General features: G+C 34.5%; 2 protein-coding genes across 2 annotated transcripts in view; both read left to right on the top strand.

Annotated features, from left to right (window-relative positions):
• The window catches only part of LOC142343147 (26S proteasome non-ATPase regulatory subunit 7-like), a 392,943-nt gene extending 379,488 nt beyond the window's left edge, over positions 1-13,455 (top strand). Inside the window, exons 2-7 of the mRNA XM_075394841.1 lie at positions 1-15; positions 86-178; positions 237-334; positions 501-677; positions 7,068-7,212; positions 12,902-13,455. The exon at positions 1-15 is cut by the window's left edge and continues 221 nt beyond it. Coding sequence (XP_075250956.1) covers positions 1-15; positions 86-178; positions 237-334; positions 501-677; positions 7,068-7,212; positions 12,902-13,254 — 881 coding nt within the window. The 3' untranslated portion in view covers positions 13,255-13,455. The remainder of the gene's footprint in view (positions 16-85; positions 179-236; positions 335-500; positions 678-7,067; positions 7,213-12,901) is intronic.
• A 3,392-nt stretch (positions 13,456-16,847) lies between these two features.
• Positions 16,848-64,007, top strand: LOC142342355 (acetylcholine receptor subunit alpha-like). Its single transcript, XM_075393654.1, has 6 exons — positions 16,848-17,213; positions 40,119-40,300; positions 41,240-41,402; positions 42,893-43,145; positions 43,666-43,856; positions 63,781-64,007. The coding sequence occupies exons 1-6, from the start codon at positions 16,884-16,886 to the stop codon at positions 63,964-63,966; spliced, it is 1,305 nt and encodes a 434-aa protein (XP_075249769.1). The 5' UTR covers positions 16,848-16,883; the 3' UTR covers positions 63,967-64,007.
• Positions 64,008-65,000: the final 993 nt, after the last annotated feature.

Genomic DNA, 65,000 nt, shown 5'->3' with positions numbered 1-65,000 from the left:
CGAACAGCTTTGCAAGTTTGTAGCCGGTTTCAATTCCGTTGAGAAAAGACATCAAGGTATTTTCCCTATGATTAATTATTTTCAGTACCATTTGAGGAAGATGCAAAAGATGCTGCCGTGTGGTTCATGGACCACGACTACCTTGAATCAATGTACGCTATGTTCAAAAAAGTGAACGGTAAGTTGTACAATCTAATATACTTTGTTGCATCTGAGTTATGGACGAATTGTTTCAGCCAAGGAGAAAATAGTGGGATGGTATCACACGGGACCTAAACTGAAGAACAACGATATAAATATCAACGAGCTGATTAGGAAATATAACCCCAATGCAGTAAGTAGAATGTATACACTTTTGATTCAACTGCCGAAGTTCTCATAAAACCTTGACCTGTTATGGAAGACAGATGTACCTTCACTGGAAAAAATCAGAATAGGCTTGAATTATACCGGACTTTGCAACATTTTTCTCTGGCGTGTGAGTACGACGTTATTTGAAGGTTTTAATCGTGATTGACACGCGCGATCACAGCGGATCCGATTCTGTGGATACTGAGTTGCATGGCCTTCCGACCAATTGCTACACGATGGTTGAAGAAGTGCACGATGATGGCACTCCAACGTGCAAAACTTTTGAGCACCTTCCGAGTGAGATTGGAGCAGAAGAAGCGGAAGAGGCTAGTATTATTTTTTTGTTTATACTGAGCTCAGCGAGCAACCGCGTAATATTCTGCCATGAAATTCAAAACTCACGAAGCAATAGGTAGGATAGTAATTACTGCTGATTTTGGGATAGCTGGCCGGAGCTGTTTTTTGGCTTTCTCGTCGTTTTACAATTCAAAAGTCTTTGAATTTATTGGGGGCGATGTCTTTGTTAATTGCTCTTGAACGAAGTTCATTGCAATTACTGTAAACGTGTTAGTCTTTTATGCAAATTTTTCGCTTGACCGTTTTTGCGCTCTTCTAGAACATTCTTTGACTTCTCAAGTGACTTTTCCACGCTTTCATTCTTCATTTTTGAGTGATCTCTATTGCTCTCGCTCCGAAGTAAAGCCTATTGCTAATATAAAAGCAACAGGGAAGACAGGTTGTATGACAGATGAAGATTGTAAGCCCGGGAAGTCTTGCAACCCCAGGAAGATTTGCGTACGACGTCGAGGAGCTGCAATCAAGCGACAGTTTGGATGCATGGAAGACTCCGATTGTGATGAGGGATCATTTTGCAGCGATTTGAAAATTTGCGTAATTGAGGAAAGAACGTAGAGAAGCACCCCCTTACAAAAACTTTGAACTAAAATTTGGGTAACTAAGTGTATACAGTTAAATTCCTGATTATTCTGAAGGCATGTAAACTTTAACCTTTCGGTTATATTATTAATTTACATGTTTGGGAAAAAAATTGGTTGCAGCGTAGCGACAATAAGGGCCTGATATCCGAGTAGGCAGTGCTTCTGGTTAGGGATCGGGAGGTCAATGGTTCGAATCCCGGTGTGGTCAAATGTTTTTCCACCCGTCTATCGTTGGCGAGCGATTCTTCCGACATTAGTGGGTTAATGTTTAAGATCTGATCACATTTTAATTGCGGTTTTTTCAGGAAGCACTATTTGTTCAGGCGGTGTTTTGACCTACAAGCGAAAGTGAGTGAAATTGCTATGTGAGCTGATTTTGCTGACCGATTCTTTGATCATGCGCTGCGTTTAATGAATGACTTTTTGACTTTGAAAAGCAGTTTTTGAGTGAATGGCACATATAGATTGCCGTTTTTCGTCTAAGTGGCCCAATTTTTTTGCTTTTAATTTGGTTTCTTGTAAAAATAAAGTTTATTTGATACTATATTGAAATGTCAACCTCGGAAATTGATGCCACAGTGTTTTGCAGAGCCTGAAAATGCGTTTCAAGTTCAAAATTGGCACATATTTCTTGACTTTTTGTTAATTTTAGGCTTTTTTTTTATTAATTTCTTCATTTTTGGATCTTTTAACCGTCTTTTTGTCAAAAATCAGTTGATATGGCAACTTCTCTGTGATTATTCGTATACTCAACGCCTCTTTCTACTCGATGTAATTTTGTTTCATAAAATTGTACATATGCTAATCCGATTTTGGTAGTTTTTTGCCGATATTTGTCAGTTTTTTTGTGTGTATTTTGGTTGTAATTGCTAGAAATAGTCTTTTTGTGCAACATGAGAGACTTTATTTCGTTTCAATGAAAATTCAGTCTTTTTTTGGTGTTAAGTTTTTGAAAAACAGTTAAAACTTTTTCATAAATACAGTCTTAAAAGTTTTTTGACCATTTTTTTTGCAAAATGTTTCAATGTTTCGTATTTATGAATTCTGAACAATGAAATGTATTCGTTTTTCTTGAATTTTTAAAATTGATTTCTAACTTTCAAAAATCAAGAATGTTTTTTTGTTACGGTGTTCTTTACATTGTGCCCATATTCTTCACATTCTAATTTCTATCATTATCTTTGTCCTGGCACCTACATTTATTTTCGGTATATTGATTTTTTCAGTTGTTAAAAATGAATGATTTCAGCTTTTTCTTAGATTTTCGTCATTTCTTTGGTTTGCCATTCATTTTGTTCAACATAAGGCAGTACTGAGAGTTTGATAGCAGTCCTTTTCCGAAATTTCCACTTATGACTATTTACGGCTATTTTCTTCCGGCCTTGGTATTAATTTAAACGATTTTTTGCCTTTGAATATTCTTCTGCTTATGTATTTTCTATGATGAATTTAATTTTTGAATTAGTTTGAAATCATTTTGTCTAGCAAATGTACAACAAAGAACAAGCCAAATTTGGTTTTTGTCCTAATTGCAGTGATAATAAGTGTAATTATAGGTGTTTTCTGATTCTTAAATTTGAGCTTTCTTTTTTCAAAAGATTTAACTTAGTTTAACTTAAGATTATTATCTGCCGTTTGCTTTCGCGATCTTTTTCAGATTAGAATCATGAATTATTTGAGGGCAATTGATAACGTTGTCAGCTTTTTCAGACTATCATTTTAGACTTCCGCTGCAAATGCGGTTTCGTTAGTGAAGTTTTGACGCTTCGAGTCGCTTCCGGAATTCTTCCGGCTATTTTTAATTTGTCTCCATCGATGCTTCTTGCGACCTGACATCTTGGAATTGACTTTTTCTATTTCAGTGATTTCTACTGCTTTGTAGTTAAAATTTGGGTTCGTGACGTCAACTGCTCTGCTTTAGGTCAATTGCGTGACTTACTCAATTCAAAAATTGATTTCTGAACTGACTTAATGAAGTTTAAACTTTGAACATTTACTAGTTAAAGGTCAATAGTGTGCATCTAAGTAGTGCCAAACGTATTTGCCCTAATTCTCGAGTATTAGAGTTATGAGATTTTGATTAATTTAGAGCGTGTGTCTCATAAAACTGACAGTACGAATCTAACCCAAAAAGTCTAATGGTCTATTAAAGGACTGGTGGTCAATCTGTCTATCTTATTAATAGCCGCACAGCGATAGCTGGGGCTATTATTGGCCTTCTCTTGGTTATTTCGTCTTCAAGATTTTTGTTATGACCATATGTCGTCACAACCACTTCAAATCTGCTTTTTGTTCATTCGTTCATGTAATTTCAACTGAAGTGCGTGCGTGACGTCATTTTTTGCTCTTAGTGGAGCGAGTTTTTTTGTTCATTTGCGGAAAAAGTTTTTTGGTCTCACTTGACTTACATCACTCTCAAAAATAACTTCCTCATTTTGAAGGTCAAATGGCTGTGTGGCACTCTAAATGAAGGCTATTTGAGAGTAGCTAATAGAGGCAGCAAAAACTTATACAGACATCAGCCTTTAATGAAAAGACGAATTTTTGGTCTGTCTGTTTTACTGTTTTTTTAGACTGCAGATCTACAAAGCTATTGTGGCTATTTTCTGACAATCTGCCAGCTATATTTTCTTTAGTTGTTTCAACTCATGGAAGGCCACAAGCGTTTATCGCGTCTATTTTCCGGCAATCTGCCGGTCATGCTTTTTTTCGATGATATTTCTTACCTCTAGATCTTGGAACGAATTTTAGTCTACGGCACTTTGATAGTGCATTCATTAAATGTCTTTGTTTCTGACGTGCGATTGTTTTTTCAAAGTTCTATGCATACTAATCCAATTTGGTCGGTTTTGTGTCCATTTTTTGTGTTTTCGCTGGATTTGCTTGAATAATTATCTTTTGAAACGTCAAAAATCCTACGTTCTTGCTAATAGTAATTCAATTATATTTTAGGGTTAGGTGCTCTGAATGCAATAAAATTTTTTGATATTGCAATTTTCAGTATTTTGGCATTTTTGACAATTTTTTTGAAATCATCAAGTTCTTTTCCAATGATTTGTTTTGACATGAGGGTGGCCATCGAAATTTATTGAACCTGCAATGTTGAATAATGAAGGCCGCAGGTGCGAGTTTTTGAGACTGTTTGTTTTTTGACAATTATTGAAAATTATTTTTTGACAATTTTTATTAAATTAAGTTTTCTGAGCTTTTGTCCCAAATTTATATTTCTCGTTAGTGGTTTTTTGTTCTCGCTAGCGGCATTTTGACATTGATTTTCTGTTTTTTTGTTTTCTTTATCTGATTTTTTTAGAAATGGTTTTTCCAATTCACTCATAGTCCGTTCTAGGTCTAATTTTTTGTTTAGTCAATGAAAATTCCTTGAATTGTACGTCAGGACTTGTCCTGCTATGTTTTTTTGTTTCGTCGCCTGACGCTATTTTTTTCGTTTTACATTTAACACAGCAAAGCTGAAAAAGTCAAATTTTCTGAATGACTTCTTCCTCTCATTAACGGCATTTGCGCGCGTGACGTCATTTCTCACTCGCTTTAGCAAACGTTTTTAGGTTATTTGCGTGATTAGATTTTGATCATACGTGACTTACCTCACTCAATAAAATGGCTTTTGCACTTTAAAACTTAAGTTTAATTTGAATTTGTTTAAGGTCAAAGGAACTCATATGTGCAGTAAAGGTCCCTAATAAGAGGCTTCTGCGGAATGAATTTTAACAAGCTTTATTAATTTATCGCTGAATGTTTTTTACCTAGTTTTTTGAGCGGCGTCGATTTTTTTTTCAATTTAGATCTTTACCTGTTTCTATCTCTATTACATGGCACGCAGGTCTATTCTTTTGCAGCTATACCGGCAATCTGCGGGCTATTTTATGCAATTTTTCGCTTGACCAATTTTTCGGCTGGCTCATTTGACTTTTCGTCCCGCAGAAACGGGATAGAGATGTAGCGCTTAGTGGGCATTAAGCTCTCTTAAAACCTTTCAGCTCACTAGCCTCCAAGTATGCGATTCACAGAATCTGTTTTGGAGACTTATACTTATGTTTCTTTTTATCCCTATCAGAATATTGCTTTTTACAAGATTTTCGAGGGAGGTTGTTTACCTGTCCCTGATGAACAGAATCGAAAGCTTTCACAATCTCCGAAAGCAAGAGTTTTTTCTCTTTCTTGCATTCTGTGATTTGTTTCTTATCGCACTCTGGATTGCAATCTTTGGTTTCCTTACGTACCTTTCATTTCTTGTACTTTTGTGGTAAATTTTTCAGTGCTCTGAAGAAAACTTTAAAAATTGGTCTGTTGTTTTATTGATTTCAGCAGGTCAGGCGTTTCTTGACTTTTATGAAGCTTTTCCGCATTTCATTCCTCTTATGTCACATTTTATCTCAACCAGAGTTGGAGATGCTCCTGCTTTGCTGGCATGTTTGCTGCTTTTTATGCCAAACCAAGTGATTCGATAGCTGCACAGGGCTTCTTTAAGTGCCCTCTAATCACTTCTTGTGCCATCGAAAATTTTCAATTTGTTGTTGATCGCCCTGGATTTGCAATCTGACGTAGTAAACTAATGAGTTAAACTCATTTTAAAGCTGAGCTGGTCTTCAGACTATTTGTATGTTTTTGAAAAGATACTGCTCATGCGCTGTCTTCGGTTCGTGGGTGTTGTTGTGAAGAATACCCTGATTTCTGTAACTCTTTTTACTACGGCCTCAGGATTTATCTTTTTCTGACACCGCAGTTTTTCTGAATTCACGCGCTCGATCGGTATTCCGCTTGTCTCTAACGACCCTCACAAACCAGTATTTGAGAAAACTTCACTGGTTGCCTGTGATCAAGAGATATAATTTCAAAATTGCATTGATTTGAAACGTACTGTATCATCCTTTCTATTCAAAATTTCTATTCATCTGTCGAAGCTCTTTCAACGCACCTGTTGTGATACTCGACAACATTACGTTTACAATTTTGTCAAAGCTATCCAGCTTAAATAATAATATTAATAGCGGCCTCAGCTTCTCAGCCCCTATTATAGCGCTCCTATTTTGTTACAATTCAAAGAGTTTGAATTGTATTGGGGCGCTGTCTTTTTTAAAGATCTGTTCGCACATTTTCATGATTTTTGAAGTCAAATTGGATTTGTGATTTTGGTCACACCGAAACAGGAAGTGGAGCGAAAAAGCGAGTGGTTTCACGCCGAGCGCAACTGTTGTTAAAAACAGGATCTTTTCCGTTTGTGCCCCCCCCCCCCCAGTACGTTATGCGCCCCCCAGTTACAGAGCACGTGCCATTACATAGTAAATCACTATGTAAAAATATTGCACGTGCGTCTGGGGGTTGCAAATAATATGCGCCCACTAAGCTGGGGGGGGGGCACAAACGGAAAAGATCCAAAAAACATTACCACCCGGTTGTTATCATCCTCTCGTTGTTATTGAACTACTTGGCTTCGCCTCGGAGTTTGATAACTTCTCGATTATGATAACAACCCTTTAGTAATATTCATTATTGGACAGTATACGTAGTAGCTATCATTATTGGATAGTTGAGGTAACAGGCAGCTGTATTATTGGTTGTTGACCTAGTGTTGATGACCAGTCTTGTTCGTAGAAACTGCTGTGTTAACGGATACAATAATCACGCACATCTGTAAATTAACAATACTTTGTATATCAGTTATGGACCTGCTGGTGTAGTTTCAATAACTTGGGCTCTCGTTTGCCATTTTTAGAATTGCAAGTTGTTATCAATTAAGGAGAGGTATGTGTTTTTCAATAGGTGGGAGTGGAGCACCTGTTGCGAGACATTAGGCAGAAGATGCACGGAACCCTCTCCCAGCGTGTCACATTCCAGGTGGGGGGACTAAAGGGACTCTCAAAGAACCTCAAGGACATCGAACACTACCTGGATGCCGTCGTCAAAGGTCAGCACCCATGTCAACTCTTATTGCATTCAGTAGCTTAGGTAGCTCGCTGTTGCCGCTGCAGCCTCCAAGTATTTAATAGTTTCTGTGAAGTATCTCGGTGTTATTGAATGAGAAACCGTTCAAACCTTTGTCAAGCTTAAAGATAGTTATTTTTTTATAGCTGCGAAGCTGTAAACTGAGCGGAGCTATTTTGCGGTGCTCTTGGTTTTTTTGCAATTCAAAGAATTTGAATTGTATTGGGGCGCTGTCTTTTTTAAAGATCTGTTCACACATTTTCATGATTTTTGAAGTCAAATTGGAGTAGTGATTTTGGTCACGCCGAAACAGGAAGTGGAGCGAAAAAGCGAGTGGTTTTACGGTGTGAAATTTTTTCGCTCTAATTTTAAAGTAGGGTGAGAAATCGGTGTTTGAACAAAAATTCGCTTTCTCGCTAGTGGTTTTTTGTTCACATGCGGCAATTTCACTTTGATTTTTAATAGCCGCCCTCATCTTCTCAGCCGGCTATTATAGCGCTCCTATTTTTTTTTACTTCGTCGAATAAAAAAATGTTTCGCTTTACCTCATTTTGCCGCTTTTTCAACATTTTGCGTGATATCTTTTTGACTTCTCTAGGCTAGTTTCTCTCTTCTCTCATTCTTCTAAAAGTGATTTTGAACATCAGTTGCTCAGTAAAGCAATTCAAAATGAACAGAGTCAGTATAAAAAATTGAAGTCAGAAGTAGAAACGAGATAAACCTATAAAGCCCAATTTTAGATGCCCGCTATTTGAACGTCGTTCCTATAAGTCTTAGTTACCATCTGTAATGCTTATTGGTATTGATAGTAGCCCCTGTAGCCTGTCTCTAAGAAACAGAAGTACGTTATGTTCAACTACGAAATGCCATTAAAATAAATTGGACTTAAAAAATGTTTTTGTACAAAAATCTTTTTTTTTCAATATCTTCTATTTTTTCAATCTCAATCATGCTTATTGGAATCAACGGCGGCTATTTTCCTGCTATCTGCCGGGTATGTTTACTGTTTTTCGATTTTTTTATTGCATTTTTTCCAAATGGTTTTCCCAATTCACTCATAGTCCGTTCTAGGTCTAATTTTTTGTTAAGTCAATGAAAATCCCTTGAATTGTACGTCAGGACTTGTCCTGCTATGTGTTTTTGTTTCGTCGTCTGACGCTTTTTTTCGTTTTACATTTGTTCACACAGCAAAGCTGAAAAAGTCAAATTTTCTGAATGACTTCTCCCTCTCATTAACGGCATTTGCGCGCGTGACGTCATTTCTCACTCGCTTTAGCAAAAGTTTTTAGGTTATTTGCTTGATTAGATTTTGATCATACGTGACTTACCTCACTCAATAAAATGACTTTTGCACTTTAAAACTTAAGTTTAATTTGAATTTGTTTAAGGTCAAAGGAACTCATATGTGCTGTAAAGGTCCCTAATAAGAGGCTTCTGCGAATGAATTTTAACAAGCTTTTTTAATTTATCGTTAAATGTTTTACCTAGTTTTTTGAGCGGCATCAATTTTTTTTCAATTTAGATCTGTATCTGTTTCTATCTCTATCTCTTATATGGCCCGCAGGTCTATTCTTTCGCAGCTATTCCGGCAATCTGCCGGCTATGTTCGTAATCTGTGGCGGTGTTTCTTGAGCATGTTGATAGCTACAATTTACACTTTTGAAAGATGGCTTGAGATAGTATGGACAGCACTGTTTCCACTACAACTTGTTGTCCAACACAACTTGTAACTCCCTGCGTGCGAGATCATACCGTCTATAATACTTTTCTCTGATTATATTAGTTTATTAGAGGCGATCGAACAAATGTTGATTGTAAACGTTTGTCTTTTTACGACTCGAAGAGGAGTATTGGTATTACACAGGTCTTTTTTAGCTGAAGCAATTTTGTTCATGACTTCAATTTTGACTTCACCTTTTGAACATTTACCTCTGTTTTGAACGTTGACTTTAACAGCAGCTTAGTAACCAATGTATACTAATTAGAACTGCTGGTAATATTCAAGTTGAAAAGCTCATTTTGAGAATTGTTGATCCCATATAAGTCCCTCATACCCCCCCACACACCTGCGTACTCCACCAACCTACCCCCTAACACCTACTTACCATCCCCACCTCCCCCTACGCCTACCTAACTCCCGCACCTCCTACAAAGTACCTACCTAACCCCTCCCCCTCTTTGAGTCGTTTCTAGTATTCTACTGGCTGTTTTTTATGCAACATTTCTGCGTGACCGTTTTTGCGCTTTTGTTTTATAACATCCTTCGATTTCGCAAGTGACGTTTTCACGCGTGTCTTCATTTTTGAGTGATCTCAATTGTGTGAACTCCGAATTAAAGTTTGTTGCTAAAACTCATGGGATTGCAGCATAGGGTCTAACCGCACTAACCGAATGATTAATGCTTCTGTCGAGGATTCTAGAGGTCCGGGGTTCAAATCCCTACGTGGTAGGGTTTTTGTACTCATAAAAAATTTAAGCTACAGCCCCGGATTTAAAATGCCCACTTGTTTGAGAGCAATTTTTCCGACGTTAGTCGGTTTATATTCAACTAATTGCTCTCAAACGAAGTTTGTAGTGTTTATATTGGTCCTGCTGTCTTCATGCATTTTTTTAACTTGTCCTTGCTGTTTTGTGCTCCTAAATTCTTAAACGTCAGGTCAAAGTTGTGCAAAAATATATTTTAAGGGTATTTATGTACCCCTGCGGCTGGAGCACGCTGCAATCATTATGCAAGCTTGTTTTGTGAGACCAATTTGCCCAACGTTTGTCGCTTATGCTTCTTCTTTTTTTGTTCTTTCATTTTTTTGTTTTTTTATTTTTATCTATCATTTTCTTTTATATTGCTTTTTGTTTGTTCAATGTTTTGTTGTTTCATTATTTGGGATTTTTTGCTTTTCTTTCCACTTTTTTGCATTCATTCTTGTCAATTGCTCTTGTTAAAGTTTGAAGCAATTATTGTAAAAGCGTCTTTTTTATGTAAAATTTGCCCTGACCGTTTTCTACGAGATTCTTCCTAGTACACTTCTTGAGTGACCTTTTCACTGTTTGATTTTTCTGAATGATTTCAATTGCGAGCATTCAGAAATTAAGTCTGTTGCTAAAATATAACCGATTGCGAGAGATGACAGTGTATGGCCTTTGTAGCCGAATGATTACTCTCCACGACTCTCATCCGTGAGGTCGTGGGTTAGAACCCCTCCCTTGTCAGAAGTTTTGCATCATTAAAGGTTTTCTAGCCTATGGGCCCTTCTAAATTGTTTGCCTCGACAGTTGTTCGAAAGCAATTCGTCCAACGTTAGTCGTTTTTTGTTTAATAACCGCGCTCAGCCAGCTATTATAGTGCTTCTATTTTTCTGCAATTCAAAGAATTTGAATTGTATTGGGGCGCTGTCTTTTTTGAAAGATCTGTTCACACGTTTTCATGATTTTTGAGGTTAACTTGGAGTAGTGATTTTGGTCACGCCGAAACACGAATTGGAGCGAAAAAGCGGGTCCTTTCGCGGCGTGAAATTTTTTAATTTGAATTTTCAAGTGCAGCAAGAAAGGTGTTTGAACAAAACGTATCGTTCTCTATTTTGATTGTTTTTTCAAATGCGGCAATTTGTATTTTGATAATAGACACGAAGCGATAGTTGGGGCTATTAATGGACTCTTGGTTTTTATTTCGTTTCATTACGAAAGATTTTTATTCCGATCATGTGACGTCACAATCACTTCGAACCTGCTTCTTGTTCATTCGTTCATAAATTTTCGACTGAATTGCGTCCGTGACGTCATTTTTCACTCTTATTAGTTCATTTGTTCATTCGTGATAATTTTTGGTCACGCGTGACTTACCTCAATCTCAAAAATGACTTCCTTGCTCTCTAATTGACTTTTCTTTACTTAATTCAATGAAATGAGTCCAAGTTAGTGTGTCACTCTAATTGAAGAGGTTATTTATGAGCACCTAAAAAGAACAGGCAATAAGTTATAAAATTTCTTAATCAAAATTTAACGTATCCTCTTGGAATCAAATGAAAACTGATAAACCAATAAAACCAGGGCACCAAGACTTAATGTTTGAAGACAAGGTGCGTTATGAAATGAAAGTCTCTTAGAGCATACTACTAATTAATATTAGTATTCAGCTTTTTAATTTAGAGGCCGAATGCGCCATATTTGTCGAGTTAAAGAAACTGCATAGCAAATAACAATTTTTGGCACTTAGAATTAGGCTGTAGTTTTCTTTAACAGCTTCAATCCCAACGGTGGTTCCTTTCCTTTAATTTGCCGGCAACGTTGAATACCTTGATTTCTGATAGTTAAAATCTGGTAACGGTTGCGGAGTTTCAACTGACAAAGGTTTATCAAAAATTTAAATTTGATTGATATTTCATGATCAATGTAGACACTGCGCCTAATTTCTCCAGATGATATTTGAGTTTTGAGCAGGTTCCTTGTTAATGGCTGCAGTAATGTTAGCTGAACAGAGCTTTTAAGGACCTTTTCCTTAGTTTTTTAAACAATTCAAAGTGTTTGATTTGTATTTGTGTGCTGTCTTTTTAATAAGATCTGTTCACACATTTGATGATTTTTGAGGTAAAATCGGAGGGGTGATTCTGGTCCCGGCGAGACAGGATTGGAGCGAAAAAGCGAGTGGTTTTGCGGCTTGTGTTTTTTCTAAGTTCTGAGATCTTGAAAGCGTTTTTTGAACAAAAGTACGCTTTTTCATAATGGTGTTTTGTCCACGTGCGGCATGTTGACTTCTGTTTTGTAACCGTTGCTTCAATTTTTTTCGCTTAGTTTTTAGTAGATGTTTACCAAATCCATTACTAGTCAGTTTTAGGTCTAGTTTTTTAATTAATGAAAGTTGTAGTTGAGGACTTGTCCTGTTATATATTTTTTTCATTTTGTCATCAACATTTTTGTACAACCGTATTTTGAAGTAAGCGTCTTATTCAATAATTCATGCAATTTATAATTGAATTTCGTGCGTGACGTCTTTTTGCGCGCTTGTTGGATTGAGCTCGTTCATGAATATTTTTTCACTCGTGACTTTTCGTTACTTTTCGCTCTTGACTTTTGCTTACTTTAATGGGAGGATTTTAAATATAATCAGGATATCTCGCTTTATATGAAGGTAATTTTAGGGCAGCTTTACAATGGAAAGAGTCATTTGAAGACATAACACCAATAGTAGAAAAACGAAATTTTTTCTCTAATTTTTGACTGCGGTATCAGGTTACGAATCTATCGCAGCTTTTTTGGCAAGCTCTCAGCTGTGTTTAACTGAAACGCTCGTGATTGCGCACTGTGGTCGTTGCAATTTTTTCCATATTAAAGCTCAGGATGTAGCTGCGTTCATTATGGCCTAACGTGATTTGGAGCGAGTGTTAGAGAACTGTTAGTATCGGGTATGCGTGATCAGCTACTGGTTACTATTCAGAAATACGTGCGGATATCGCGACCACATCCGCTGCTCGCCCAACGGAATTTTTCACGTTCTGGTTCGGCTTTTGTATTTGATACAATAAAGTATATGAGGCGTGCGTGATCTCTAATTCAATCACTTCCATTGATTTATTGCTCAAATGTTTGTTCTCAATTTGTTTTAAGGAAGTTGTTAAGACAAGAGAGAAGTTTGATAGTGATGTTATGTAAATGTGTAATCATATTGGTGTAATCGTCAGGTGAGCTCCCGATCCACCACCAGATTGTGTATGAGCTACAGAATGTCCTCAATCTACTACCAGATGTGAACTTTGGTGAGTTCGTGAAGAGTTACGAAGTGCAAACTAATGACGAAATGGCAGTGGTGTACCTGGGAACTGTGATTAGAACTATCGTGGCCTTGCACAACCTCCTCAATAACAAAATACACAATCGCCAGTTAGAAGAAAGCAAAAAGGAGGAGTCCAAAAGGGCAAAAGACGAGAAAGATAAGGAGAAGTCAGCCAGTGGAGACAAAAAGGAAGATTCCCAAAAATCAGATAAGGAAAAGGAAAAATCACAAAGCAGTGGTTCGTCTTCGACTAAAAAGTGATGGACTGTTTGACCTGAAGAGATGTTACTCACCTCACTTGACTTCAATTTGTTTTTGTCCTGAATTTTATTGTAAGAGCCTTAATGAAGATGTAAATGACTATGGTGGTTGACATTAATGTGATTATTTTGAGCCAATCTTTAGATTATTGCGTGGATGATGAATCACATTACAGGTTTGTAAATTTATTATTTAGTGCGAGAGTTTTTTTTCTAAAAAATATTGGGTTTCCGCAAATTCATGTATTACATACCCCAAAACTTCATTTTGCTTGGATTATGCGTTAACTGTGAGAACTGCAAGATATTGAATCAATCCCTGTTTAATAAAGTAAATAACAACAAGCCAATTCGGTAGATTAAAATTGTTGACATTTGGTTAAAAATGTTAAAACGTGGTCTAAAATACATCGACAGTCCTACCTAACATCATGGCTCCTTAAACAGCATGAACACAAACGCTACAAGAAACAGCTTTTTACCCAATATGCGGACGCAAGGTCTGGAAATTGTTAAAAAATCAGATAGCTTTCGGTCTTTTAACAGACCAAAAAGTGTCACTGGAAAGCGTCAGAGCAACCAATACCATTCTTCCTGTTTAAGTATTTTCAATAAGCTCATCGGTTTTAACATCTTGTGTTCCATTAGAATAAAGCAGTTGTGAATAGATAAAAAGATCCGAATGCAAATCTGTTCAAGAAAACGAACTGGAGGTACTGGCGATTGATCAGCATATTGTCCGGAATTAAAACCATTTGAAAAGTTGCAGACAATTTGGAAGATGAGTTTCTAATTGCTCTTGAACAAAGTTCATGGCAATTATTGTAAACGTGTTCGTCTTTTTTATACAAATTTTTCGCTGGACCATTTTGCGCTTTTCTTCTAGAACATTCTTTGACTTCTCAAGTGAGTTTTTCACGCTTTCGTTCTTCATTGTTGTGTGATCTCTATTGCTCTCACTCCGAAGTAAAGCTAGTTGCTAATATAAAGTTGGTTGCAGCATAGCAAAAATTAGGGCGAAATAGCACAGTCGGCAGTGCATATGGTTATGAAGAGGGAGGTCAATGGTTGGAATCCCGGAAGGGTCAAATGTTTTTCCACCCGCCTGTCGTTTGAGAGCGATTCTTAAACCGACATTAGTCGGTTTATGTTTAAAATAGATAGATAACTGCCCTTTGCAAATTTTGTGTAATTAATTGCTCTCGAACGAAGTTGGAAGCAATTATTCTGAACGTGTATGTCTTTTTATGTGTGTTCTAGAACACTTTCAATTTCACTTCTCGAGTGACTTTTTCACGCTTGACTTGAATTTTTTGAGTGATTTGAATTGTGTGCATTTCGAAATTTAGCATGTTGCTCAAATAATACCTATTTTTGGCGGAGACCGTACATTGCCCGTGTAGCGCAGTGGTTATTCTAGAGACCTAAAAAAATCGAGAACTAAGTATTGATTGCCTCACGGTTTTTAATCTCTCTCAAACGGAGTTTGTAGCAATTATATTAGTCCTGTCTTATGCAATTTTTGCTTGACAGTTTTTTCGTCTGGCCCTTTGACTTTTCGTCCTCAAAAACGGCATAAACAGGTAACGGACGGATGGCGTTGAGGGGTCTTTGAGCATTCTTCCCAACCTTACGCTACCCGCCCAACTCTGCCTCCCCACCACTCCGCTCACCACCTCATGTTAGCTTCTCTTCGAAGCTGGGTACTACCGAAGCCAACCGCTCTTCGGTCGTTTGAGATCAATTCGCCCGACGTTCGTCGATTTTGTTCAAGTCGTTTTTTTGCAACCTAAAGTAGTAAAATGTTCTTTCACTTGTCGAATCACTTCTTCTTTCACGAAAGCAATGCAATTAATATGTTAGCCCTTTTGATATAACACTCGGGTTGGTTTCCCAAGCACTCACTAAATCCAAAGCTCAATTCTGACAGCTTTTGACTCCACTACCTGACAAAAATTTTATTTTTTTTTTGGAGGAAATAGTAAGAATTAGTCGAAAGAAAAACCTGAAAGCTTGTTGCTGACCAGAGAAATGCAAACTTGTTGCTGAGTGCAGACGGCTATGAGCTCAATAAACAGCATTAGAAAAAAAGTTTAATTAACAATATTTGTAAGAAATTAATAAACGTCTTGTTGTAAATCAATTTTGCTCGTTTTATTGCTAACAAAAACAATTGCGAAGTCTAATTTCAACCAAATTTTAAAATTATAAGCAGCAATTGCTTTTGTTAGCAATGAAAACAGCAAAATTGGATAATAAAACCAAAGTCGAAACACTGCATTCAGTTTCACGCCAACTACGTCATTTTTGGTCAATTTGCGTTTTATACAGATAAAAGGCTACTCGTTCTCTTCGCAGATGCAGCCCTATAGAATTGAAATATCTTATCGCACCGGTTTTCTGTCTCCCTTCTAATTGGATAATATTAATTGTCTTTTGTTGTGGGATAAACTGATATTGCGTGTCTCCATAAACTAATTTAGTTATCGAAAACGGCCATTTGGAGTTTTATAACCAAAATTGTTTGGGTAAATTTCTATCAGTTGAAGCTCAGCCGTCTTATGAAAATCCCAGGAATAGCCTTCAGCTTTCCCTTTTCCAAATGGATTTCGGTGTAACCAAAAATAGTGATATGCCTTTTTTACTATCGCATATAATTAACTATTTGTATAGGCCGAAATAGCATCTGGTTAAAAAATCAAGATCAATGATCTGCTGGAAAAAGGTTAATATTGATCTATAAAAACAATATCTGGCTAAATTTAAAAAAAACGGATATCTTGAAAATTCTGACGAAAATGGGTTTCTTGTTATATTTGATTTGAAACGGAAGAATTCGTTTCGGCTGAGTTGAATTTCGATTGGTTGATATACATTTTTCCTTATTCCATTCTTTGACGCAACTATTTGTTGTAAAGATACTCAATTGTTCCTATTAAAATCGTTACAAACTTCAGAAACATATTTAAACTTTAAACAGGTTGATTAAAGAAGTTCTGATATGATGGTTTATCATTCAATTTGCCTTTATTTTTCCATGTGTTCATAATGTTTGTGGATTTTTTGCCGCTTAAAACATATAGCTAACTATTCAAAACTTTTCTACCGAGCAGTTACTGCGAACTCAAAAATACTCATGTTGCATGATATTGATTAATAGCGACTATATTGAAATTTCCCGCTGAAAACTCTTATCATAATCTGAATTTTATCTCCCAGATCATAAAAATATTGTTTGGGGATATGGCAGAACAATGTTTATCTTGCAGAAATCTGACAGAAGTTCCAGCTAGATCGTGCATCGCCTCGAAAGACTATCATATTCATACAAGACAACCCACTCTTGGACTGGGGGAGTTAAATCTAGAACATTTCAGCAAGTAGAGGGAAATTTGTAGAAGCAAAAGCAGGCAATTAAATGAGCTTGAAAGTAGGCAATAAATTCGGATTGTTTATATGCTTAAAGCATTTCGAGCTCTGATAATGTTCCAGAAATCTATAAGAAGGCGACCTTGTTGTTTGTACAAAACAAATCCTTTAAGCTATTTCTCGACTAAGATATCAAGTTCCATATACCAAATAGACCAAATAGATATTTGAAATTTCCCTGAAAATACCCTAAATTTAGTTATGACCAGATACTCTGTTGTTATTCTGTTCTTTAACATAATGGTCATTACACTATCAGTTTGTAATCGGCAAATGCACGGGAACATTTCCGGCATTTTTTCTTTTTTTGACGGTTATGAAAGTTTTCCTTATAATAAAAAGTTTCCAAATTTTCACAATAAAAGTGGAGAAAAAATATCGCTATTTCACTTGGAGACTGGATTACTTGTGAAGAGATTATTGAATCACACGAGTATAATTGGCCCTAGACACAACCCATTAGACCCTGTCACTATTAGAATACATCTGCAGTTGCAACAGGTGGTGAAAATGGACGTGGACACTCAACAGGTCAGAACAGTAGCTACTAAGTAAATAGTTCATTTCCTTTTTCACCGTGATGCTGATAGACCTTCGATACGCTACTTCATTTTTAAAATTTGTTTAAAAATTGAGTTCTAAAGCATTTAAAACAGATCAATGAGAGCGTGAACTATTCGGCTCTCCCTCATTTACCTCAGCTGTTTGGAATTTATTTGGCACACTGGGGCTATATTTTCATTGGGCAATAAATTCTAACGCAATCAAAACTGGGAGCTATCAAAGAAGTATTGAGTATACATTGACCTGCGGTGCCATTCGTTATATTACGCCATTTAAACCGTCTTGTTGTTAACCGCCATTAAAGTTATCCGTCATTTGATATTTTTGAGATATCTTAGCGGAAATATCTGTTTTAAAACTGTTTTTTAAGGCATAGATACTGAAGTATACAAACAAAGATATTCAAAAGTAAAGATCAGCACACTTTCATTATTGCGACGAGACTACTCTCGCTTTGAAACAAAAAGAAATAAAAGTTTTGAAAAACTCAAGGAGAATAAAAAGGAGATCAGAGAAGGGAGGTGTCTATTTCTGTTGTTTTCTTGCGATAGATGGTTTTTCGATGTGATGTATATTTATTATTTATTTTTTGTGTTTTCTTCGAAATTAAAGAAGGAAAAAAGAAGGTTAAGAAGCAAAAAATGACGTCCATGTGGAGGTTAGTTTTGTAGAATCTTGCAAGAGGATGTTAATCTTGCAAGAAAATCGAAAAATTATAAATCTGGCTAGATCTTATAACGGAATTTTGCAAGATTATACAACAAGAATAACATCATGAATATACTAGGAATTTTACACTCAATAGCTTTATTGAAATCTTGCTATGAAGCACACAAGACAAGCAATGTGTTGACAATCTTTGCATCATCTTAACATAGACAACATTCGCTTACGAAAACATTGTGGAGATCATCTATGTAAACAGAGAAACAACAAAGTGGAGCCAAGGTATTCAATAGGATTGATTGTGAAAAAAGTTATGTATGTCCTAGCTAGCTAGCTAGCTATCTAGGACATACATCCCATATAATTTCAACAGGTTGCAGTCTCTTTGTTGAAAACGATACTAGGAATTTGAGAAAATGACTGTCAGCAAGCTATCACCAGTTCCGATGAACCTCTCAGTAGTGGATAAAACGGGGCTTCCAGCCACCAGCCCAATTTGTCTCTTCCCCCTCATGATAGCCGCATTCGGGGAAATTAGCCAAATTGTACTGGTAACTGTAACCCCCGTTTTATCCACTACTATATTTGCAATCAAAAATAAAAAATAAGCCCCAACCCGCACACTTGCGCACGCATGCGCACCGCACATACTGCGGACACCCTCCCTACTTATAATTATGCACACCATGCGCTCTATGCGCTTCTCTTGATTTTTTTTTGGAAAAATTATCTATATTTATACTTTTGGCTAATAATAGGGCTAAATAATTTATAGATAGATTTGGCTTATAATTTATAGATAGCTTTGGCTAATAAATTATAGATACATTTGACTAAAAAATTTGTAGATAGAATTGGCTAAATAATTTATAGACAGATTTGGCTAATAATTTATAGATAGAATTGGCTAATAATTTATAGATAGAATTGGCTAATAATTTATAGATAGATTTGGCTAATATTTTCTAGATAGAATTGGATAATATTTTATAGATAGAAATGGCTAATAATTTATACATACAATTGGCTAATAATTTGTAGATAGATTTGGCTAATAATTTATAGATAGATTTGGCTAATAACGTATAGATCGATTTGGTTAATAATCTAAGAAGCAGTTTCTGATCTTAGAAGCAGTTCTCGGTATAGTCAATGATGTATATAATAATCTGAGAAGCAGTTCCTGATCTGAGAAGCAGTTCCTGATATAATTAATGATTTATATAACAATAATATAGTCAATGATATAACCAATAAATCTGAGAAGCAGTTCCTGATATAGTCAACGATTTAAATAAAAAAAGTCTGAGAAGCAGTTCCTGATCTGAGAAGCAGTTCCTGATATAACTAATGTTCCTAATTTAACAATTCCATACCTTTGGCTTGCAATTTGGAAAGATAATATTTATAATACTCTGGTTCTTCTTTTGTTTCTTTATCAGAATGAATACCTTTTGGCAAGTCTATATCTTTATGAGATTTTTTTTATTTGACCCCTTAACCCACTAAAGCTAAATACAGAAGAACAATATTCACACCTAACCTTAGTTGAATTACATTCTTTGCCTATTGATTTCTTTTTACCAAAACATGTTCATTGTTTTATAACATTGCATTTATTACAAACTTTATATTAAATCAACTTTTATTTCTATGGGGCTAGGCTTAGAGATAGAAGTAGAATTAGCAAAGCTATTTTGTAGACCAGCGAAGCTGCTACGCAAGTCAGCAAAGCTGCTTCGCAGATTAGAATTAGAATTAGAATTAGAATTAGAAATAGAATTAGAATTAGGAATAGAATTAGAAGTAGATTTAGGAGTAGAATTAGAATTAGAATTAGGAATAGAATTAGAAGTAGATTTAGGAGTAGAATTAGAATTAGAATTAGGAATAGAATTAGGATTAGGATTATAAATAGAATTAGAATTAAGATTAGGATTAGAATTAGAACTAGAATTAGGATAGTAATTATAATTAGTGTTAGGATCAGAAGCTTCTTGAATAATTTTAGTTGAACAAATTCCGCTCAATGATATATCCCCACATTTACACCAATTTTATCCTTATGTTTTAGTTTATATTGAAAAGACATAGTACGGGGAGTTCCAAATTTAGCCATACACTCTAAACATTTCATGACCATTATTTATAACGAGACAAAATTCTAATTATTTATATTTAGTATATTATCTTTATAGTATTATATTTATAAATATAATTATCTCTACGGCTTTAATTATACTCTGAACATTCTATAAAGTATTATTGAAAAACTAATCAAAATTTTAATTTTTTTTACCTTTTCAGTTTCAATATAACATCTAACCAAAATTTCATTTTATTATTTTTTCAGTTCCGAATTATAACTACCTAATTTCAATTAAACCTCTAGTTTAACCACCAGACCAGACAAACCTAGCTAAAGTGTCGATACCCAACTTATTAGGAGTATTAAATTTATAGCTTTTATATATAATCTGTTCATTACTCAATCCAGCTGTATCTCCAACGAAATTTATAATTTCATCTCTAGATTTTTGATTATTTTTATTTAGATTAGTTAAATCATCTCTTCCCCTTTTGTTTAAAGTATTAGCCTTTTTATTCATTTATTCATCTGTCATTGGGGTCCATCCTCGGCTAAGCTTATCTTTTTTTTCCGAGTTCATCTGCGAAGGGGCTCCGCCCTTGGTTCCCCAAGCAGGTTTCCTGATCTTCTAAATCGGGTAAATCCCCATCTTCTTCATCTTCCACTTCTCCATCCCCATGCCTGAATAATGTATCTGTTCTTTTTAATACATTACTTGCACCCCCTGCTACAAGTGCAGCAGTTTCTACTGCTGTATCAGGAGATATAAAATTATTTATCGTAAAGCAGGTGCCCATAATTCCACTTATGGCAGATACTAGCCTTAAACCATTAGCTTTAACTGTTTCTTTTGTTAAAACATCTTTCTGAATTTTAATACCTCTTGATGTGAAAAGTTTATTGAAGTAGAACTGATAATTATCTCCATTAATAGTATTTCTATCTGTAGCATTATTCATTAGTTTCTTCATATAATCTATAAGTTGATTTATCTTATCACTTTCTAATTTATCTTTTTAACTAAGGGCTTTTAATCCTAGGAAACCAACTTTCGAGTCGTATATCATAGTTCTATTTCTATCAATAATAATAAAAGTATCCTCATTCTTATTTTATTTAATCGTGCCATAACGAAGTTCAGAAGCTATTCTATCTGTACAATTATAATAGCTACTATATAAGTCATTAATTATGCCAAGAAAGTCATGCCTGCACTCATATGTTATATTAAAATTTTTATATAGATCTGACCCATTATAAGTTGTTATATAAAGAGTATCACAACTCATTCTCGCTGTATTAATTATCTGGGCTGGTTTATGACACTCTACAACTATTTGAATATTTTTATGTCTTCCTTCTGCAAAGTAATAAGCTATATCTTTATTCAACGTATCCCCCATATCATCAATAACAATTACAATATCTTGAAATATCTGCATCTTTTCATTTGTGATCATATTTGCATCACACATATTAAAATCACTATAGGGCTTGCCAGTTTCTGGATTTATTCAATCTCTTTCATCTTTAAATACTATGATTATGGACCTTTGATCTTGATCTTGCTCATCTGCCAAGCAGGTTCCCTGATGTTCCTGTTCTTGATCCTGATCTGTGAAGCAGTATCCCTGATCTTTGAAGCAGTTTCCCTGATACAACTTTAAGTTTTGTCTAACAAAAAAGTCTTTCCTTTACCGGTTCCACCATAAACAATAGTATGTAATGGTGACTTTTCATATTCAAATCTAATTAGACTTCTATTTATAAATCCACCAAAGTTTTCTTATATTTTTGTATATTCACTTGGTATTGAATCATATACTATAAAACAAAACATAGCTAAGAAAATAAATATTAAAACTGCACAACCCAACTCCATTTTTATATATAAAATGTTGATATTTTATGAATAGTAAAAGTCATAGGGTTATACTTAGACTTATACTTAGACTTGTACTTAGTCATATAAAATGATGATTTTTTATATCAATAGTCAAAGTCGAAGTCAAATTCAAAGTCAATGATTTTTATCATAAAAAAATGCTTATCCTAACTTTTGAGGAATTCAATGATAAATTTGGTATTGGTAATAAAGCTATGAGTAATATCAGAATAGAAGATATAGGTAAAGATATAAGTCTAATCCAATTGAGATAGTAATGAGAGATCAGAAACCAAATAGCATCAAGGACCCCAACTTCAACATTATTATAAATCTGCATCCATCTGATGGTACACATTGGGTTTTAATTATAAGAAGAGAAGGCGGTCCTATATATTATTTTGATAGTTTTGGTGTTGAGACCATTATTCTCAGAGGGATATGTTGATCTAAGGTCTGATGAGAGAATACAAAAATATGATAAATTTTATTGTGAGGCTTATTGTTTATATATGATCTGTCTTATTGATAAAGGACTTAGAATAAAGATTGCTCTCTATAATCTAAATAATCAAGTTAAATGTGCAGGAATGTATAATGAGTGTTTATGTCTGGGTTGTAAAGTGAAAGGCGAATTTGAAGATAAAGTTGGAGATAAAGATATAGTCAATGACAACGTCAATCAGGGAACCTGCTTGGCTTGCCAGGAACAGAGCTCGTTCGCAGATGACATTGTTAATGATAATGTCAGTGTCAATGTTAATGACAATGCCAATACCAATGTCAATGTTAATGACAATGTCAATCAGGGAACTTGCTCCGCAGATGTCAATGTTAATGACAATGTCAATGTTAATGACAATATCAATCAGGGAACTTGCTTCGCAGATGTCAATGTTGATGACAATGTTAATGACAATGTCAATGCTAATGTCAATGCAATGGCAATGTCAATGACAATCAGGGAACCTGCTTCGCAGATGACAGGTTAATGTTAATCGGGGAACCTGCTTCGTAGATGTTAATGTCGATGACAATGTTAATATCAATGTCAATGACAATGTTAATGATAATGCCAAAGCTAATGTCAATCAGCGAAGCTGTTTCACAGATCAGCGAAGCTGCTCCACAGATGACATTGATAGTGAATTTGAAGTTGATATCTATCTACTTAGAGAAAAACCCCAAGGGTAAGGTTCCTTTCACCTTTAGCCCGTAGTAGCCATACAAGCAGGGTATCCGCTCTGAAGATTGATGTTAATGGGAGTCTACAATCATGGTTAGATGATGATAATATAATTTTCAATGCTATATTCCCAGAAAGCTTAAGATGTGCAATAGCTGGTCATAGTGAATGTGGAAAAACATTCATATCAAAGAATATTTTGTTGAGTTGTGTACAATTTGATAGGTTATATATCATTGGTCCCACTGGTGATCAATATGAAGATTTAAAGAATAAAGACATGGTGTTTATTAAAGAAATAAAAGATTTACCCTCTCCCGATCAACTACCTAAAGATATAAAGAAACTAATGATATTTGATGATGTTGGGGGTAAAGAACCAGTAATTAAAGAATTATTTGTAGAGGTAGACATAGTAAATATAATTTGGTATATCTTAAACAAAATATGTTCTCGGCAGATAGGCAGTATGTTACAGAGAATTGTAATCTATTTATTTTCTTTGAACAAAGAGGTAGAGCTACCGCGGCTATATATCATGATTTCTTTAATAGAGCAGAGCTTAGTTATGATGATTTTAGTAATATACGTGAAAAAGTATGGAAAGAACCTTATAATTACATCGTCATTGATAAATCTAAAAACAGAAATATTAATGGTAAACTAAGAATTAATTGGGATTGGAGAGTATTATAGTTTAATTATATTTATGATTAAGTCTCTGACTAAGTGTAAGTGGGTGTCCATGAGTATGACCAAGTCTAAGTCTAAGTCTATGACAAAGTTTAAGTCTAAGTTTATGTCTATGACTAAGTCTAAGTTATGTCTGACTAAGTCTATGACTATGACTATGACTATTACTAGGTCTAAGTCAATGACTAAGTCTATGTCTATGACTATGACTAAGTCTAAATTGAACGCAAAGTAAAGCTCAACAGATCACCATTGAAGTCAATTGATCTTCCATGCTCATCTTTAATATGAAATTCAAAATATTCTAATCTATCCCTTGTTACATTTTGATATAAGATATTAGTTTGTATAATAATTATCAAGTAATTTCGGGGTTCTGTTAGAATAAAAGCATATAGTATGTCTGTATCTTTGCCATTAGCTTTAACATCAGATATCACATTACAAGGGATGTTAATAGTATTAAAACTCTTGAAATCAATAATCTTTTGAGATGTATATTTACTTTGTTCATATACTTTTTTTCTAAATTCTAGTAATGGGGTTATTGAGTTAAATGCAACTTGTTTTATTTCCATTATACATTTCATTGTATTCTTATCGGGTTCTATTATAACATTACCATTAGTTTCTTCTTTTTAATAATTCTGCTTTTTCAATTATTTCATATGCACTTGGTATAACAGCTAAAATACGGGGTTCTGACCATGCTCCGCCTTGGGTATCTTAAAAAATTGATTATTTCCTCTATTCACATTAAACACTGATTTATAAACCGATAATCTAATTAAACCTAATTTTGTTGTATTAACTATAGTTTCACCAAAGTTAAACTTTTCTGTTGACTTTATCATTCTAAAGTTAAGTGTGTTCTTCTTTAGTTTTTGTAAGAGCTTCATGTATCTTTTGTAGTTCCTATAAGATTAAGTTTTCAGTCATTTTTTTTATTCAAATAATGCCAAATTTAAAGTTTTATCTATAGTTAGAGTTGTAGTTGTAGATAGTTATACAATTTTAGTTATACATTTTTTAACTCAAAAATGGACTTAAATTTGGATACATTTTATGGTGATAATAATGATATACACAAAAGTAAGATTATAAAATATAAACCAAATAATCTAGCAACAATGAAAACAGTTAAGAACAACATTAATATCATACACAATAGAGAAGAGAATCATATGAATGTACATGATTCATAGCTGGAGATAGAATTTGTTGTATCGGTTAATGCTGGTGGTGCATTTGATAATAATGACAATATCAGATTAGGTAATTATGGTATGATGGCATTATTAGGTTCAGTTAAGCTTGAAACTACTGGTGGTAGGACTATTCAAAATGTAGATCATGGTCAACCTAATCTATTGATGTATAAGTTATTAACTAGTACTGATGATGAATATGAGAGCGGTTTTGTTAGAAATCAAGGCAATAGAGATAGTCAAGTCAGAGGTGATCATGCTGCTGCAGAACGAGGTCATATGTATATGATGGTTAAGATGAGTGATCTATTCGGTTTTGTGAATGACATAGGAAAGATAATATATGGGTTAGGATTTGAACTATTTTTAAAAAGAAAAAATAATGAAAGAGTTTTGTTTAGAGTTAACGCTGGCGCTGATGCAATAGCTAATGTTGTTGATATAGATATCAAAGGTATATCCTGGTGTGTGCCTAGTATTGATCCTAGTAATGATAATAGAGTTATTGTACAGAAAGGATTACATAAAAAGAATAATTTTAATTTTAGTTATTACGAAAGAAAGACATTCTAAAAGGATGTACCCAATGCTACTAACTTCTGATTTGATCTTGTTATGGAAAGACCACAATATATAATAATTGGTTTTGAAAATAATAATGTAATGACCAAACTCTTGATGCAAGTACATTTGATATAATGAATGTTACTGAATGTTATTGTAAGATGGGTAGTGAGTTTTATTCCGAAGATAGAATGAATATTAATTATGGCACTAATAATTATTATGAGGCTTTTAAAGAGATTATTATTTTTAATAAAGATTATAAGTGATTACCTCATAAATTTAAACCTTATATAAATCATAGAACATTCGAAAGTAGTTATAGACTATATGTATTTGATACTGGATATCAAAATGATCATATAGTTCCACAGCCAATACAACTTAATTTTTTATTTAGTGCTCCAGTTGCTAATGTTATATGTCACGCATTAGTATTAACTAGAAAGGTTATTAGTGTTAATAGTGATGGAAATAAAATGGTTGATATTATATCTTAGTTATAGTTATAGTCATCGTTATAGTTATTGTTATAGTCATTGTTTTAGTCAATGTTAGAGCCATTGTCATAGTTTAACTATTTCCTAGTATTCTTAACAAAACCTTTAGCATAGAAAATATCTAATTTCTTATAAGCTTAGTCTTAGGTTTGGTCTTAGCCTGAGGCTTAGGTAGTGGTTTGGGTTAGGGTTTAACAACAAAGAGATTATACTTTTTAGTTTCCATTATTTTATATATAGAAATATGAGTAACTTTAATAAGTTTAAAACTAATTCATATTGTATTGGTGGTAGACATTATAGTGGTACTAATAATATAAGAGGGGTTGTCACTTCAAAAGGAACTAAGATGTTAAGGGGTAATTGTGTTAAATTTAGAAGGAATAAATCACTGACTGTCAGTGATGCAACATTAGGTGCTGAGGGATTGAAAGATTTCTTTAAAAGTGTTGATAAAGCAACAGCTAATTTTCGAAAGAAAGTTGCTAATAATCCAGTAGGACCATTAGAAACAGCCAGTAAAATAGGAAGTGCAGCTGCAAGTAGAAAATCAAAAGCTGTTTTATCAGCCACACCTGGTTTAATTAAATTTGCAACTACTGGTGAATGTATGAGAGTAGTACAAAAAGGCAGAAGGTTATTTCTAGGTACAAAGAAAAAATAGTTTAATTCTATATTGGTATAACTACTTCGTAGATCTAGATATAGAACTACCTCTAATGGTAGATGTTATTACTAAATATATGGTGAAACATGGACAATGTCCCAATATTTTAACTAAACACTAATAATTTTAGTTTACAAAACTCTCTTCTTGTATTTTTGATATATCTGAACTAAATCATTTTATTCATCATTATCTATTTTATTATCATTCGTTGATTTAGTATCGAGTTTTTAAACTTGTCACTAAACTGTTTACTTTAAATATACATTTAAGATTACTTTATTATTTTATTTCTTACTTTAGTATTAATTGTTTTTGATAATGAACCACAAACAGTTTGCTGTAACAAAAACTGTAGGTATAGAATAAGGCGCACTGGGATAAAGTAAAGGTGCACTGGGTTTAGTTTCTTCTATTTTAAATAACTAAAATATTTTGCTTTAGTCATTGTCATAGTCATTGTCATTGTCATAACTATATAGTAAAATAACTCTCAATTTCTTTCAATATATCTTCATGACTAAAGTCATAATGCATATCAAGTATTGCTTGTTCTTTGTTGCCTACTAGCTTACTTTCTAATAATATAGCTTTTATATATTGTACTATTGTCTTTTTATTCTTTAAAAGGGCTTCATCAACATTTGAATTAGTCTTTTTATTAATGCCATTAAATTCTTTTAGACCAGTGGTAAATATATCATCTAGGTGAATGTTAGTAATATTCTGATTTAACTTATTATTATCAAATTTTTGTTTTAATTGATTAAACTCAGAGATGGTATCACAAGCAACTTTTTTTTTACAAAAGTTAACACTATTTGTAACTTTATTTGCTGATTTATTAAACTCAATAATTAGTTCTTCATTAACTTGTGTTTTGCTTAGTTGTAATGTTTTAGTAGTGACTTTATCAAAGTCCCCTTTTCTTAGCTCAGTTATATTATTATTTAAAAAATCAATTTTCACAGAAGAGGATAATAAGTTATTGTCACAATACTCTTTTTTAAGAACATCTTTTTCATCTATGGGAAGGATATACACAGTTGTAGTTTTATAGGTATCTTTCATGTCAATGTTATGATTATCTTCCAGGAATAATTGATGAGCCTTACTTGGCGATAGACTGATATTTGATGATGATGCTTTTTTAGCCTGGTTGAATCTATTTCTTGTCATCTTTGTATATGTTTACAGAAAGATTTTTACTTAATGATTCTAAAACTTTATTATTAGATTCAAAATCAAACTCGGACTTTAATAATTCATAGTATTATCTCATCAATAATACTTCTATTTTATATGTTGGTGGTTGGGTTTTTAAAACTTCCATAACTTTAAGCAATTCTCTATTATGTGTAACAACGTTCTACTAAATCTCTCTTTAAAAACAGCCTTTAAATCACTATAAGTAGAATAGAATATAGTTCTGTCTCATATTCTTTAAATAAAGATTTATATGCGTTATTGTGAAACTCACTACCTCCATCTACCAATAACTTTTCTGGTTCTTGTCCTTGTGATAGGATTGTTTTAAAACTATTAGTTATTGATGAAACAGTTTTATTCTTCAATGGAATAGCCCATGCATATTTTTTGAATACATCTATAACATTTAATGTAAACTTATAGTTATTATTGTAATTACTTAGAGATGACTTATCAATTAAATCAGCTGACCATGTTTCATTTTTATATAATGGTACTATTTTTTCTCTTCTTAACTTTGCTATTTGAAGACTGAATACTTCTTTAGCCAGTAGTTGTTGTTTCTCCAACATTATTTTTTTACCGTATTTAAAAACAAAATTATCTAGTTGTTCTTGATTAATAATTTTTATAGATAATAGTTGTACAGATATCTTTAACATCTTATCATATAAACCATCATGCCCAGCTTTTGTTTCTAGTATAACTAATCTTTATCTTTCTTTTAGAGAATCTGCTTCACTAAGACCTCTACCTAAAAGGCGACCTCTTCTAGCTTCAAATATCTTTTTTATTGTGTTATATCTTTTGCTTCTTTTATCATTCACTCCTACATTATATTTTATGTCCCACAAAAATCTTCCTATTTTTTCTTCGTCTTCATCCGAAATGTCCTCGTATGTTATATTTGGATTGGTAAAAGTTTAAGCCATGGTAATTAATAAAGCCATGTGAAAATTCATAATGATTATCCCCAATAAAAAATGCATTGTGCTCTAGAGTTATATAAACATCATTCAATACATATTCCCTGTTTGCCAAATTTTTGATTTTCAACTTTATTAGGGGGTTAATTTGAGAACCCATTGAATGAAGAGTATTGCCTGTGTGTGTATCAATTACAACTCGTGGTTTTTCTCGAGTCATTTGAGTGTCCAGTTCATTTTGCAGGCTGGTTTCTTGGGACTTCCTCCATGCCTCGCTGATCTGGGAACCAGCTTCCTGGATCCGCTAAGCGATTTCACCGATCTGAGAACCAATTTCCTGGATGGCTTTAATTTGTTTATCTAACTCTTGATTTTGCCAATCTATTGCTCTTAATGTTTGTTCATTGTTTGTATTTAAAGTTTTAGTTAGAGGATCAAATAACTCTTTTTTACACCATAATATTCTTGTGGTTTTAATTTATCTTCTAATCTATTCTTTCTGTTTAGTCTTTGTAGTTTATTTAGTTCAATAAATTTATCTAGCTTAGTCATTTTTCATAGCCCATTATATAGTTTAATAGCAGCTTCAATTAACTTTCTATCATCAATAATTGTCAGTTCTAGAATATTATTAGTCAGCTGGTCTTTGTCTAAATCTAATGATGCAGCATTAATTTCTTTTTAGATCTCTTTTGAATAGATATAGACCATCATCATGAGGATAGCTTTTAATTTTATTTACATAAAATCTTTATCATCAAATGTGTTTAGACTAATCTTACTCGTTTTTGTTGTTGTCATGTTATCACCAAATTTTGTATTCTACATTTATCAACAGTTCTCTTTGTGTTATACATTAACGCATTATAATACTCTTAATGTTTAGCATTGTTAAAATTCTTTATTCCTTTCTCTTTAGTTTTATTTTGGTAATATTTAAAGCTATATGTTTTTGGTTAAAGGGCTAAAAACTCTTCTATTATTCTAATTCCCAATTCATGTTTGAATTTACCTGGACAGATCAATGTGTTCCTTGTCGACATTACCCTTGCTAAAGCTTAACTCAAAATTATCGGTATCCATATAATGGAGTTGTAGGTCTTTGAGAGATGGTTTAAGAATATTATAGAAGACATCATACATGTGTAATTTACTTAATTCTAATATAGTAACACCTACTTATTCGATTTTTTCTTTTTATTTTCAATTTGGCTATAATCCTTATATCTAGTTATATTCTTAAATGTTGGTTTACTTATAATTTTACTTATCTTTTCTTCATCGTGTAAGAACTTACTTTGAAGGAAGCGTAGAGTACTCATGCTAATTCTTCCATATAGTGAGTTGTTCATTAACTTCCTTACATCTTTTTTTGCTGCAGTTTTAGCTGTTGCTCTTTTATTAGTATTGTTTTGGTTAAAGTCTCTACATATGTAATCTTGTTTAAATTTAACTACTCTATGAATTTAAGTTACTTCTACGCCCATCTTAACATAGAACTTTAACATCCAATAATGAACCATATATTCTGTTTTGTTGTTTTTACCTAAGATTTTTTTTCTCTGTTCTCGCTCTACCTTTCTCTCTTTCTCTATATCCTAATTCATTATCATTTACCTTTCTTTGAATGGGCATTAATGCCAGTTGCTCTTTTCTATCTTTACAACTATTAGTATAATTAATATCACAAACTATATAGTAACCATGATCACTATCATTTGGAGTATTTAAAATATAATCTAGAGGTGTAGTAGTGTACTCAAAGCCGTTATAGGGTAGCTTTTGCATCATTGCTTAACCGTATAGATTGTTTGCATCAATGTACCAGATTGACCTATCACTATGATTAACGTATCTATCACCCATTATACCACATCTACCACCCATCTTTGCTTCCAAAAAAATCATCTAGCATTTTTTATCTTGTAATGTATCTAGTGTAACACCACTTCACATTAACCAACAATCAAAACTATAACTTGTTAGACTTACCTAGTGTAGAGGGTTGAGACCGCATTCTTTCATACTTAATTTAACATATTAATTCATGCAGTAGTCTAAAATTTCCACATCATTTTGTAAATACTCTATAGTTAGATCTTCACCGGTTTTATGATTGTTTTCATTATTGAAGATATCGACTTCTTCTTGTGTTGGTAATTTATTAGATAGTGAGGATTCGAAGTCTTCTTTTTTAGATTACCTATAACTTCTCGGTAACCCTCTAAACCAAAATGTTCATATGGATATAATGTTTTATTTTTACACCCGAATATCTTTGCCATTTGATCTGCAGGCATAGCTAAGAAGTTATAACTATCTTAGAATTTAATACAACCAATACTAAACATCTTAGACCTACCAGCAGGTAGTGGTATGTTATGTATTTTTCTTTTATCACTATTCTGTTTAAGGAGCTCACTATATAGTCGATTGAAATCATAACCAGAGCCGTTATGGAAAATAACAGGAATAAATTTGGTTGTTTGTATCTTAGATTACAAATTTTACATGCGGGACCTCTATATTTACCACGACAGTGATCTCTTACTTTATTAACACATGATTTACCATATTTATGATAAGTGCTTGTAGCTTTATGATATAATTTCTCTTCTTCTGTAAATACCATCTTTTCATTATGCTTGAAGTTATTCTCTGTTTCCATTTCTAATATATCTCTAGCAAATCTTTTGATGCAGCCTAGACCTAAGTAGTGCTTGAAGTACCTTGCCAGGTGTAACCCACAGCTATTGGAATATGTTCAGCTATTACATTTTTATGGGTCTCCGACCATGCTTTAGCATAACCATTAGTTTGGACTTCAACAATCCAACTTTCTATATCGGCAGTTATTATATTTTTTGTATTCTGACGTTTGTGTTCATTTATAAAATTAATTTGTTTTTTCTTAGGACAAAAAATCTCTGGTTTGAATGAGTTGTTGCATTCGTGTTTATCATATTTAATTTGTTAGTTAAACCAATAGGTACACCTATCACAATAATAATATTTAATGTTGTTTTTATTTGGTCGTTCTAATAAGGTTTCTATATTTTTTATTAGGGCACAGTGTTCTATTTGACCATAACTCCAAACTAGTATTCTTACATCTTTTCTATCTTTATTAAAATCATCCACTTGTTTAAACAATTCTATTTTACCATTACCACAAGGTGTGTATACCCAAATATTAATATTATAAAATTTCTGTATTCTTATTATATAAGCAAATCATCTTCATGTTGTTGTCTTGGTTCAATTAGTTTATCTAAATATTTAAATCATTCACTTGTTTAAATAATTCTACTTTACCTCCACCACAGGGGATGTATAACCAAATTTTAATATTGTATAATTTCTGTATTCTTAATATATAGCCGAAGTCATCTTCATGTTGTTGTCTTGGTTCAATTAGTTTATCTACATATTTACTTTCTCGAGTTGCTTTACCTATGACTTGATGTAACCATGAGGTGATAGTTAGTTGCAAGCAGTTGTATTTATAACTTCGTTTATTTAATATCGATTTAGTATTTTTGAGATCAGCTGGTAAATCTATATGGGTACCAATAGATGCTTTAGTTGGTTCAATGTTTAACTGAATACTTCTTATTCCAAGAAACTCGAAATCATAACCATAACCTTCATATATTTCCTTTTCAAAGTTTAACCATCCGTGAAACGGCTTCGCCGATTGTGTGAAGTCTCCATTTTCATATATTGCGTTATTAATAATATAGTCAGTTTTGAAAAATTTTAGTAGTTTTAACTTCTTCTTTGGTTCTCTTTTTATACTCACACTCGGCTGTGATCTTATATTTAAAACTCTTAACTTTTCTGAACTGGTAACAGTTTTTAATTTCTTCTAAAGAATAAATAGTTGCTTCGTCTGTGTCTTCAATGTAATTCCCACTTTTATCAGTAATATAAAATTTTCTCATGTTCTGGCTGGAGTTTATATCGAAGTCTTCAGTGTTTTCTAGATACTTAAGATTATGACTATATGAGTGAGTAGTTAGAGCTATTTTATTCCTAAATTATATAAAATTCTACATACATAATCTTGTTTAAATTTAATTACTCTATATATTTTTGTTACTTTTACTCCCATCTTAACATAGAACTTTAACATCCTATAATAAACCATATATTCTGTTTTGTTGTTTTGATCTAAGATTAATTTCTCTGATCTTGCCTTGCCTCCATCTCTTTCTCGGTACCCCAATTCATTATCATTTATCTTTCTCTTATTAGGCATTAGTGCTAACTGTTCTGTTCTCTCTTTACGTTCATTAGTATAATCAATATCACAAACTATATAGTAACCATGATCACTATCATCTGGAGTATTCAATTATACATCTAGAGTAGTAGTAGTAATAAACTCAAAATCCTTATAAGGTAATTTTTGCATCATTGCATGACCATATAGGTTGTTTGCGTCTATATACCATATGGACTTACCATCACAGTTATCCGCGAAGCGGCTTTGCCGATTTATATATCTATCACACATTATTCCACATATACCACCTCTCTTTGCTCCAACAAAATCATCTAGCATTTGTTTATCTTGCAATGTATCTAATGTAACACCGCTTGACATTGACCAACAATCAAAACTATAACCCGATAGACTAACTTAATGTAGTGGATTGTGCTTGAATTCTTTCATACTTAGTTGAACATATTCATTCATGCAGTAGTCTAATATTTTCACATCATTTTGTAAATACTCTATAGTTAGATCTTTACCAGTTTTATGACTGTTGTCTGTATTAAAGATATTGACTTCTTCTTGTGTTGGTAATTTAATCGAGAGAGAGGATTTGAAGTTTTCTATTTTTAGATTACCAATAAGATTATTATACGACTCTAAACCAAATTATTCATATGGATATAATGTTTTAGTTTTACATCCGTATATCTTTGCCATTTGATCTAGAGGCATAGCTAAGAAGTTATAACCATCTAAGAATTTAGGACAACCAATGCTAAACATCTTAGACTTAACCAGCAGCTAGTGGTATGCTATCTACTTTTTTATCATTATTCTGTTTGAAAAGTTCACTGCGTAGTAGGTTGAAGTCATAGCCAGAGCCATTATGGAATATTACAGGAATGAAGTTTTGTTGTTTGTATCTTAGATTACATATTTTACAAGCCGGTCCTCTATATTTACCAGTTTCATGACAGAGATCTCTTACTTTATTAATACATGTTTTGCTGCAGATATGACAAGTGTTATTGAATTCATGATATAATTTATTTTCTTCTGTGAAAATCATCTTTTCATTATGTTTGAAATTATTCTCTGTTTCTATTTCTAATATATCTCTAGCAAATCTTTTGATACAGTCCAGAGCAAAATTGTATTTGAAAATACCTTGCCAGATGTAACCAAGACTTATTGGTATATGTTCAGTTATTACATATTTGCAGTCATTAGATAAGACGTTAATAACACAACACTCTATATCAGCGGTTATAATATTTTTTATATTCTGTCGTTTTTGTTCATTTATAAAATAATATGTTTTTTCTTAGGAAAACAATCTCTGGTTTGAAAGAGTGGTTACGTTTGTGTTTTTCGTATTGAATTTGAGAATTGAACCACTATGTGCATCTATTAAAATAATAGAATTTGTGTTGGCTCTTATTCGGTTTTTCTATCAAATTTTCTATGTCTTTAATTAGAGCGCAGTGCTCTACTCCAGCATTCCTCCAAACTAATATTCTGAAATCTTTTCTATCTTTATCAAAATCATCCACCGGTTTAAACAATTCTACTTTACCCCCACCACAAGGTGTGTATACCCAAATTTTAATATTGTACAATTTCTGTGTTCTTATTATATAAGCAGAGTCATCTTCATGTTGTTGTCGTGCTTCAATTAGATTATGTACATAATTACTCTTGCGTGTTGCCTTGTTTATAGCCGGATGTAGCCAAGCAGTAGTAGTTGGTTGTAAGCAGTTGTTTTTGGAATTGCGTATATTTAATATTGATTAAGAGTTTTGAGATCGAGGGGTAAATCTATATAGTTACCAATGGATGCTTTGGTCGGTTCAATATTTATTTGAATACTTCTTCATCCGAGAAACTCAAAGTTATAGACATAAGCATCATAGATTTCTTTTTCAAAGTTTAGCCATTGTGTGAAGTTTCCGTTTTCATATATTGCATTATTAATAATACAGCCAGTGTTGAAGAATATTTTAGTAGTTTTCACTTCTTCTTTAGTTTTAGTTCTCTTCTTGTAGTCGCACTCAGCTGTGATCTTATATTTAAAACTCTTAACTTTGTAAACTGGTAACAGTTTTGAATTTCTGTCTTGAGTTTATATCAAAGCGTTCTGTGCTTTCTAGATACTTGCATTTATGGCTATATGAGTGAGTAGTTAGGGCTATTTTATTTCTAAGTTCTTCATGACATTCTTTACATTTAATCTTAATTCCAGAGTAGATGCTATCTTCGGTTCATTTTTGGGTTTAAAGCTGGGTTTAGTTTTAATAAAATTTTTTGTGTTATCTTTGATTTTAGTTTCAGTTTTAGTTTTAGTTTTAGGTCTGAGGAAGTAATATTCTTCTTCTGAGTCATACACTCTCTCCATAGTTTCATCTCTCATTTCCTTTCTCGCCCTGTTTAAGTGTTCATCACTTAAATTGTGTTTGATAAATTGTTTCCTTGCTTCAAAGGCCAAATCACAAATATAACAAAAGTTTACGCTTTCTACTTTAGACATCTTTATTTTTTAAGGACGAAAATTCTCTTTGAAAATTATACAAATTAAAAATGTCTAAATCAGTAAAATGTGTTAGTTGTAAAAAGATAAATATTGTAGAAGGTGTTGTGATAAATGTTTAGATAGTTTATTTGAGTGTTATATCTGTTAAGGTTACTTTAAGAATAGACATTATATTAATCATTTGAATATAAATTTTAATGATCCTAATCTATATATAACTTGTATAATGTGTAATGTAAATCAACATATCAGTGGATTTAGATTTAAAAAAATTTTAGGTAGAGATTGAGTATTTATCTACATAGATATAGATATTAAAATACCAAAAATAGATTTAAGAAATATACTGAAAAATTTAATATAAAAGTGTAGAGTTAAGCTGCTCTTTTTGTTCAAGTTATCCACGAAGTGGTTACACCAATTTTCGCAGGTCGGTTTTACGTGCTTGTTACACGGTCTCACTTTTTACATTGAAAAACACTAATAAACGTGTTTCCACCGATCTCAGTGTTTTTGACTGTATACCCATCACAGTGTGTCCCATATACAGTCTCAGAGCAGGGATCATCCTATTTAAAAACTGTAAAATTGGTTTTTTTTATTTCACTTAGTTTCATAGTAATTCATCAAATCGGGGGGAGGTTCGCTGGAGACAGTGAGGAAGGAACCCAAAACCTTCCGTTTGCTAAAGCAACTTAACTCGACTCAATGAGTTAACCACTACGCTAAGTGAGACAAGAAATGATAGATTTTGCGTGAATATAAAGGGAAATATAGTGGATAAAATAAAGGAAAATAAATAATTTGCATAAGGGCGCTTCATTTTCGGTTGTGTATATAGTAGTGGATAAAACGGGGGTTACAGTTACCAGTACAATTTGACGCGGCTAGCATGAGGGGGAAGAGAAAAATTGGGCTGGTGGCTGGAAGCACAGTTTTATCTACTACTCCTCTCCTTCTTCCTCAAAACGTTTTGTTTGTCAAGCTACTGAAACTTATTTTTCTTTCTATGAGGAAACAATTGAACGAACATCTGAGCAGTTTAAAGGCGAAAGGAAAAACGCACTACAAAAAGTGACTCTGTAGAAATCATTAGATTGAATGGGTATTGAAAATAAACCGAAAAAACTACCTAATTTTAGCTAAGAATTGAACCCCCATTTTAAATTCGAATGTTTGCCGTTACCCTGACCCTAGTCTCAAAACCTATCAGTACTCAATGTATTGCGATTGTATATCGTCGGCCCAGTACTGTGTCAGTGTACCTTAAGAGTATCCTGCTATCACATTAAGTGCAGTCTGGTCTCATAGATACCTGTTTTCTCAAAATAGACTGAATATCTCTGGTCTTTGATTCACATAATTTTACAGCAAAACAGTGAAAAAATTGAAAGTTTTGAGAGAAAAATTCACTCTTGGATGTTGCCCTTTTTGAACATGACGATGAAATTACTAGCTCGAAACATTATAACGTATTATCATTAATGTTAAGGCCGAGAACAATTTATCTCAAGGTCAAATTCAACAGTAGAGTTAGAATAGATCGACTACCGAATTTTAATGATAAATTCGTTCCAAACCGAATCGAGTTGTTCTCTTTTCTCGACATATTTATATAGGAGCTTTTATTAGTGCGTGATTATCATGCATGATGTGAAGCTGAAACTCAAATTTGCATTACCGTCCTTATTCAGAAATCAAAGATATGACTAATATACCATTTAAGAGATTCATAAACAGTTTGCAACAGATTCTTTGCCATTGGTTTGCGATGAATTCATTTAATGAAACGGAACATTCTACAAAATTCCTATAGGCTAGGAAATTTCCGATGAGATACAATTTACACTGCGAAAGCTGATGTTATGGAAAACTGTTTACATTCTTTCAACATTTTTATCTACAGCCAATCATGGACGCAAATTTGACATGTAAAGCCACGTGACAAGCACCATAGAAACATCTTGAAAAACTAATAACAATCCGTTGAAACTAACTAATTTTGTTTTTACTAAACTGAGATATCGTGCCCATTGATGCACAATTTGTTTAGCGGTAAAGTAAATGTCTTTCAAGCCAGTGAGAGAAACTCTTTATTTCGTACAAAACTTTTATTAGCTAGGAGGTTTTTACCTCAAAGGGAAAACAATTAGAATATTAAAGTTAATTCGAATTTCAAACAATTCAAAGTTAATTGCTGCTGTACAATCACTAAGCTGATTTAAAGAAGCAAGATAACGTACTTGCTTCTTTAAATCAGCTTAGTGATTGTACAGCAGCAACTAACTTTGAATTGTTCGAAATTCGAATTAACTTTGATATTCTAATTGTTTTCCCTTTGATGTAAAAACCTCCTAGCTAATAAAAGTTTTGTACGAAATAAAGAGTTTCTCTCACTGGCTTGAAAGAAGACCAGGTCCGTCTCATATTGGTGTTATCGAGGTCTATTGAAGACTAGAATTGAGTCAATGAGGCAAACTTTAGATTTTCAGAATAGAGTTTTGCTTGCGTTTAAACAAAGTAGTTACCTCGTTATTTTAGTTAATCAATGCTGCTTTTGATAGAGGAGTCTACTAATAAGGATTCATTTTCAAGATTTTTTGAAATATTAATGAAAATTCAATCCGAAATTGATTGTTTCAGTCTATGATTATTTTCGTATTTTGATAGAGCAAAATTGTTGAACAGCGAAACTGAACTGGTTATTGGGAGTAATTCACTTTAATCCAATGCAACATTAGCCTATACTATATCGCATAACACAGTTTTCAAATGTTAACCGCAAAAACGTAAGTTCTGAATAGATTCGAAACCGATGAAGTCAAGGGTTGTAAGACTTTCCATAACTTTGATAGTTGAACAGCCTTTACTAACCAAATACTGATAGTCGATAAGTAACGGAGACATTTGGTTCCTTAAGTCGGTTGTTCCCAACCAATAAATCCTCATAATGTCTAGCTCTTATGATAAAATCAACTTGAGATGGTCAATTGAAGTCGGGATCTGCTAAGTGTAAGTCTTTAACTTTCTCCCAACTCTCTGTGTCGACCTGTTTAGAAGGCAAATCGTTTTGTCATCTTTGTTGAAACTGATGCCTCAACGACAATAGGTGCTATGCTTCTCGGTTGAAGGCAAAGATCAACATATCCTTGAGTTGACATATCCTTGTCCAAATATCCAAAGGAAAAACGCAAAGTTGTTTTCACTTAGCAAACTATTGTGCCCAGATCGGATTTAGAAGCCGCCTTCTTAAAAGATGTCCTTTTCTCTTTGACTCGCAATTAACGAAAAGACTGAGATGCCTAAGCTGTTCCATTTGTGGTCTCAAAATCAATTATTACTCAAATGCAATGCGTCATGAAACCAAACGGAACGTAATGTTTCCATCAGGTCTTGTGAAAATAACCTTAAGTGAGCAGTGGCGTAACATCTCAACAAGTCTAAACACCTTTAATCATGGAACTTGAGTCCTGTGAAATGAGGAAATTTTAGTCGCTAAAGCGCAAGTTTTGTTCTCGATTACGAATTATCGTAAAAGAAATTGTACAATCAGCTCACAACATCGGCCGTACGAATCCAAAACTTTTCACTTTGAAAATGGTAGTTAAACGAAGTTGTCGTAAACGGGCTATTAATTGAGAAAAAATATAGAATAAGAAAAACTGGAGAGAAATAAGCATTGCGGTTCAGTTAATCACAGCCTAAACTAGTTTGACCCTAGTTGAAATCATAGGACAAATACTGCCCCCTTATCAGCTGTCTTCCTGTCCACAGATAGACTGTCTTTGAGCGCACAGTAGAAAAACTGCGTTAAAAATTATAGGGTGTGATTCTCGTTTTGACTTAAAGAAACTCTGGTTAATACTATTGAGTTTGGTCACAGGCGTTTCGAAATGACCAAAAATGTGATGAGAGGTACTTTCGGGAGCATCAAAATTCTGGAGAGGGGTCTGCGTTCAATTAGGGTTTGAGTAGCGCAAAATTCCAAGCAGTACGCTGAATTTGAGTTCTCTTGGAGGGTACAAAAATACTGAAGGCACGAAAGTCTGATCAATGTTGACTTGAGTCACAGGGATGGTGTAATCGAACAAGATTCTTTTTCTTTGGACCGTGTCGTACGCAACTGATATTAAGTAAAGTACTGTTTTTGCTTTCACTCTTGCAAGAACCGATTTCGCCAGGCGGAGTACGACTGTTCTATGCATATTTGACAAGCAATGTTACAGCAAGATTAAATTGAGCAACTATTCATGAGACTGAAAAGAAAGAGAATGAGCAGCACAGCTGCTGGTAACTGCAAACATAATGTTTTCACACAAACGGGAAAAACAGATTGAAAAGTTTACTGACACTTAGGTGAAATGATCTGCAAATGAATGAATGAATGAATGAGTTTAGAGAGTAAAATGAGAACTAAATCTGACATCGTATAAAGATTTACAACAAAGGTATAAATAAGATTATTATATGACAGACTGGAACCTATGAATTCCTTCAAATAAACAACTATTTTCGTTTTTTTTTCAGATGGTGCTGAGTGGGTGGTTGTATCAATCGTGGAGAGATGACAGTCTGAGTTGGAATGGGGAATTGTTCAGGGGCAAGTCTGTGAGATTGAAGCCCACTGATATTTGGGTACCTGATGTTGGATTCATAAACACTGCCGAGAACACCCAGAGCTTGAAGCCTATTACTATTCTACCTGTAAGGCAAGTAAACAACCGAAAAACAAAACAACAGTATGTATCCAGCAGAAAGCCCTCTAGCTATGGTAATTCCTCCAATCACAAGTTTTTGTTCTTACCTGACCTAAGTGGGGAAAACAAATCTTGTTGTGAAGAAAGGAAACGGACTGCTGATATTTGATTAATTAAACTGATAATTGGTTGTGTTGATGACTAAAATCATGATAACCAAGTTAATTGTCAATTGATTTTATATTTGTTCAAAAAAAGTAAACTACGTTCCAAAACATATCACTTCTCAAAATATTGAAAGTAGGCCGTCTTATTGTTCAGTAACCTGATAAACGATATTTTTAGGAGCTCTATATATCTGCTCTAATTTAATAACCTTATAATGTACTTTGTTTTAATCTATTTTATAGTTAATTTGATTTAAATCAATCTTATAATCTATTTTGTGTGAGTGAAAAATTCAGATTGAAAATAATAATTGGACTGTGCTGATGATACACTGCGGGGCAAAGGGTTTGGGCAACTTTTGTTTTGTTCCACCTAAATGGTTGTCTGTGAGCAAACCATTTGCCAGACCTTACCTTCTGATCATAACCTCGTGCTGCAATTGTCCACACTACTTTTAAGAGCATAGATCTCATGCGAACATGTAATTTTGGTCGCTTATCAGCTCTTGTGTGCAATCCAACCTGGTCTGATCAAAGGTCGCCTGGGTCCTGAACCGCATCCTGGGATGTTTGGAAGCATTTGTATAAGAGCTCCGCCTAAAATAGTTCACTGAGTAAATAAATATTCGGCACTAAGACGGCATACCTGATAGTCTTTACATAATATAGCATGATTCCTTTCAATAATTCTCAGAAGTTAAGTTTTATAAAAACCTTCAAAAGAATGCAGACAAGACCGTGAAGGCGCATATGTCTATGATCGTCTACGTAACTATATATGCAGGGTGAATTGGTTGGGTGTGGTATCTTGGCAACAGCCCATCCTCATTACCACTCTCTGTCACATGGACGTGTCTTTCTTCCCATATGACACCCAGACATGCACGCTATCAATGATGTCATTCAGGAAACATGGTGGACTCATCAACCTATGCCACATGCAGCATGTTAGTCAAATCCACTCCATCTTTAGATACTTCTGTTTTTATTAAGTAGGACACCCCGAAATCCTACATCTCACATTCCCTGTCATATCATTTTTGCTTGGAGCGAAGCAAATAAGTAAATGCATATATATATGAGAATTGAGTTTTAATCTTAAAACGGATATATCAATCACTCTGAATTGTTCTAGCCTTTCGGCCTTTGATCGGATCTTATCAACCAACCCACTGTTAGGGCTACCACTAGCTCCTCATTCAGATATGGTCTCTGAATATTCTCTGTGTTTCAAAATTTTGCGTAAATTTGGGCAACTGAACCGTCTTTTTAATTTCTTGGTCTTAGTTTTGGAACTTAGTCTTTTGCGACTTATAATGAAATCATTTTCCGGACCTCATCGTCTATTGTCTACAATATAATCCTTGTTTTACACTCCAATACTTTTGATTGAACGAGTTTTTCTTCCAACACTTCTGATAAAGCGATAATTCCATTTTTTTTTGCTTTTCAGTCTGAAAAATTTTTGATCAATATTTGTGGTTTAATTTAATTGTTACTCTAATTTAAACTGCCCATTTCTCAGAATCAATAGTTAAGCGGACTTTCATCCGGTTGTACCCAATTGAACTTATTACTCAGTTGACATTATCTAAAAACAGCAAGTTCGTATCATGCTGACTGGGTCATGTCGTTCTCAAGTGGATTTGATTCGAGATTTTCGTAAAGCAACTGAAAGTTTGGATCCATTCTGCCCCCCCCCCCCCAGTGTTTTTATGACCCGCAGTTACAAATTCTATGTTGTTATATAGCACGTCACTATGTAAGAAAATAGCACGTGCGCCTGGGGGTCATAAAAGATTTATGCTCACTAAACTGGAGTGGCCGAAACAGAATAGATCCGAAAGTTTACTGATCAATTTCGTCTGGCGAAATACACTTTACTTTAGTGGCCTATACTTGAAAAAAGAAATTTACAAGATGTAATTGAGCAACTTGTCGCGAAGTGCAAAATAAAAGACAGTGGCTAGCTAACTAGATAATCATCGTAAAAATCAACAAGTGGGAAATGGTTTACTGTTGAGTACATGAAAAGATTTACATTAGTACTTGAAATATGTCTGGAAGATTAGAGGGAAAAATATGAACTGAATTTGGAAATCAAATGAGATTTACTGCGCTAAATATGTACTTATGTACAACACCTGCAATGGTTACAAAAGTAATGTAATCAGTGCAGATTTTACATTAGAGATTTGTTCTCAATTTTTAACGATTGAAGATCCAGCCCAATTGGGGGTATTTCTTCTCTTATCATGAACGGTTAGGAAGACTTTATCCTTCAAAAGTTTCTTAAATATCAGTAGCAATACTGTCGCTTGATCGATCATTTTATTCAGCTTACAAAAGTGTCAGCCATTTGAGAGGGAGTTTCTTAACACTGCTAACCCCCCCCCCCCCTCTCCGATGGCTTGACTATGGGATGTATGTTGGGTAGGTGAATGGTCTTCAGATGATTTTGCACCAAATCCACGACCACCCGGAATGGAATCTAATTCACTCCAAGAAACTCAGACAGGTAATCAAAGTGGGCAGGAAACTTAGCTCCAGACTGCAATTCGTGTTCTCGTTCCAAAGACGGGCATTCTTCTACGAGTTCAGCCTCCTATCGCCCCTTTATATTATCAGTCTCATGGCTCTCTTTTCATTCACTCTCCCCAATGCGTGTGGAGAAAAAATTTGCTATTCTGGGATATTGTTAACAATTAATATCAGTAGACAATAATATTCATAGTTGAGATTTGATTTTATGAATAGAATTGGCACATTTTGCATTTATAATTCTCCTCTTTTCACTCTAAATAAAGTTCAGGTAATTTTACCTGAGAAAAAACCTGAATTTACCTGAAATTTACCTGAACCTTACCTGAAAATTTTAAGTAAAAAAAACAATTGCAGTTATAATCAATAAAAATAGTCCCTTTATTTAATCAAGAAATATTAATATCAAATTTCTTCTATCCCGTATTACGTATATATAACAATGATACCTATGAAACCAATAACTCCGATGTTTCCTTGCAATTTTTTTTGTCGTTTTTGGGCGAACTCGTGGATTTATATCGTAGTTGTTTGAGTTTTAAGGTACATTCAACTCTCCCTTTCAAAGAAATAACAAAGAACAATTGCATTTGAACGATGTAAGTTGATAGGATAGATCTTTCCAGTGCTAATTAATATGTTAACAATATCTGGACTGAATGATTCCAGTGACTATTCTGTTGTCTCTCGTGATCAACTTGTCTCTGCTGAGTCAGTTTGTGCCCAACTCCAGTGACAACTTCCCAGTGGTGGGAGTGTTTTTCCTAGTCTCAATTGTGCTGGTGGGACTGTCGGTTGTACTCAATGTCCTCACTCTATTCATACACAGTTGTGCAATGGATCCCATGCCAATGCCACATGTAAGTACACAGAATGGAGTGTTAGAGCCTCACATCAACTTCGATGGTTTTACCTTAATTGTAAGAGTGATTCTTTTGACTTTAACCCAAAATTGTAAGAGTACTTACAAATTATGTGTACTTACAGAATGAGAAGTCTATTGTAACCGGATGTAAAATGCTTTGCTTGAATTGGTTTCTAAAGATAAGCTAAACATGTGAAACGGAGCAAATAGATCTTTGATAAAGTGAAAAGACATGATACGATGGACAAGAGGCTCTTGGTCGTATTCATGGAGGACGTTATTAAACGATTTGCATAAGAAACAAATAACAACATTTGATGATTAACAATAGTCAATGATTTATGATTCAAAATACCGGCTGAATGAATCGAAATATGGGGATTTATGATTCGAAACGCCAGATTTATGACTTAAAAGACCGGGTGAAGTTCCGAAATACCAGATTTATTTTTCGAATTACCGGGTCATTAACTTCTTCCGGCATCGTGTATTTAACGACCCGGAATGACATCCCCCAAGACAACTTTTCGTCGAGTCATAATTCTACGACCTCATCTCGGGAGCCATTCCCATTCCTCATGAGTGCTTTTCAAGCACTGCGGAAGAAAATGAGAATCAAAGTTTTTATAATATTAATTTTTTTTAGGTTAACGCCGAAAGCGGATGAACAGAAAAGATGAAAAAAAATTAATTGTTTTATAATTGTTTTTATTGATTGCCTGTTAAATGTTATGTTGTTTTGATACTTTAGTGGAAAATTAATTTAAACCACATATAAATCAATGATTGTCTGCTCAGTTTTTGAAACTGCAGCTTTTAAGCTCTGATATAGTAAAATGAGCCGAGTGGAAAAATTTCACTGATTTTAAGTTACAATCAGGAGTTTACTCATTTTTCTTGAATAAGAGAATTTCTTCTCACTGCGTCTCAATTAACTAAATCGAGATCAAATTAAACGGTTTATTTTGTCTTCTGACAATCAGTACAATTTCGCAACACGGTGTTTGATAATACGCAAAAGCTGGATCATGAAGCGAAATTAAATTTAAGGCAGCACTCCTGAACTCAGATTGAATGGAAGAAAGACGAATTGCAAGTAAAATAATTGAATGAAGTAATTCAATTTCCCTAAAGTTGAATGACAGGACTTGAAGTGCCTGGACGAAAATTTGTACTCAAATCTCGTACACAGTTTATGTGTAGAGAGAGATTAGTTCGAGAATCGAGAAGTTTAAATTACAGTGCTGTTTCGCTAAGAGAATTAGGCTTATTATTTGCGGGGTCGAATCGGCCCACTTATTGTGCTAACTAGCTGCGCTTTGCGATTAGATTTATTCAAACAGGAAGTATTGAATTCAGGAGTAATTAGCATGAAAGAACATTAAGGAAAGAATTAACTCTGATAAAAGTCAATGACAACTGAATAACTTTGTGAACAATCAAAATGTTTATAAAAATTATTTGAACAAATTGAGTATCAGGTCTGCAACCTATGAACAGCTTAAATGAAGGGTACTAATAGCGTAAAAACATCAGAATTCTAGACAAGCAAATTTAAAAATTAGGGAAACTTGAATATTAAGAATATGGAAAGTTATGTAACATCCTGGAGTAGAGGTGAATGGTTGGTACACATGTACCACATTTCCGCCTCAGCAAAAACGAAAACAAAAATTGGCTTGACATTTGTTCGTATCAAAGAATTTGTGATAAGAAAAAAAATCAAAATTTAAACTTTTTATATTAATAATAAATTATGTGATTCTTGGTTGTTTTCAATGTTTAGTTTCTTTGAGTTTTCTATTCACTGTCCGAATCAGAAATCATCACAACCTCTAATGCAGCTCTGACTAACAAGTCGAGGTTCAGCAGTTCGTAAAATTAAGTTACTGGAGCTACTTGCAATGAGATAGCTCCAAATTATTTGTTGGATTATGTTCCGCAGATGGTTAACGAAAACAAAAATTGGCTTGACATTTGTTCGTATCAAAGAATTTGTGATAAGAAAAAAAATCAAAATATATACTTTTTATATTAATAATGAATTATGTGATTCTTGGTGATTCTTGGTTGTTTTCAATGTTTAGTTTCTTTGAGTTGTCTACTCACTGTCCGAATTAGAAATCATCACAACCTCTAAGGCAGCTCTGACCAACAGGTCGAGGTTCAGCAATTCGTAAAATTAAGTTACTGGAGCTACTTGCAATGAGATAGCTCCAATTTATTTGTTGGATTATGTTCCGCAGATGTTTATACGCCCTCAACATTGATTGCCTTATATGCCCTCGTGTTTGTTTTTCGTTTCTTTGGCACTGTTGTGATAAATGGGCATGAAACTACCAATTGGTCCACCATATTGACATTTTCTGTTCTGTGGTGCTTGATGCGGTACGGATTATTGGATGTAGATGCATTTGTATCTTGTTTTGGTGTAAGTGCAGTTTTGTTTGGTAAAGGTAGCGGTGGTGGAAGAGGTTTTACTGACATACGAACATGGAGTGCTCCCGAGAAATTTGGTTTCACCGATGACAATTTGCTAACACCGTCTCTAGGTTGTTTTCGGCTATTTTTTTTCTGCTATACATTTTTTGTCAAAGCTTGTTTGCAAATTTAGGTACTTTGTCCTTGGTTGTTCTCCGGTTGGTATTTGCGGTCTTCTATCTGCGTATACACGAAGGTGCGTGTCTTTCTTGGCTTTAGTGCCAAATTTGCCATTTCGATTTTGGCACTGCTAATTTGCTTGGCTCTTTGACAACATACGTCAGATAATCGTCTTTTAGTACTGATGAACCTGGGCGTAAGACCTCTTATAAGCCCAGTAGATCCGTTTCAGATCTCTCTTTTGCGAGCTTTTTCTTCTCTAATTTTGAGTTGTAATGACTCTTCAATTCTTGGTATTGGCCTGCCAAGTCCTTCCATTTCAATGTGTCAGGACCCGTCCTACGAAATTACCCATTAACTCTCATTTGCGTCATGAATATCAATAGTTTTGTGTATTACAAATTCTATTTCGCGTCGCGTTTCCCACATTGCTCCCATATGTCCTCTGCGATTAGGCCTGTCCATTGAACTGCATCTTGACCTAAGTATTCAGTTTTAACAAATTAATATGAGAGTTCATTCAATTTAGGATCGGTGCAGATATTGCTTAGTTGTGGGTTTGATCGTTGTCCAACAAGCTTGAATAGACAATTTTTCAGTGTTTTCTGTTTACAAGTTCTTAACTGATATTTGATTGAGATTAATGAATTTTTCGGGTCAAATTGTGATTTTGCATTCTCTTTGATACATCGAAACCTGCGTTTAATTGTCTGTTGTGAACGCTCTACTGGTCCTATTACTCCTTGGTTGTTGATTGGCGCCTCAATTAATATTAGTTTGTTTATAGAAACTACTAATTTGCATACGTCAGATAATCGTCTTTTAGTACTGATGAACCTGGGCGTAAGACCTCTTATAAGCCCAGTAGATCCGTTTCAGATCTCTCTTTTGCGAGCTTTTTCTTCTCTAATTTTGAGTTGTAATGACTCTTCAATTCTTGGTATTGGCCTGCCAAGTCCTTCCATTTCAATGTGTCAGGACCCGTCCTACGAAATTACCCATTAACTCTCATTTGCGTCATGAATATCAATAGTTTTGTGTATTACAAATTCTATTTCGCGTCGCGTTTCTCACATTGCTCCCATATGTCCTCTGCGATTAGGCCTGTCCATTGAACTGCATCTTGACCTAAGTATTCAGTTTTAACAAATTAATATGAGAGTTCATTCAATTTAGGATCGGTGCAGATATTGCTTAGTTGTGGGTTTGATCGTTGTCCAACAAGCTTGAATAGACAATTTTTCAGTGTTTTCTGTTTACAAGTTCTTAACTGATATTTGATTGAGATTAATGAATTTTTCGGGTCAAATTGTGATTTTGCATTCTCTTTGATACATCGAAACCTGCGTTTAATTGTCTGTTGTGAACGCTCTACTGGTCCTATTACTCCTTGGTTGTTGATTGGCGCCTCAATTAATATTAGTTTGTTTATAGAAACTACTAATTTGCTTCCGAAATTGGAATCTAGTTTGGTCAAAGCCAATGCGTTGCGGAACGCCATGTAGGGATATGAAGTTTTGCAGAACTTCTTGAATATTGTTTCCCTTTGCATATTCATATACTTACGCTGAAGGAAGTTTCGAAAAATGGTTAATCTTGATCTTTTTGACTTGATATGGGGCCGCCAAAAACAATTTGCAGTTCATCGTTTGGTTCCTTACGTGGTTTACTGTGGGGGGCGGCAATTTAAGGAAGGAAAAACTGGTTTTTTGCGGACTTTCTTTTACAAATCTTGATGCATGGGCCACATTTTGATTTCTACGAAACAATGCCGAGATTCTTGTTTGGTGACTATACGCAGTTTGCCATGTCTTTTATACCCCAACTGCCAGTCTGAATGAAAGAAGCGCTTCTAAGTATGCACATTTTGTCGAGTGTTTTGCTTATTCGTTCAAACATCTTCTGTGGGCGGGATGATTTAATTAAAGCGAGCAAATTAACAGAGTGATTTTGCTGAATGCTGTCCACAAAGTTGTTCTTTTAATTGTGGAATGTGTTGTTGGGCCGTGCTTTGATTTTGCGTGAATAGTTTTCATGGTGTCGCTTGGCGGCGCAAAAACTGCATTATAAGTAGCAATTTTGACATTTTTGGGAAATTCTTGATTATTTACATCAAATTACAGCACATTTGGTGCTTTTTTTCTTAGGAACGTTGCGCTCCGCGTTTCACTAGATGAAATTTTGCCACTACTAATTGCTCATAGCATTGTGTTATGTTAGGTGCTATTTTTTAATTCGCGCAATATATAATCAACCCAGCCCATTCCAGAGCCTAGCATTTGGTCTAATTCAAAACTGAAAGGTGAAAATCTATCGGGCCAGCATCTATGTCTGTTCTTGCATGACTTATTATGAGAGTGCTGTTTATTTAAGTATATTTTAGTATCTTTTATTATAAGAGTGCTATTTCTTTTAATATCTTTTAGTATTGATAAACCGGGGCGTAGTTTTGTGGATCTCAAATTCTATGTCGCGTTTCTCTCTCCGATTCCTCTCATTTGTCCTCTGCGATTATTCTTATCCATTGTACTGTATCGTGAACTAAGTATTTATTTTTAACGTTTTAATGCGATAGTTCAATCAAATTAGGATCGGTGCAGATATTACTTAGTGGTGTATTTGGTCGTCGCCCAAAAAAACGCTTGAATGGGCGATTATTCAGTGTTTTCTGTTTACAAATTCTTAACTGGTATTTGATTGAGATTAATTAACTTTTCGAGTCAAATTGTGATTTTGCATTCTCTTTGATACATCGAAACCTGCGTTTAATTGTCTGTTGTGAACGCTCTACTGGTCCTATTACTCCTTGGTTGTTGATTGGCGCCTCAATTAATATTAGTTTGTTTATAGAAACTAGTAATTTGCTTCCGAAATTGGAATCTAGTTTGGTCAAAGCCAATGCGTTGCGGAACGCCATGTAGGGATATGAAGTTTTGCAAAATTTCTTGAATATTGTTTCCCTTTGCATATTCATATACTTACGCTGAAGGAAGTTTCGAAAAATGGTTAATCTTGATCTTTTTGACTTGATATGGGGCCGCCAAAAACAATTTGCAGTTCATCGTTTGGTTCTTTACGTGGTTTACTGTGGGGGGCGGCAATTTAAGGAAGGAAAAACTGGTTTTTTGCGGACTTTCTTTTACAAATCTTGATGCATGGGCCACATTTTGATTTCTACGAAACAATGCCGAGATTCTTGTTTGGTGACTATACGCAGTTTGCCATGTCTTTTATACCCCAACTGCCAGTCTGAATGAAAGAAGCGCTTCTAAGTATGCACATTTTGTCGAGTGTTTTGCTTATTCGTTCAAACATCTTCTGTGGGCGGGATGATTTAATTAAAGCGAGCAAATTAACAGAGTGATTTTGCTGAATGCTGTCCACAAACTTGTTCGTTTAATTGTGGAATGTGTTGTTGGGCCGTGCTTTGATTTTGCGTGAATAGTTTTCATGGTGTCGCTTGGCGGCGCAAAAACTGCATTATAAGTAGCAATTTTGACATTTTTGGGTAATTCTTGATTATTTACATCAAATTACAGCACATTTGGTGCTTTTTTTCTTGGGAACGTTGCGCTCCGCGTTTCACTAGATGAAATTTTGCCACTACTAATTGCTCATAGCATTGTGTTATGTTAGGTGCTATTTTTTAATTTGCGCAATATATAATCAACCCAGCCCATTCCAGAGCCTAGCATTTGGTCTAATTCAAAACTGAAAGGTGAAAATCTATCGGGCCAGCATCTATGTCTGTTCTTGCATGACTTATTATGAGAGTGCTGTTTATTTAAGTATATTTTAGTATCTTTTATTATAAGAGTGCTATTTCTTTTAATATCTTTTAGTATTGATAAACCGGGGCGTAGTTTTGTGGATCTCAAATTCTATGTCGCGTTTCTCTCTCCGATTCCTCTCATTTGTCCTCTGCGATTATTCTTATCCATTGTACTGTATCGTGAACTAAGTATCTATTTTTAACGTTTTAATGCGATAGTTCAATCAAATTAGGATCGGTGCAGATATTACTTAGTGGTGTATTTGGTCGTCGCCCAAAAAAACGCTTGAATGGGCGATTATTCAGTGTTTTCTGTTTGCAAATTCTTAACTGGTATTTGATTGAGATTAATTAACTTTTCGAGTCAAATTGTGATTTTGCATTCTCTTTGATACATCGAAACCTGCGTTTAATTGTCTGTTGTGAACGCTCTACTGGTCCTATTACTCCTTGGTTGTTGATTGGCGCCTCAATTAATATTAGTTTGTTTATAGAAACTAGTAATTTGCTTCCGAAATTGGAATGTAGTTTGGTCAAAGCCAATGCGTTGCGGAACGCCATGTAGGGATATGAAGTTTTGCAAAATTTCTTGAATATTGTTTCCCTTTGCATATTCATATACTTACGCTGAAGGAAGTTTCGAAAAATGGTTAATCTTGATCTTTTTGACTTGATATGGGGCCGCCGAAAACAATTTGCAGTTCATCGTTTGGTTCTTTACGTGGTTTACTGGGGGGGGGCGGCAACTTGTGGAAGGAAAAACTGGTTTTTTTGCGGACTTTCTTTTAAAAATCTTGACGCATGGGCCAAATTTTGATGTCTACGAAACAATGCCGAGATTCTTGTTTGGTGACTATGCGCAGTTGGCCATGTCTTTTACACCCCAACTGCCAGTCTGAATGAAAGAAGCGCTTCTATGTATGCATCTTTTGTCGAGTGTTTTGCTTATTCGTTCAAACATCTTCTGTGGGCGGGATGACTTAATTAAAGCGAGCAAATTAACAGACTGATTTTGTTGAATGCTGTCCACAAATTTGTTCTTTTCTTTGTGGAATGTGTTGTTGAGCCGTGCTTCAATATTGCGTGAATACTTTTCATGGTGTCATTTGGCGGCACAAAAACAGCAATATAAGTAGCAATTTTGACATTTTTGGGTAATGCTTGATTATTTACATCAAAATACGGCATATTTGGTGCGTTTTTTCTTGGGAACCTTGCGCTGCGTGTTTCACTAGATGAAATTTTGGCGCTACGAATTGCTGGTCGCATTGTGTTATGTCAGGTTTGGCGCAATATATAATCAACCAAGCCCATTCGAGAGCCTAGCATATGCTCTATTTCAAAACTGAACGATTAAAGTCTGTCGAGCCAGCGTCTATGTTTGTTCTTGCAGGACTTATTATAAGAACGCTGTTTCTTTGTTAAGATCAATGAGCGGTGGTCTAAAATCACTGTGAATTTCTGTCAAAATAGGTTATTCTACTTGAAATACTCTATAGCCCACCCGTCTCTAACTTTCAGTTCGTTGATGCTATATCGTGATTTGACAGATTTCAGAAAATGCGAAGCGAAAGCCACGATTTTCCATCCCTCATGATCTAATTATTCTAGGGCTGCTTTATTGCCTCCATAGAAGCCTCGCAATTCACTTTATTTTCGAGAGTCGGATTGTAGCGCTTAATTCCAGTTGAGTCTGCAGTTTTATTTCTGATTACATCGAAGTGTAAATTAAAGTTCTCTGTATATATGAAGTTTTTGAATTTTCTATGTAGTGGTTTTAGAGGATGGCATATTTGGGCTAACTTTGGGACAATTTTTTTTTTGGCTTTAGAATCGCTCTTGTCTCAATTTCAATTGAATATTGATAAATTATTTCTTAGTGTTTCTTCATTTAATTTTTTCAGGTATATTTTGACTAGATTTAAATGTTCGTTTAATGTAACGCTGCTATGTTTGATATATTGTCAATAAAACAATAATTAATCGTGAGGCCAACTATGATTGTATCAATAGGTTTTTAAATTCCCGGCATGTCGGCCGGCATATCGGTTAGGTCGAAAAACCTTCTTTTAAAACGGTGTGTGTCGGTCATATCGCCACTTAAAATGTTAAAGTTACAATGCCACGCGGTTTCCGGGTGTAAGTTCAGTTGGCTATATGCGAATTACAAACCTAGTGTTGTGAAGTGTGATTAGTTTTGCGCTGGCTCGCGCTTAGTTTTTGTGAGATGCATTCTATCAGGCCGTCTGTCTTTAGCATTTGGAATTTATTCTTGTGTATCATTTCGCGTAAAATTCTCAAATCAAGAGCTAAGTTAATTGAACCGTATTTTTTAAACCGTTATTACGATTGGTTAGATGACTCAGTTTTTCGGTGTGGTCTTCTCTAATGATTTTTTATAATTTTTATTCTATTGTGTCCTTTTTTTTATTGGAACAATTCTACCTTCCTGGTGGCGTACTTGGTAAAGTTTCAGAATTTGAGATCTATGTGTATGTAAAATTGACTTACCGATTCTTGTGGTATAACTTGGAAATTGCTTTCTAGAATTTGGTGTGTTACACTTTTTTGATTTCTCTCTTCATCGGTAAACCATTTTGATTCTGTATTTCCTAAGATTATTTTTGCTATGTCATTCGTAACTATTGAGCAGAAACTACCTGAATCTAGTCCAATTGTTACGTTTTTCATTTCATTTTTGACATTCTTATTTCGTGGCGTGATTTCGTGATATTCCTCATCTGTTATTATTGCCGCTCACAAATTTTTTCTGACAAACTGTGCTCTGAGTTGTAAAATTTGTTTTAGTTGTCCACGTTGTTTATTGATTCTTCCACGTGTTCTGGTTTGGTTTTTAAAATTTTGCACTTATATATTGTTTTTTATTTGCCGCTGTTGGCACAATTCTGGAAAATGATATATAAATCCACAACTATAGCACTTTATCCTGATTACAAGGCAGTTTTGTTTTTTTTGCTGGCATGGTTGTCCGCAGTTTCTACACTGGTTTGTCTGATTTCGCCTGTTGAAAATTTGATTGATTTGATTTTGTTTATTTGCGGTGCGAAGTTCACTTTCATTTTGACCGTTGTTGATTGCGGTTTCGCCGCATTGCTTACTTTTAATTGGTTTTGTAGTCCAATTTCTATGTTTTTCGTTGTCTGGTGAGCTGTGGTTTGTCTGATTTCACATGTCGAAAGTTCGATTGTTTTTTTATCAATTTGCGGTGCAAAACGACTATTTTTTACACGTTTTTGTTTGTGATTTGCTAGCTGTGCCAGAATTCGTTAATTTTCGGAGCAAATGCCATTGAATTTTGACATCAACGTTTTTTCATGAACCATTTGGCGTATTTTCATCTCTCTGCAATCCTTAGAATTGTAGTTTTCCGCTAACTTTTTTAATATGCTTTAACATTGCTCGACATTTCCCGTTATTTTGTTTTGTTGAAGTGAACAGGTATCTGTCAAAAACTTTTTTGCTTGTTCTTATAAAGGCTCGTTTCATCGTTCCTCACAATTCGACCGCTGTCGTTTCGTTAATTTAAAAAGCGTATTTATAATTCTCGCCTTCCGTCAAAACGGAGACTTATGAAAAAATTGAATTTTATTTTCGTTGGCATATGTCCCATATTTGATCACAACACAAGATTACTGCTTCATTGGCTCGTTGGAAATTTAGCTCACAAGGAAACTGTTATGGGAATTTCTTGTTTTTCGGTCTCTCTCTCAAAGGCTTCATTAGGGTCATCACTAGTTTGTTCGTAGTTTGGTTCTAGTGGTATTTATAACTGCCTGGGTTTTGTTCAGAAAAGAGTGTCGAACGCGATCCCTGCCTTGTGCAGAATTGTCAACTTGACTTCACTACGCAACCTCTCCCAACGAAGTAATGTTTCAATAGACGCTCTTCCCCAAATAGGTATCTATTGCTAGGGGTGTTTTCCTCAATCCTGCTGAAGGCGCACACTGCTAATGTGTAGCGAACACACCTTATATGAAGTGTGAGATTAGGTCCATTTGCGTAGCGTATCGATAAGTGTAAGTTACAATGCCGTTTCGCGGAGTTAATGCGGCTTTTTGAAAACTTTTCTATATGGCCGTTTTCATTATTTTTCCTAATTCTGCCTTGACTTTGTTTTGTTTTATTATTAGAAATTTTAAAGTTTTCAGGTGGCGTAGTAAGTAAATTTCATTAAATTGGGATCTATCTGTACGAATGTCTGACTTACGGATTCTTATGGTTCTGGAAAGTCTTTTGCAATCTGTTGCTTTGTATTTGGTTTGTCGATGCACTTCACTATCTTGTTCGTTGTTTGTTGCTGTTTAATGCCGATGCCTAATGTTCGACGATCAAGGATTGTGCATTAGTCGCGGACCAATTATTACATTTAATTGTTACTACAGGTGTTCCAAATGTGGTTACCGGTTAATTTGAGAACATTTTGATAACCGGTCAACCAACTTGCTTCTGTGTAGTTCTCTATGATTGGTTTTGCTCTGTCGTTTGTAACTACTGAACAGAAACTCCCTGAACTGTTACGTTCTTGTTTTGTGGCGTGATTTCGTGATTTTCCCCCTTGATTGGTATTGCCGCCCAATTGTCGTCTGACGAAATGTAGTCAGAATTGTAAAAGTTATTTTTAGTTTTTCACATTGTTTGCTGATTCTTCAGTGGGTTCTTTTTTAGTTTCTGAAAAATTTTATACCTATTTTAAATTTTCATTTCCAACATTGGGCACAAGTGATCAATAATTCCACAGCTATTCTCCTTTATCCCGATTGCAATCCAGTTTTGTTTTCTTTTGTGTTGGCATGCTTGTCCGCAATTTCTACCCTGGTTTGTCTTTTTTCGCATGTTGAAAATTTGATTGTTTTGACTTAGATTATCTGCGGTGCGAAGTCCACTAATATGTCGAACGTTGTTGAATGTGCTTTACGTCGCGTTGTTTCCCTTCATTTTTTTTGTTGTCCGATTTCCATGTTTGTCGCTCGCGGACTGGAGACTGCCAGGATTGGCTCTTCCCTTTCAAATAACGAAAAAATTCGATATTTAAAGCTTTTTTTATTATAATATATATATATATATATATATATATATATATATATATATATATATATATATGTCCATAGATTCATATATATATATATATATATATATATATATGTAACTGTTTTTTCTAAGTTCATACAATTGCATTTTTCCGCGAACTACTTGTACTGTAATGTACTGTAATATCGCTTCAAATTTTCTGCCTTTTTGGTTTTCTTGAAAGGAAGAGGTATCTGTCAAACACTTTTTTTCATGGGCTTATGAAGGCTTGTTCAATTTATTCCCCACTGTTGGAGCTTTGTCAATTGTTTAAATACAGCATAGAGTTCTTTTCTATATAACATTTGCCCTCCCACAGTGCCGATGTTCAAGTATAAAAGTGGCACATATTTTGATTTGCATATACCCAAGGTTCATCACAACACAAGATTCCAGAACCTTCTATGGCTCATTGGCACTTCTCCCAATAAATCTAATTGGGCATTTCTTGTTTTTCTTCCTCTCTGTGGCCTCAGTGGGGTCATCAATTGGTTAATAGTAGTTTGGTTCTGTTGTTAATATCACCTTTGTAGAATTTGGTTCGAAAAAAGTATCTAAAATGACGCCTTCCATGGTACGAATTGCCGCCATGCCTTGAGTCCGGAACCTCTTCCAACGAAGTGTCGGTTCAGGAGACGCATTTCCCAAAAAAATCAATTTTATGGGCTGTTTTTTTCGATCTTGTTGACTACACCATGTCATGCACAACTTGTTTGTAGCGAGAGATTAAGTCGTTTTGCACTTCGTAGCGATCATTTAATTTAGAATTCTGTTTCGCGGGAAGAATCAGGCTCCTTCAAAGTTGTTTAAGGCGGTTTTTTTTAATTTTTCTAACTATGCTTTGACTTTGCCCTGCAAATTTAGTGTAACATTCTAGATTTTTGATTGCGTAGTTGGTATTTGTTTCCAAATTCAATTATAACTGTATTAGTTTTTGACTTACCGATTCTTGTGGTTACTTCTGGAAACTCTTTTGCAATCTGTTGCTTTATCGGATTAGATGTGTCGATAAAATTCTCTACCTTGTTCGTTTCGTGTTGCTGTTTAATGCAGATGCCTAATGTTTCGAATAGATCTCTTCCGATTAATGGTCATAATCTTTTTTTAAAGATCACAAATTTTGCATTTTTGCGGACTATTTATTGCATTTAATTGGGGTTTTAAGATTTTCCAATGTGGCTACTGGTTAGCTTGAGTAATTTTTATATTTCTCATTTTATTAGTTAACCAACTTGCTTCTCTGCAATTTTCTCTGTTTGATTTTGCTATCTCTTTTGTAACTATTGAACGGAGACACTACCTGAGTATAGTAGAAGTGTTATGTTTTTGTTTTCAGTTTTGACTTTCATGTTTAGGGGCCTGATTTTGTGATTGTGATATTCTTCATTTGTTAGTAAAGCCATGCAATTGCTCTCTGACAAACTGTGGTCGGAAATGTTATCGCTGTTCCAGTTGTCCACATTATTTAAAAATTCCTCATCGGCATCGGTATTTTTTTCGTTATTTCATTGTTTTTGATTTCCATTTTTTGATACATTATTGCAAATTTATATATAATCCCACAATCATTGCAGTTGTTCTCGATTGCAATGCAGTTTGGTTTGTAGTTTTGCTGACACGCTTGTCTGGATTGGATTGCCAAAGACAATTGATTTCTCCGGTAGAAATTTTGATTGTTTTGATTATGTCGATTTGCTCTCTCAGCGTCCCGTTGTTTATCGTCATTTGGTTATGTTGTTCAAGTTGCATAAATGTCGCTGTTTGGAAAGCTGTGCCAAGATTGGTTGATTTGCAGAGCAAATGACACTGAATTGCAATATCAGACGTTCTTTATATCAATACTTCGCGTGTTGTCTCCTCGCACTCCTTGAATATGCAATTTTCAGCTGACTCCTTTGATATACTGTAATATCGCCCGACTTTTTCTCCCTCCTTTGTTTTCTCGAAGGGAAGTGTTATCTGTCAAAAGTTATTTTGCGTGTTCTTATAAAAGTTTGTTCCATCATTATCCACAGATCGACCATTGTCATTTCGTTAGTTACAGCATAGAGTTTTTCTATTTAACTCTCGCATTTCCACAGTGCCGATACTCAAGTATAAAACACATTTTGGGTTGATTATTTCCCAAGGTGGATCATACCACAAGATTTCTGCTCCTTAGTCTCGTTGGGACTTCAACCCCCATTTAAACTTTGATTGGGCATTTCGTCGTTTTCCTCCTCTCTATGTGGCCTCATAGGGGTTATCAATTGGTTATTAGTAGTTTGGCTCTATTGATAATACAACCTCCGTAGGTATTGGTCCGAAAAGTTATCCAAGTTTATTCCTTCCTTGGAAAGAATTGCCAACTTGAATTAAGTCCGTCACCTCTCTCATCGAAATGAGGATTCAGTAGACGCCCTTTCTCAAAAAATGGATCTACTGCTAAGGTTGTTTTTATCAATCCTGCTGACTGCGCCATGTCGTACACAGTTTATGCATAGTGAGAGATTATGTTGTTTTGCAAGGCCAATCGATAGTTTTCAGCATCCTGTTTCGCGAGGTTAATCAAGCTTCTGTTTACTAATTTACTAATCCGATTTGCGACGCGAATCGGCCCTTTTATTGTGCTAATTAGCTGCGCTTTACGATTATTGTGAACACTTAAATTGTTTGCCAACTCAGTTTAAAATATTCATTATAAGAACTGCAACGCATGAACAAATTGAATAAAGATTGTGGATTGAGGTATACTGAGGAAGAATGAATGGACAGAAAGTTTGTGATTAACAACTCACAAGACAGCTCACAAAATCCCATTCTTTTTGAAACTTAATATCTGGCGAGCATCCGCGTTGCGTTGTTGCTCGGTGTGGGGAGATTGAGACGATTGAAATCCAATAATTACAGTTTTTAACTGGCTAAATGTTTCTTCTCCCCACCTCACAGTCGTGCTCTGATCCCCATCCAATGCATCGAATTTTGGTTTTTATGTGTACGATAAACAGGAACATTATTTTTGTTTTGGGTGGAACTCGAACTGATATCAGTATCCAACATTGTCACAAAAATGTGAATGCATCCTATTAAGTTTGTTTGACGCTTTTATGATTACGAGTCATCATATAAGATTTTGTATGACTAGTGAGAGTTCTGTATAACCGTATTTATTTCAAGTAAACTTGATATTTCAATTTAACTTGTTAGGTAAATGCAATTCAACCAAAGCAAGAAACTGCCCGGCATGAACTTCAAACCAAACGCTATTAAACCATAGCCAACTAGCAAAACGCTTCTGTTTTCGTACCAGCTAATTCTTGAGACCTATTAGTGCAGTGGCTTAAGGCATATTTTTGCTTTTTGGTCTTTCTGTATTTTTTTTCTGTATTTCAACGTGGATTGAGGTATACTGAGGAAGAATGAATGGACAGAAAGTTTGTGATTAACAACTCACAAGACAGCTCACAAAATCCAATTCTTTTTGAAACTTAATATCTGGCGAGTATCCGTGTTGCGTTGTTGCTCGGTGTGGGGAGATTGAGACGATTGGAAACCAATAAACACAGTTTTTAACTGGCTAAATGTTTCTTCTCCCCACCTCACAGTCGTTCTCTGATCCCCATCCAATGCATCGTATTTTTGTTTTTATAATGATTATAAAGTTTATAAAGTTTGTGAGCTGTGTCAGAGAAAAATAAAATAGTACCAGGTTTTTATGGTAGTGCGCATTGAAACTCATGTTTCGGATTTTTTGTGTCAAATTGGTCTGAGCATTTTCACGAGGCTTCACATTGCGTGCACTGTTGTCTTGCGTACTTTTTAGCACACATTTTTTTCTGTGAAAACTACTCAGAAGATGGAAATTAAGAAGAACAACCTAAAGGTAACCAAAACTGTTGATCAAAGAAACCCCAAAAAGTACGCATGATAACAGTGCATGCAATGTGAAGACTTGTGAAGATGCTCACACCAGTTTGACACAAAAAATCCGAAACTTGAGTATCAATGCGCACTAACATAAAAACGTGGTACTATTTTATTTTTCTCTGACACCGATCACAAACTTTATAAAGTTTATAAACTTTAAAAAAACCAAATTTCGGTGCGTTGGATGGGGATCCGAGCACGACTGTTGGATGTAATCAGAGTCAATGTCAATATATTCCATCTTTACCCTGATAAAATGGTTGACATTTTTATTTCGGATGAGAGCGTTTTGCATGACCTACTGACAATAATGAGCACAAATGTGTCAACGCAGAATTTTCGCACTTTCACCGAATGGCGGTTTCCAATGATATGCGACCCCCAAAGACCCCTTAAAAAGAAATTTGAGAATTTAAATGGTTGTTTAATTAACAAATATATTAAATTTTTGGCCTGTAATGGCGATGTAACATTGACAAATGGAAAAAGTTTTTTCCCATATTAATCGTCCTTTAAACTTATACCAAAAAAGTTGCCTGATTCTTTAGTGTGTATCACTATCATAAAACTGAGTTTTCTGGTATCAGAACTTTATTGTGATGAAACGTGACCTCATGGCTAGTGAGACCACTAATAACGAGTGTCAAAACGCAACAGTTTCCAGGGTGCGATTTCTTATTTAAGATGCAGCGATGTCATACATTTTCTAATACGATTACTTTATGGTCAGTCATCATGAAATCATAAAAAACCTAACCATGTAAAAAAACCATGAAATCATATTTGACCTTGTATCCCTGGCCAGAAGAAAGGGAAAATTCCCAGAACTGAGAGTGAAGTCATTTAAATTATATTGAACCACGACTGCAGGTCGTTTTTATCTGAACTCCAAATATTTCTGACGTTTTTATTATTGCCTTAGGAAGTTTTACTTTGTTTCTGCCCTTGTACGATAAACAGGAACATTATTGTTGTTTTGGGTGGAACTCGAACTGATATCAGTATCCAACATTGTCACAAAGATGTGAATGCATCCTATTAAATTTGTTTGACGCTTTTATGATTACGAGTCATCATTTAAGATTTTGTATGACTAGTGAGAGTTCTGTATAACCGTATTTATTTCAGGTAAACTTGATATTTCAATTTAACTTGTTAGGTAATTGCAATTCAACCAAAGCAAGAAACTGCCCGGCATGAACTTCAAACCAAACGATATTAAACCATAGCCAACTAGCAAAACGCTTCTGCGAGGTGAATCAAGCTTCTGTTTACTAATTTACTAATCCGATTTGCGACGCGAATCGGCCCTTTTATTGTGCTAATTAGCTGCGCTTTACGATTATTGTGAACACTTAAATTGTTTGCGAACTCAGTTTAAAATATTCATTATAAGAACTGCAACGCATGAACAAATTGAATAAAGATTACCAAATGCGTGGAAACATTGAAGTTGTAGACATAAACTAATTTATAATGGGAGGGAGCTTCGGAATTATTAAGCATGAAAAACTATGTAACAACCGGGATTGGTGGTGAATTGATGGTACCTGAGAAAAGATCTAATAATGGTACTTCAAATTGGAGAACGTCAAACCAAACGATATTAAACCATAGCCAACTAGCAAAACGCTTCTGTTTTCGTACCAGCTAATTCTTGAGACCTATTAGTGCAGTGGCTTAAGGCATATTTTTGCTTTTTGGTCTTTCTGTATTTTTTTTCTGTATTTCAACGTGGATTGAGGTATACTGAGGAAGAATGAATGGACAGAAAGTTTGTGATTAACAACTCACAAGACAGCTCACAAAATCCCATTCTTTTTGAAACTTAATATCTGGCGAGTATCCGTGTTGCGTTGTTGCTCGGTGTGGGGAGATTGAGACGATTGGAAACCAATAAACACAGTTTTTAACTGGCTAAATGTTTCTTCTCCCCACCTCACAGTCGTTCTCTGATCCCCATCCAATGCATCGTATTTTGGTTTTTATAATGTTTATAAAGTTTATAAAATTTGTGAGCTGTGTCAGAGAAAAATAGAATAGTACCAGGTTTTTATGGTAGTGCGCATTGAAACTCATGTTTCGGATTTTTTGTGTCAAATTGGTCTGAGCATTTTCACGAGGCTTCACATTGCGTGCACTGTTGTCTTGCGTACTTTTTAGCACACATTTTTTTCTGGGAAAACTACTCAGAAGATGGAAATTAAGAAGAACAACCTAAGGGTAACCAAAACTGTTGATCAAAGAAACCCCAAAAAGTACGCATGATAACAGTGCACGCAATGTGAAGACTTGTGAAGATGCTCACACCAGTTTGACACAAAAAATCCGAAACTTGAGTATCAATGCGCACTAACATAAAAACGTGGTACTATTTTATTTTTCTCTGACACCGCTCACAAACTTTATAAAGTTTATAAACTTTAAAAAAACCAAATTTCGGTGCGTTGGATGGGGATCCGAGCACGACTGTTGGATGTAATCAGAGTCAATGTCAATATATTCCATCTTTACCCTGATAAAATGGTTGACATTTTTATTTCGGATGAGAGCGTTTTGCATGACCTACTGACAATAATGAGCACAAATGTGTCAACGCAGAATTTTCGCAGTTTCACCGAATGGCGGTTTCCAATGATATGCGACCCCCAAAGACCCCTTAAAAAGAAATTTGAGAATTTAAATGGTTGTTTAATTAACAAATATATTAAATTTTTGGCCTGTAATGGCGATGTAACATTGACAAATGGAAAAAGTTTTTTCCCATATTAATCGTCCTTTAAACTTATACCAAAAAAGTTGCCTGATTCTTTAGTGTGTATCACTATCATAAAACTGAGTTTTCTGGTATCAGAACTTTATTGTGATGAAACGTGACCTCATGGCTAGTGAGACCACTAATAACGAGTGTCAAAACGCAACAGTTTCCAGGGTGCGATTTCTTATTTAAGATGCAGCGATGTCATACATTTTCTAATACGATTACTTTATGGTCAGTCATCATGAAATCATAAAAAACCTAACCATGTAAAAAAAACCATGAAATCATATTCGACCTTGTATCCCTGGCCAGAAGAAAGGGAAAATTCCCAGAACTGAGAGTGAAGTCATTTAAAATATATTGAACGACTGCAGGTCGTTTTTATCTGAACTCCAAATATTTCTGACGTTTTTATTATTGCCTTAGGAAGTTTTACTTTATTTCTGCCCTTGTACGATAAACAGGAACATTATTGTTGTTTTGGGTGGAACTCGAACTGATATCAGTATCCAACATTGTCACAAAAATGTGAATGCATCCTATTAAATTTGTTTGACGCTTTTATGATTACGAGTCATCATTTAAGATTTTGTATGACTAGTGAGAGTTCTGTATAACCGTATTTATTTCAGGTAAACTTTATATTTCAATTGAACTTGTTAGGTAAATGCAATTCAACCAAAGGAAGAAACTGCCTGGCATGAATTTCAATAACAAAATCAGGTCCTTGGTTTTCCGCAGCCTCCACTCCAGCTCTGGGGATACATTTGACTCCGAATGAGCTTCTGGTGATGCTCCTAAATGTCAAATGGGTTTCAAATTCTACGAAATATTTCCATTTTTTCAAGACATCATGGTTGATCATGGCGGTCGTATGCAAAACGATCGCTCGTCCTTATCGTAAAAGTGTCATAATTATTTTAGCCTGCTCGGTAACCCATTTTTACCTATCTATGAGTAGGAGAGTTTAATATCCATAACAACAACTGCATACATGGCGACGTATAATCTACTCTAGTGAATGCAGGTCAACCAGAAGCATTTAATTTTGCCGTTACTTCTTTGCAACGAAGCCTCATTTCAAATGTGGTGGAGAAGTGTGATTTTTTTTCCGGTCAGCTGCCATGGCAAGAAGTACGAACAATAGGCTCAAAATTGTACTGAATTCCTGACCTTTGGGGGATTTTCTGACACTTTCCTTAAGGCTCTCCTACGAAGCGATCATAACACAATTGTGCAACTGGGCTCTCTAACTTTCTGTAGGCTAGCTATATCGATCTCATTTTTTGCAATATGCAGGTCCGAAAAGTGCTGATTGCAAGAAAAGCAACATTATAGGCATCTATAAATTGCCAGGAAACCTTTGAAGCCTTATTTCACCTGATAGGGGTGAAGTGCAATTAATGCCTGGGCTCAAAATTTTTTTTAGGAATATGGGCGTAAAATTTTGGAGTTAGTGCTGAGGAAACACCCCCAAAGATTTTTCATGAAAAGCGGCGAGAGTGAATCCATTGTTGATTGGAACTGTAACAATGATCTGTGTTGAACCAGATTTTATAAATTAAATTTTTCTCTGCCCAAAGAATCTAACAGATATACATAACAAAATGTGCCCAATAACCAAACCTAACCAATAATACCGCGAACAATTATTTTAAGGTATTTAACAGTCTTGTGCATACATACGTACATTATTTGTTTATGTTGTTGACTTTCTCTCCCCCAGGATAGTATTTTGTTAGATCGTAGAATATTCAATGTGATTGCATTTTTAGTGTATGTGTTGTTTAGTTGCTGTGGAAGATAGTAGTGACTTACATGGGCACTTTCACTGTCACTTCAGAGAGGAGTTTCTTGAAGAAGATGCAGTTGACAGATTCTACAAAGAGAGACAAAATGTTGCACCAAGTAGCATCCTACATCACTGTCATCACAACTAGCCACAGGGAAGGTACGTCCAAGTCAAGTATTGGCTAGGTGTTAATTACAACGTTTCATCGCGTTCGCCGTATTCATCGCGAAAAATTAGGCACTGTGTGAACTTTTTCTTTCACAATTATTTCCAACAAATCGTGTAGAACTTCTCTGGGAAACTTTGACCTCGGCAGCCATATATGAATTAGGTGTACTGATAAGAAGCACTCACGTTGAAATGATTTAATATTCTGTCAGACAACAACAGCATCAATGTTCAAAATATGAAAAGACTTTAAGAGATCTCTAAAGCGCGAAAGTTTTTGTCACGAAAATTATTTATTCCAATTAATTCACACATGTGCGTTATGTTAAATATCAATCTCACTAATTGGCAAGTGTCCGGTAGGGCATTTTTTTAAAAAACGAAATTGACGTTTTGTTGGAAACGAGAGATAATTTTTTGTGTCCATTCTCTGTTTTGCGTTACCAATTTTTCACGTTGAAAATCAGTTAACCAATTCGTCGAAACATGTGACAAACTATCGTGGAAAAGATATGACACACTGAAACGGTATTTTGTCACGAGTTTTCACAGATGAACGTAACCTATTTCTACTATTTAGCAATTGTATTTAGTTGTGTTTAGCAATTGTTATCATCGGACCGTGAATGATTGATTTAATTTTTTATGGATGTTGATCAAAACCAAGGTTAAATTTGTTTAAACTACGCAATCATTATTAACTAATTAATACCATAAACAAAAATTAGGAATTTAATGCGTCCGGTCCAAAAAAATCTACTACTCTGAGCAAGTATTTTGCCTAAAATCTTTATTTAGAACCTTCAGCAATTTCAAATGCTTTCTCTGTGTAAAAATGAAACTGCATAAGGCCATGAGTAACTTGTTCTCAATTGTCCTCTTTAGTGGCTGCGAGAGCAATAAATAAGAGGAGCTGGTGTTGACTTTCTCTAGTGTTCTTTTATAGTTCATAGAAATTGAATTGCATTGGGTTGATTTTTTTATTACTCGAAGTCGATCTTGTTGACCTTCAGTTCCTTTGATAGTTTGAGTGACATTGAAACAAGATTTA

Source organism: Convolutriloba macropyga, chromosome 7 (assembly GCF_964194025.1).
Source record: "Convolutriloba macropyga chromosome 7, txConMacr16.3, whole genome shotgun sequence".
Lineage (NCBI taxonomy): Eukaryota > Metazoa > Xenacoelomorpha > Acoela > Convolutidae > Convolutriloba > Convolutriloba macropyga.
Note: the sequence above shows the minus strand (reverse complement) of the source record. Positions and strands in the feature narration are given on the sequence as shown.

Bases quoted from the DNA above. Each gene is read 5' to 3' on its own strand.
- LOC142342355 (XM_075393654.1), top strand. From the start codon at position 16,884: ATGACCAGATACTCTGTTGTTATTCTGTTCTTTAACATAATGGTCATT. The intron at 41,403-42,892 runs GTTAGTCAAATC...TATGTTGGGTAG, and splicing joins ACCTATGCCACATGCAGCAT to GTGAATGGTCTTCAGATGAT. The intron at 43,146-43,665 runs GGATATTGTTAA...GAATGATTCCAG, and splicing joins AGAAAAAATTTGCTATTCTG to TGACTATTCTGTTGTCTCTC.